This window comes from Platalea leucorodia, assembly GCF_965183815.1.
Source record: "Platalea leucorodia genome assembly, chromosome: 9".
In the NCBI taxonomy this organism is placed as follows: domain Eukaryota; kingdom Metazoa; phylum Chordata; class Aves; order Pelecaniformes; family Threskiornithidae; genus Platalea; species Platalea leucorodia.
Genome location: NC_138831.1, coordinates 30,763,578 through 30,835,666, shown reverse-complemented (window position 1 = coordinate 30,835,666; position 72,089 = coordinate 30,763,578). Strand labels below are relative to the sequence as shown.

At 39.5% G+C, this 72,089-nt stretch overlaps 1 protein-coding gene across 8 annotated transcripts; it reads left to right on the top strand.

Annotated features, from left to right (window-relative positions):
- Positions 1 to 16,771: 16,771 nt before the first annotated feature.
- Positions 16,772 to 67,575, top strand: HMG20A (high mobility group 20A). 8 transcript variants are annotated; one of them, XM_082322029.1, is made up of 11 exons: positions 16,772 to 16,835; positions 19,415 to 19,533; positions 47,166 to 47,258; positions 49,413 to 49,560; positions 50,933 to 51,148; positions 54,010 to 54,142; positions 54,526 to 54,557; positions 59,738 to 59,813; positions 60,703 to 60,918; positions 61,579 to 61,722; positions 64,095 to 67,575. In XM_082322029.1, exons 3-10 carry the CDS (start codon positions 47,170 to 47,172, stop codon positions 61,713 to 61,715), a joined length of 1,047 nt encoding a protein of 348 aa, XP_082178155.1. In that variant the 5' UTR covers positions 16,772 to 16,835; positions 19,415 to 19,533; positions 47,166 to 47,169; the 3' UTR covers positions 61,716 to 61,722; positions 64,095 to 67,575. The 8 variants fall into 8 exon arrangements, with proteins under 8 accessions (XP_082178155.1, XP_082178153.1, XP_082178157.1 ...); XM_082322027.1 differs by lacking the exon at positions 16,772 to 16,835 and adding an exon at positions 16,849 to 17,002; XM_082322026.1 differs by lacking the exon at positions 16,772 to 16,835 and adding an exon at positions 17,015 to 17,108.
- The last annotated feature ends 4,514 nt before the right edge of the window (positions 67,576 to 72,089 follow it).

Here is a 72,089-nt window from a genome sequence, read left to right as displayed (position 1 = left end):
ATTATATAGTGTCTGCAACTTCCTATGGTTTCTCTCAGGGAACTTTTTTCAAAGTAATTACCAAAGATATTAGATTCCAGTATTTCAAAGATGGTATCTGGTAGTTCTTAATTTATCCTAGCCTCACATCTTTGAAGCAATTCCGTTTCTATCTCAGCGCCTAATTTCCATTTTACACATCCTATAATTGTGTTTGTCCTTTAAAGTTGACTTCTAAAAGATTCCCATCATTAACACATCTACAAAGAACAAACAACTTGCTCCCTTTGTGGGTCCTTTGGTTGAGATATAATTACTAAAATTATAATTATTTTTCCTTACATGTTTTAGAAAGTTGGAAATTGCTTTAAATTGCTCTTTTACAAGAAGTTCTGGGCTTGGACATTTTTTTCTTGTAGAAGGGACATACACTTTGCGTAGGTTTCAGATCCTTAACCTGTAAACTAACTTGTTGCATGAGTTACTGTTCACTTAATCTTCTATCAAGTCCTGGCTATTTTTTATCATATTTAAACTCTTACGGTTTCCCTTTGCATATTTAGGAACTATTCCTCTCAGTCCAGAAATCTTATGCAGGGTTTCTAGAATTCCTTACTAAGATTTTTAAGCATTTTACTTCAGCCCATCTACCTTCTCTCTCCTTTCTTAAATATATAGTGTTATCTTCTTATTTTCTTAATCGGTAATGCACGATCTTTTCCTCCTTAGGATATGGACATGCTAACACTTTTTAACATGTAAAACTAAAAGCTGGCAAGTCCTCACCAAGATTAAAAAAACGTGAAAAATAACTCACAAGATTGAGCTATGCCTATTTCATGATACAGACTCTTTTCTATATACAAAAGTATAAATAGTGTCCACAGCTGTGCAATTTATCCTTAGCCATTAAACATCTCCACAATCTTACAATTTCTAAAAGTGTCTGCATTGCCTACAAATGAGCTGCATTAATATAAACAGCACAGGAACAGCCAGAGAGCCTATAAAACAAAAGCCCTAAGAACAGAACTTAACTAAACTTAAGCATCACCTTCAGATTTAAAAATAACAGCTCGTAACTATTTCACAGTTGATCAATTTGCCAAGAACACTTTCCAATGTTTTGATCCCACAATCTTGAATTCCTGGTTTATACTCGAGGAAAAATGAGAGCTTGTTTGAAAAGCATACAGCCAACTATCTCCTCTGCACTCTGACTTGTCAGCGTGCTTATGTACCGGAGATACTTTGCATCCTGCTGAAAGTTCGAGAATTGTCTGGTCTGACCAAACCATCCAACACCCTCCTGATAGAAGTGATGATGAAATAACCTGGAAAGACTGACAGATTAAAACAAAGGATCAGTCTAACAGCTAGGCACAGTAACACAGCTAAATGCGGGTTCATTGCCTCAAGTCCTAAATAAACAGGTTCATCATATAGGCTACAGTATTAAAAAAAACACAACACTTAGCACTTTGCAGAGGAATAAGTCAGACGAAAATAAGCTGTACGTTGTATCTTATCTCCATTTTAAGAATGAGTAAGTTTCTTAACCTCTTTGTCTCAGTTTCCAAGGCTACAAGTGAGGCATGACAAAGGCAGGAAGAAAACCCAGATATTTTTTGGCTCCCAGTTTTTTTCCTTTTTGCTGTTCAGCCATCTTATCTTCCTAAACTGTAGGCTTTAGTTATTTAAGCATACATATTATTCTATGTGCAGCTTGGTTTTTTGGTGATTCTAATCAGCTTTTCTTTTTGCAAATCTGGCCAATTGTTTGGTGATTAAATTTGATCGCTTCTTGCTTATATGCACTTGGAAATAATCAAGGAAACAATACCCCGACCAATACCAGCTGAGGAAAGGACACATTCCTATAAAATAAAGTTAAACCAAACTATTTTTAAAGGTATGCAAATGATGTGAGAGAAGACAGGAAACAACATTTAAAGTGTAAATCAAACCCATTGTTTTGTAAAATTTCTGGAAAAGCTTTGAAAAATGGCTTTTTCTACTTTTCTCCCCCAGAATTTCTTTGTTCACTACAAAAGGAAAAACAAAGCAACAGAAAAATGAAGTGATGTCCCTCCTCCGCAGAGAAGCAATGAAGTCTCCTCCCCTTTCCAAAGGGGATCACAGTTTGCCAGCTTTGGCAGCCACTGTAGTATTTAAAATAGACACGAATCCCAAAATGTGATTTGGCAAACAACTGCTGAAATATTCAGTAAGTCTGTTTTCCTTCTTTTCCACTTCCTTTCTACCATTCTATAATAATATCTAGACAAGCTTTCAAACATCTCAAAAAGATTAAACACACGCGTAGCTAACATCTAGACAAAGAGCCCCATGAACTTTCACACACATGCAACACATGAATCAGACAGACCTATCTTTGTAAGGAGAGTGCTCCTTGTATGGCCAGTTCCCAGACTGCTGTGACATTTCAAACAGCTGTTCTTATTCTTACATACAGCTTGAGTTTTAAGGGAGGCACCCTACATGCCTCCTAGACCTGAAAGCATCAGCTGATTTCTCCCAGTTGATTCGTCATTAGTAAAAGCCAACACTATCAAATTTTGTAACTGGCTCCATCAATTTTTCAGCACGCATAGGCAGGACTAAGATTTCCACAGCACAATAAGTTTAACCTACAATGAGGTGAAACCTACAATCCAGAACACACAATATTTTATAGGAATTTTAGAAAGAGCATGTAATGCTGTGTTTAAATAAAATATAAGGCCAAAAGATGGTAGATGAATCAGAAAGATATGACCCCTTAACAGGGATATCCAAATACACTGCCAGACTGAAGCATGCTAGCTGGAGTCAGTATGCAAGAAACTCCTCCTAAAACAATTGTTTTTGAAAAAAAATATTTAATATGAAACACAACTTGGCATAGGGTGGGAACAATAAGCCAGTTGTCACAGATGTTTGAAGCAACAACAGAAAGCACGTTTTACTAACGTAGGTACGAAACTAGATGTGAGGGAAACACGACAGTTCAGCTTTAAACAAATGTTTTCAACAAGAGGAGCAGGCAAGTATATCACGCGGCAAGTATAACTGCTACTCCATTGGCTTTAAAACCACTGACTTCTCACTAACTAAGCAGCATTGTATATAAATTAATCCACCTTATGCATTCACAGAATAAAAGCAGTTAAGTATTTCTGAATCCACAAAAATGTTAGTTTTAACATGCAACTAGCCAGCTAGCAGACTGCTTCGTATAGTGGCTTCAATTTCTAAGATGGACAAAATGTCTTCAATATATTTATGCAATATCATAACATTACCAAAACATTGCTGTTCACTATCTTGCAACATACCTCCAGAAAATTTCAGGACCAAAATTCTCTCATTCAAAGAGCAGAGAAACTTTCCAAGTGTTTTTAACCAGCATTTTGTCTTCTGTATGTTTCAAGTTTTAGAATTTTTATAATCCAGTCCTCAGGCCTGACAGTCATTTCTACTTTGCCATCAATGAAACTGTTCAAAGGCAGCATCAGGATGACTCAAAGACTGATTTCACACATCATTGGTCCAGGCAGTGTTTGTAAACTGCTGACCCAAAACCATGGAGAATTGCTAGGCCCTTGTGGATCGAAGGGAGACTTACAGCTTGCTAGACAATTTAAATTGATTTGAAACCTGAGGTTAGCCTGTCAGTTTTTCTTAAAAAAAAACTTTTAAAAGAGTTCATTCTAAATGAGTCATATGAGCCCACACGATCAAATCAGCCCATTGTTCTGGTTTCCCCTCCCTCAAAACGCATCGTGTTCTCTCAGTACAATACGACTGCACAAATAATTCAGGACTTGCCAAAAAGCTACCACCAAGCTCTAATTACAGCAGTCCTATTCTGTATATTCTTAAATCAAACAAAAACTAAATCAGCCTGCTAAAAAACAGCCAGTACTTCAAAATCTCCAATGCAGATTAAGAAACAAATCTCTGCAATAAAGTATTAGCCAGATCAGCCTGCTTCAGAATCTCAGTGCAGAAAGAGCCTTGCTTCTTGCTGTAAGATAAGACTGTGGTGCACACATGAAAACTGCTATACAAAAGAAATGACAAAAAGCATCGATTAATTTCACCAAGTTATTTTAATGCAGATCATTGCTACTAAATATTTCAGAGAACTTAATGGTATTTCCACTTTGCCTTTTTGGCTGCTGTTTCCAACTGATTCAGCTTCACGAGTAAGAATGTTTGCATTGTCAAAGTTTTTGTCACAGTCAGCATTCTGTTGCGAACACTATGCCCTATTTTAGATTTCAGTACACTTTACAGAAGAGTTAAAAAAAAATTATGGGTGCATGTCATTCTGCCAATCATTCTCATCTTATCAAGCTTTAGTCATGACCTGACAATACCAACAGACTTGAATGCATTTTACTGTTTTGCAGACAGCCTGTTTGATCCCTTGTCACAAATGATGGAAAAAGTGACCTCAAGTTCAACGATGAAACTTGTAAAAATGAAGCTTCCTTACTTAAAAAAGTATTTACTTAGTCTCTGACTTGGGATTTTAAAGGCAGAATCTTCCATGCCCTAAAAACGGCAAAACCCTATTTACTCTAGGTGCTCTTCTATCTCAAAATCAAAATTTCTGATTAAAACAATCTGAAAACTAAGCAACAAACTGAGCATCATCCCAGTTGCCAAATGTTTCCTGTTGCCAAACAATACAGAAATTAATTCCAAAGATTACCCCCAAATCACATGCTGACTTTAAGTATTCAGCCATGAGAAAAGTAAATACTCATTAGCAGGTTTGACTGCAAGCTTCTGATACGCAGTGTAGCTCTTCCAACTCACAGACAGAAATATTTAACTAGCAAAACCTACAGTGGCCCTGAACAGAACATAACACATGACCCAGCATGTTCTTTGACAGCAAGTTATACAAGAAAGATGACAATACCACAGAATTACAAAAACAAAATATAACAGTGCCAGGATAAGCCTCTAGAAATACACTTTGTGATATAAAGTCATAAATCTTTACCATTTGAACTAAAGACTTAAACCTCTTAGAAGCAGTGGCCTAACTCAGTCTAACTGCTGAGGTCAAAAGACATACCCATACTGTATTATGGCAACTAAATAAATATTTACCATAGCTGTTTCCAAAAGGCTGGGTTAGCAAAGTAAGACTATGAGGGTGTTCCGAGTCCTCTTTTAAAGTCTGGAATAATTGACTTCAGGCAAGCCTTTAGTTCTCTTATTTGTTAAATCAGTGAACTATGGAGTTTTGGATTTTGATTGGAGATGATTGAAAAAGCCATTTCACTCTACTGCCTATCTGCTTCCAACACACAGACAGCTGGGATGCTCATTAAATGTCTCCTTAACCAGCACTTTAAAGGAAAAAGATTTTAGCAAACCAACGTCAGACCAAATTTCTGGAAAGAGATGGGAATTTTAGTCACAATCCCCAGACAGTGAAACACTAGGTTGATACGCTGCTATGAGGAGTTTTTAAATCACCGTTCTCTTCTACTGCACTAGTCTGCAGATAAAAATGGACACTTCCTGAAACATGAATATAACTGGAGATTTAACACTACTTCCTAAAATAGCATCAATAGTCACTTCAATACAAATACGTCTGTAAGACATACATATACACATCCAGACAAACTGGAGGTCAGACACACAGTTCTCAGTACAAAAAGAATAAAAAAATGTCTCCTCTTTGAATGAAAGCTTCCAGAATATATTTCTTCCCAATAACACTAGAAAGTTTATTTTGAGATATAAATATTTTCTTAACTTGTTCATTTCAGAGTAAGGTAGTGTAGAATGATCACATCTGTCCAAAATCCTCATGGCCAAAGATACTTGGAATCAGAAAGTCCTCTTCAACCGTCAACAGAAATTATATACCTTAACTTTCACAAGCAGTAAAATGGATGTTAATAACTGTTTTCTGTAAAACTATAAATATATGAATACATGTAAGATATGAATTAGCAGAAGTTGGTGCATGAAAGTGCCAGAACTGACTAGTTTGCAGAACCAAACGACAAAATAAGCCACAGCTCCTAAAATTGTTTCTTCAGTTCAAGGACTCCCCCCCCTCCCCCCTCCAAAAAGGCACGCTCCCTTTTCTAAGTCATGGCCTTTTTGCCAGATTCCAAAGTAGGCCCTTCAGCCCCCAAGTTTGTTTTGACCACTAGCCTCTACCTATGAAGCAAAAGAAGAAATAAAGCAGAGAAAATGAGTAATTTGAACAAAAGTTCCAAAAAACTAACAGCTTCCACAGTTTGTGCCAGTATTTTCTCAGGAAGTTATAATTTTGTACAGAGAAAATTCCAATGATTTTGAATTCTAAAAGTACTAAAGAAAATATTTTCTACTCAGAAGACTGTGCATTTAAGCCTCCCATATGAACTGTGGGGGACTACAGATCTTACAGACCTAGAAGACAGGAAAAAACTCTCAGGTTTTACAGGGCTACAAGCATCAAATACTTTACTAAAACCAAAATAAAAACCTGAGGTCATGCTTAGAACTTTAAAAACATAAATGTTATGTAATAAAAAGCACAAAGCTCAAGAGAATTGCTCATCTGAAAAATATGCAAAAAAAAACCTTTCAAAAAGATACATTTATTCCAGAAGAATAAATTCCTCTGGAATTTATTCCAGAAGAGATGATGTTCCCTCTATTTTCACATTGTGTACAGCTTTTCCAAGAGGAAATGCTTATCACAGATCCTAGCGTACCCTGTAAAACAGTGCAGACACATTAGGGTTGCACCAATTAGCAAAGCAGCATTTAAAAAGATAGCTATTTTAATAATGAGAAGTCTTCACTTTTCTCTCTCATGGAAAAAATAAAGAAGGTGGACTTGTATTTCAATATATTTTTCCCTTATACTAAAGGCTAGATTTCTCATTTTTCAGGTGCCGCTCAATTAATTTCAAGAGTCATATCCCCTTTGTTCTCTGCATATTTTCTGTTCTTAAATGACACTGTCATGTACACCCAAAGATATGAAAATGATGAGTTAATGTGATGTATAGAGTGTGTTCCTTATCAGCCTGAGAAAGGCACCTTGTGAAGATATGATTGTCCATTCTCCTTGTACTTTTTAAGCTCTCAGAATACAAATTGAGGTTTAGTTCATCTCTCAAACTAATGAGCAGAATTTCTTTTTTGTGGTGTGCCAGCTCTCCCTTCTAAACTAGATCGTTAAACTACCCCCAAGGAAAAAACAAGCATGTTCAAGAAAAACTATTAGAGGTATAGATTGATGACTGCAAATGCACCTACGAGACAAATCCTGTACTGATTAGTCCTAGAAGGATACAGGAGTTGCCCAGGCTTTTAACTGTCCACTAACTCTTAAGATTGTGCAGGCAGGGCAAGTATTTTACTATGCATCATCCAATGAATATACATGTATCTAATACACATTTATCTTCCCTGAAGAACAATTACCCCTGAAACTTCTGGGAGAGCACATGGAAAAGAAACCTTGAACCATGTGGCAAAATCAACTAAGTTAAAAGTACCTGGGATCTACAAATTTAAAATATCTAAGTTATAGACATTTTGTAAACTGGCAGAGAAAGCCAAATAAAAATTACGAGAAACCCTCTATTGCCTCATGTTCACAAAAAGGAAAGAAAAAGTTTTTAAATTATAATCAAAACTGTTCCCATATCACTTGAAACACAAGTTTGAATGGACAAGCATCTCACTCATTACAAGCAAGAGAAATCCAAGAAGCCATATCCATCTGCTGTAGAGAGACTGACTTTAATAGGAGACTGTGCTGATGAATGCTCCTCTATAATGTATACACTAAAAACATAAAAATACTATGATTTTTTGAAAAGTAGTGCATACATTTGTTCAGAAACTGATACTGATTTTCAATTATTTCATTTGTTTGATAATTTTTTTTATCCACAGCTCAGCTATTTGCACCCAGCACAATCACTGCAACTACGAACCAATACTGGCTTATTTTTTCAATATTTTCAACCTTTTTTTGTGATCGTTATTTGATGGAAAAAGTACACCAACTCTTTTAGCCAGCACAATATAAAAAAAAAATTCAGTGTGTTATCCATATAATGCAATTTCAGGGACTACTGTCTGAACTTATAACCCCCTCTCAGTAAGCGCTGCTTGCCACTGAAGACAACATTATTCATTATATGGATTCATATTTCCTTCTGCGGTCTACAGATTTCATTTTGTTTGGATGTTTAACAAGTTTTATATGAAGTCACTCAAAGTCAGCTTTCTATGTAGACAGACTGTGACTTAATATGCAAAGAATTGCAGGTACTCAACTCTAGGGGAAAAACATCCAATTATGTAACATTTGAAATCTTAAGAAATCTAATTCCCACTTATATTTAAATGCTGTTGCTTTGGTATTTCATCTGTTTACTGTTATTTCCCATATGAATTATTAGCGTACGCACAAACCTTCCACCAAGTGCCCTGGCAGTTGCATAGGAATGTTTTAGAAAATACTATTACACAGCCTTTTCCATAATCTCCTCTGTAGGGGGTTGAGCAGAACCCCGATAACCCATGCTGGTTATCTTTTTCAACATGTTTCTATACAACACTGTTTCTCAGCCTGCAAATTTGGCTTCAAAAGGTCTGTCCATTGCTATCTCCATTGTTCAGGAATAGCTCTGTTGATTTACACTGATAAACAAAGATAATGTACAACCATAAGAAATGAAATCAATCTGCAAAGGACAGAGTAGGAAAAAACCCTGCAATGTTATCACCATCACGCACTACAAAGAAAAATTACAGGCTTGCAAAATAAAAAAGAAAAAAGGGGGGCTGAGAATTTTTTTTTTTTTAAATGCACCACTTCTTGCTATTTACAATATTATGCAATCTAGTATGATTTGCAATACTGTATTCAAAGAATGTATTTACTGAATACCATACTGATGCTGAGTGGCAATACCAATCAGAAAGGAACCTGATTCAGCTGCTCTCTTTGAAAGCAACTGCACAGACAAGCAAAACAATCAAACACTTCTCACATTCCAACAAGCAGACAAACAGAGATAATTACACAGAACACAGGAGAACTCACCATGACTAAAGCTCCAGTGCAGCTGAGGAATCTCCGTCTAACCGCTTTGCAATCTCACCTTAAACCTGCAAAGCTGTCGCAGGAGGTTTTTCATGGCAACTGTTACTAACAGTATCTCTCTATCAATTGCTAAAAACAGGTACTTTTATATACCAGAGTGCAACATTCCTTCTGATGTACCAGTTTCTGAACAACTCTCCTAAAAGAACCACCTTTGGAAGAGATTCACTCCCACCCTAAGAAGTTAAGTGGGTTAACTTGCAAGGAGCCATGAACCAGTACCCTACCTGCCAACAGGTTCATGAAGCAAGATGACAATTATGATACCGCAGCCAGAACCAATACAGATTACAGGGTAAATGGAACGTACTTTAAACTCTGCTTGTACTGACATTTTCTCTAACAGGGATATTGCCTTTGCTGTACAAGAAATACTTACTAGGCAAAATTCATAGGCACAAGAGCACTTCAAGATTCAGCAAGCTTTGTCCTAACATGCCTTCGTTTTCTGCACTTCCCAAGCAATCTTTTCTAGCCAGAGATAGTGACCTTTAAATATCAGTCTGCCTCATTTTAAGAAGGCCTGCCATAATATTTTTTACATTTTGCTGTTACAATTGAAAGATACATTACTGACAGCTTCATTAGCAGGAGCCCTGGTTTGAGACTTTGTTGCTAATAATCTAATATTGCAGCCCTTTAAACAACCAAACTTTGCAAAAAACCCCACATTATGAAAACACAATTTTACAGATACAAAGCTCTAGAACGGTCAACATTTATGCCTTAGACGTATATTTAACACCAAGTTGTTCCACTGACTACAACAGAATGCATACTGTTGCACGATCAAAGCATATGTAACTGATCACAGAGAGAGTTTTCATATGCCCCACATTCTCTACATCTTTACAATGAGCTATCTCCTAGCTTCTAAAAACCAAGAATGTCTACAGTTTATAGTACAAAAGTCATTAAATAAACGATCTTCTCCAAGGATCATTCCAAACAGTAGGAGTCACACTCCTTAACCATATAGTTACAGACTTAAAGTCTGAGACTGGAGAATATTGTGCAACCTGTTTTTTAGCAAAACTACCCACTCTAGATGAGGGAGGCAAAGACAATTAGCAAGGCTTAAAGTAAATGGAAAAACAATTACACAACATGACTTACCCCTCCATGGAAAACTCCTATACAAATATTTATTCTCCCTGAGCTTGTATGTATTTGCATTAAACTTCAAAGTTTATTAAAGCAATATTGATGTAATTCTGAGCCTTCACAGACAGAATCAGTGATTTTAGTGGGGTACCAAACAGGCTCAGGGGTTACTCTGCGGAAGACAATTAGGGGCTGATACAAAGACGACAAAGGCAAAACTTGCCTCAGGAAAAGAAGTGCAAAAAGACTAATAGTTATACAAGGCCAGTTTCAACTCAAGAGCTATAGGATTTTTAAGTGTCTCCATCACTGTCAGACATGCATGTTTTTGAATATACTGGCCAATTTGAGGGGAAGATTATAACATTTTTCCTTTTTTAAACTGTTCTTCCTTCCTCTTGCCACATTAAAAAAGCCTACAGAAAGGACACCAACAAGTATAAAAGCAAAACAATGATACTCACTAAGAGGCTACTTGGCAGCTGAGACAACAGCAAGAGCACCTGTGATATGTACAGAGACTTATAGTAAGAGGGAATATACATTAAGTCAATGTAGAAGGATGTCTATATTTGTTCATGTTCATAGCATACATTTATGTGTATGAAGGTTTTTCTGACAGGAAGAGCTTCAGAGCTGGAAGACTGGATATAAATATATACATGCAGAATGTACATCTTTTGTATTATATACTGTCTTCCTTCTTTGGTGAGCTTTGTAGAGAGGCCTGTATAAATACAGGCATCTATCCAAGAAAGAACATTTTAGGATTGACATTGGCACTCATTTAATAGTTTTACAAAAACATTTAAGGTCAAACTGTGAATGTATCACTAAATAGTTTCCTATAGAACCTTTATCAAATAATGTAATAATCCAAATCTGCTTAAACACCAATAAGGTTGCACTTGGCAAATTATGTGCTAGTAGCAATGTTTTCTGAAATAACACTAACTTTATGAAGTCAGTGATCTTACTTTTTAGCACCACACTGAACTGGTGTCTCAGACAAGATGTTACTAAAACAAGTATTGCTAGAAGCCTACAATGTTTAGCATGGCATGATTTTTATCCATTTGTTTACTGTGATTTCAAAAACTTTGCTAAGAATGTCTCCTGCGGTCAACAGCAACTGCATTAAGATGGTAGAGCATTTTTCAACATTTATATTTAAGTGCATGTAAGGTTTAACTGAAATATTCCTCTTAAGTAAAACGTGGGATAAAGCCTACAAATGGAAAGATTTAAAAGTGTCTTTCCCAGGTAACATTTATAATTTTTTTGCACTTTAAAAGGATAAAAATAATTTTTTTTCCCCCCATGTTGAGCATTTTATTTTATGTGGAAATTAAATATCCCCTGCTCTAAAAGCTGGCAACTAAGAAAAAGACTCCTAAGCAGGAAGAACCATGAATTCTGAAGGCATTCTGAGGTTCAGATAGCAAATGAATGCTGTTAAATACTTTTTACACCCCATATTTACGCATCTTTGAAATGTGAACATAACTGTTTAGTGATCAAAGTGCAGATGTTCAATAAACATAATTGCTATCTTTGTTACTGCTACTATAATTCATGCAAAAGCATCTCAATTAAGGCCAGGCCCATACATGACAGGCATGAGTAGCAAACCTGCGAAGGGATCTACTATTTGGAGATTTTTCCAAGTACTTACACAAAAAGTCGGGATTACAATTTTCCCCCATATCAAATACACTAAAAAAAAAAAAATCAGTTACAGATTGATTACTTCTCCAAGTGGTGCGCTTTAAAACCGATTTTACACTCATCCTGCACAGCAGTATGTGATTACAGGGAAGAGAGAAATGGTGAGCTAGGCTCCAGAGGGGTTCTGAAATTCTGTTGTTCTTGGTGTCATCTGAACAGACAAACCCAAAAACATTTGCAGTAAAGCTGTTTTGTAACTCAGTGTTTGAAGAGCTAACATAGTAATTTTTGCAATAGCCAATGAGGTCCCATAAGAAAACCAATTTAAAGAAAGTGACCTCAGAGCTACACCCACTGTGTAGTTTTCCTCTATCCACATTTTCAACAATCAGGCAATCTCAAATCAACTCAGTCCACTTAAAGAGATACAGGGAAAGAAATTGCTTTAGTGACTCAGCCACTTATCTATCCTAGGAAAAAGATAGACTGAAAATTTCTCACATGGTTGATAATATCTGCTTACGATTTGGAAAACACCAAAGGAAACACACAGCCTATGATACTAAACCACAATTTATTGAAATTGCAGCTCAAATGTTGGACAACTAATTAGAATTGTTACCAAGTAAAACCAAGTCATTTGTCCTTGTCACTAACACTTCAGAAATACTAAAGCGCTCTCATTCTTTTCAGTGTATACTGTTTACTTGTTCTACGTCACCATGCTTTAAAATAGTGAAAGTCAACTAGCAAGTCTTATTCCAGTTTGCAGTCTGTATTTTTCCACTCTGAATTTAAAACTGTATGGTAATGGAAATTCTACATTATTGTGCTGATACATATGAAACAATGAAAATATTTCAGCCTTAGGCCAATGTAAATCCCATCGCAATGCTTAGTCCTCAAACAGTGGTCATGTGTGGGAGCACAGAAGGGTGAGAGAACTGGTAATACCAAGAAGAACTCTACAGACGAGATCTCTGTACCAGCCTATCACAGGTAGTGCAATCACCGAAAGCAAGCACCACGCTCCATCAACCCTTTCCGATATTAGCATGGAGAGTCTGAAGCCTCGTTCCCTCGGCTGTGGACTGGGGCCATGCGTCTCCTCCTCCAAAACCCATGTTACTTTACATACATACAGAATGGATTTTGCCTCACTGGTGATTTTTGGCTGCCACTAACAGGCAGTAAACACTACATATGGCTTGCGAATAACTTGACATTATTTCTTTGAACTTTGCTTCAACTAATAAGCCAAAACATGTTTTACAGATTATGATTTTTGTAAAAACATCTGGAGTTGTCACATACTAATAGAAGAAAGATAAGAAAGTTTTATTTTCAGTTTCCCCATGTCAGGTGTTTTCTTTACTATCTCTTTTCATGTCACATGTACTCACAATGTTCACATTACCAGTGCTTTCCACAAGTGCAACGCTATCTCCTCCTTATACCTACGACATTTACATTTCGATATTCTGCCCATACCCGAATGTCAGCTATGACACACTGACTACGCGGGAGGGAGCAGCTCGGCAGGATTCCTCGGGAGCTGCAGCAGCACAGGAAGTGGGAACAGCGTGGAAGCTGGCAGGAGACAAACCTCATCTCTGATCCTTACCTAGAAATCCCCAATTTAGACCTTTTGGGTTCTCTTTTCAAGGGCTGTGGAAAAGAGGGTCAAACAGCTATACGTACAAAAAAAAGAGAAAGGACTATTGAGTTAACACTACCTGAAATACGATCTCATCAGAAAGCAACTAGAACAAGAAAAGCAGTGACAGAGTAAAGCTGCACATCCCTTCAGAGAAAAGGGGAAAGAAAACATGTGCAACTGGCTGGGATGGGAGGGTCTAATTCTAAACTGATGATGGGCAGCTCTAGGAAAAAGGGAAACCTAAAAGCAAGGACTAAACAGGGGAAAGGAAAGTAGAGACATAGGAGTGTAAATTCGCGAACAAGATAGAGAAAACATGTTACAACTTGTTAACTTATGGTAAGCTTTTCAGATAAATATTTTTCCTAGCACAATACAGAAGGTTAACAGTGATTACCAATGTCTGTGACCCTAATCAATAACTTACAATAGTTATCTTAATATTTTACTATCCTATTTAGGCAAGAAAACATTTAGGAGCCATTTAGCCAAATAACAGCCACCCGCCCCCTATTTTTCTTTAAATGACTGACTCCAACCAATTCCTTTATTTGGAAAGTAAGTAGAAAAGAATACATATTTTAGTAAATATGTTTGCAAGTAGATTTTCTAAAGAGCTGAAAAGTCAGAAACACAAATTACCTAAGAAGTTGAAATGGTATTTTGCCTTTTCACTCTGTCTTTCACTGAAGCAACCGTAAGACTTACGGTAAGACTTACCGATACATAGGGAATGCTGTTGTTTCAAAATAACTGTATTTATTTACATTATTAATATATGTTCTAAAATAGAAGGAAATGCAAATATTGCATCCACAAGTGAAGGTTGCGCTCTTATCAATTGCTCATTTCCACACACGTGCAGCTGGGTGAAAGTGCCTACTGGCACAAAGGCCAGGCAGGAAAGTCTGCTGGCTCCTCGCTCTGCCACTAGTACCCCTGCCCTGGCTCAGGAATCACACCCTACCTGCCACTGCTGTTCAGGTGAGGAAGATGCATTTGAGCCAAACAGAACAATCCAAGAAAGTCATTTAGGAAGTCTGCAAATTAAGTCATCTACGTGAGATATCCTAACAATAAGGTAAATCCATCATGAAATGAATACATAAGATTAATCATGGAAAGTTACTCATGGAAAAATTGGTAATTCACTTCTTGCATACTTCTACATTTTAGAGAACAAAATGAGATTTTCCTGAAAACACACTGGAGCAGTAGCTCTGCCAGGAAGATGCTTCATCTGGATAAATCATCTTAGCTACTTTACAGACAAAAGCTTTTAAGCCAGTGTGAAACTAGATTAAGAGCTCTAACTAGTCAAAACGACCAAATAAAATACCCACAAGTATTTCCTGCTCTGCTACACCACTGGGCTCAAACTGTCGAGATGAGGTTGTAAGTCAAACAAAAGTCACATAGAATTAAATGCATCTAATTTGTAACAAAGGTAGTTGCTCAGCTGGCAATTTTATACAAGTTTAAGTAAACTTTCTAACTATAGAACCTAATTATTGGAATTCCATAAAGTCTTGGCTCCTAAATCAACTGCGTGTTCTTTCCTTCCTGCCCTTATATCTTGTATATTATTTTTTTCCCCACATATCCGAGAATAAAGTGCTTTAGCAGACATTGGATAGCCTTTAAACCATAATAAGTAAGGGGAAAAACTTTGGAGCCCCTTATGAAGTGATTAAATAAAAATGAAAGCCAAGCTCTACCAAATAAAACGGCAAAGACCTAAAGTAAACAGAAATTACGTTCTCTGAGAAGGGACCCCGAGTAAACTCGAGGTCAGAGATCCAACAGGCAACACTGCTCCTCCTCCTCATGCTCACCTAGGAACAGCCTGGCCATTCTGTATTAGATATCAGCTGCCTGATAAGTAACTAACCACTGCAATACATTTACATCGTTCCACTTGCTGCCCCAATGCAAATCCCAGCCTTTCCAGTCTAGTCTCAACTTCACCCGCAACAAAAACAGGCAAACAGACCGACCCACCTAAAAGTCCAAAATAATCTTCAAGAAAAAAGGAAGCACCGAAAGCCTGAAAGGAGAATGGAATGTAGCTACACACGTATACATCAACACGTAAAGCCTTTTACGTCAGGAATACACAGTAATAACAGAGTAAGGGCAGAGCCCCGGCAGGGACAGCATCCACCTGGCACCTACAGCGGCTTTATCGTCGTGAAATTCCTAGAAGGTGTCAGCTCCGAAGCCGCCCAGCGCTCCTCGGCAGGCTCAGGCACAACATAGTTAGCGCAGGATCACGTCGCAAAACTTCCAGCCGAGGTGTAGGCAGAAGAAAGCGCCCCTTGCCGCCGCGGGCCCCGGGGGCTGTCGGCGGCGACCCGGGGGCCCAGCGCCGCGACCGGGGGCGAGGGCGCAGCACGGCCCCGCGGCGGCTGCCGGCGCCAGCCGGACCCTCCGGGCGCAGCAACGACCAGCGCCGCCCATCGGGGCCCCGCGGCAGGCCGGGGCGGAGAGGCGGGGAGGGCGCCGGCGGGACCCCCTCGGGAGGAGCGGGCAGGCGGCGGCTGCGCCCGGCCGCTCCCCTCACGCCCGGCCGAGCCGCGCCGCGGCCCCTTCCCGCTCCCCACGCCCGGGGCCTCGCTGAGGAGCCTCGAGCCGGGGGCGCGGGCAGGGCACGAGCCGGCGCGAGGCCACCGCCGCCCCCCGGCCTCCCCTCACAGCCAGAGGGGCCGTCACCCCCCTCCCGCCCCGGGCTCGGACCGGCCCCTCGCTCACCTGGCAGGGGCTCCCCGGCCCCGCGGCGCCTCCCGCGAGCGGGCGGCAAAGGGGAGGCGGCGGCTGCGCCGAGGAAGGCTTCGTCAGGGCCGGCTCCCGCAGCCGCCGGGCCCCGGAGAAGAACCGACTCCCGGGACGGGGCTGCGACCGCCGCGCCCGCGCGCAACAACTAACTCCGGGCGCCGCCGGCCGCGGCCCGGCCCCGCCCCCCCCGCGCACCGCCCCCCGCGCGCGCACCGGGGGGGGGGGACACCCACCCCCCCCAACCCGCCCGGCCGCGCAGCGAGGCCGCCCATTGGCTGGGAAGTGGCGAGGGGGCGTGGCGCCGCCACGGGTGGCGCGAGGCCCGCTGGCGGCCAGGGAAGCAGCCGCGAGGTGGGCGGGGCCGGTACGGGAAGACTACAACTCCCAGCGTGCCTCGCGCTTGGCGCGTCGCCCGGTCCTTTAAAATCGTTCTGTGTATATGCGCGCGCAGAGAAGCAGTGTGCTTCCGCTTGTAGGGAGAAAGTAGTCCCGGTGTGTTGTTTGAACTCCCGCTCTGTGCCGGGCCGCTGGGCGAGGGGGGGCGGCGGGCGCCCGCGGCCTGGCTGGGGGTTTCTCCCGAGGGGTTCCTCCGGGGAGGCGAGAGGGCCGCGCCGAGGCTGGAGGCGGGGGCGGAGAGATCCGAGCGGGCTGGGGGAGCGGTAAGGCGGCCGTGTGCGTGGAGGAGGTGGCAGCGGCTGCGCGGGCTGAGGGGAGCGACCTCCGCCGGGCGACCCTCGGCCCTGCGGGAGAGCCGCCCGCCGGCAGGTCAGTAGGGAGGCCCGCGGCCGCAGGACCTTCTCCTCTCCCTCTCTCCTTGCCCGCGGCGCGGGAAGGGGGTCGGCGGCGCCCCGCTCCCGCCGCGGTGGGCGGCGGTGAGGCAGTGAGCGGTTCCCCTCGCGGCGCTGCCGGCGGCCCGGGGCCGGCCTTCTGCGGCGGCCAGGCCTGGCAGGTTTCGCTGCCGGCCGCCCGCCCTCCCCGCGCCCCGAGCTTGCCGGTGGGCTGCCTGTTTGCTGTGGCCCGCCGGTGAAGGGGGCTGGGGGGATCCGCCAGAGCTCGCGTTGGGTGAGGGGGAAGAGCGGGGTGAGGGTCTAGGCATTTGGCTTTCTGTGTTCTTCCTTATAACCCATATCTCTTTCCTCGGCTCCCGCAAAGCGATAAGAGGTAATAATATTTGGTGGCCCCTTCATTCTATTTATTTATTGTTTCGTTATGTCCACTTATTGTTCCCTTGTCAAGCAGGTCATTTATCATAGTATGGTTTTCTGATACTTCTTTCCAATAATAGGTTTTTCGCACTCAATTGCCTGTTCATGAGGAACTTAAGTTTCTTATCATTGAGGTAGCAAAAAAAGCCCCAACCTTAGGACTGAAAACCCTGGAGCCATGTGCCTTGTGAGGCACCATTCATTCAAGTCCCCTGGAATACCAGCACTAGAGTGAAACTGGCCTGGTCCTCGCTTCACCGGAGCAAAGTGAAACCAATTAGTACTGTTGTGGTGTTGGACCTTTGAAGAGAGCTAGGAGTAGATGTGGAGCTGGCTGTTGGAGCTATTCTAAGGAAAGAACCCCAAAATCATCTTGTGAGTGAGAAAGATTTGTGTATCTTGGTGTTAACTTAGTAGCGTCTAGGAAAATGAGGGAAGGTAGGACAAATATAAATCCTCTTTTTTTACTCAGTAGGAGAAAGGAAAATCCTGTTCACAGAGAAAGGGAGCTTCTGTTTTCTAGAGAAGTGGCCTCCAGTTTTCTTTGGCTGTGCATATCTATCAGTAAAAGAACCTTCTTTGCATGCACCCCCAATATATGTATGTTTATTGATTTAGCCATTACATACAGGTACTGCTGTACTGATATATGCATTATAAAACATATTCAAAAGTAGAAATTAAGAAAGGATAAAATAAAGATGAAATAAACACTATTTTAAAATATTATTTATTAATGTTACAAAAAATGTTTTCTTCCCACACCTCAGTGGATTGTCTTGCATGTGTGACTCACTGTTCTAGAGCAAAGAGGTTTCAAAATTTAGTTAGGACTATTCTCTTCTAAGAAAATAGAAACTGGGTGTCATGTCAGTGCTAGTGCCACTGCAGGGGAAACTTTTTCACTGGTTTACAGTTAATGCCTTTTTCAGCAGGTAAAGTCTTGTTAGATCTTTGAAAATCTCATTCTGTCTTGTGGAAAGTAAGTGTATAGGTGGACTAAGCTTGGGTAAGGCCACATAGTGACAGAACTGGGCATGAGAATTTGGGGGAACTGTGCTCTAGCAAGTTTATATATGTTATTCTGAAGTGATCATTCCTAATTTCGTAAGAATATGAACATAACCAGCTGTTGAAAACAAGGAATTTATTTTCATGACCTGTTTTGGGGGTTTTTTTTGTTTGTTTTTTAATCTAGGCCATATGTGTAGGGACACAAGCTACCTGGTATTTGAAGATATTAGTGAAATGCTGTTTCATGTTTTTTTTGTTTTCTCGCACACCTATGTTATATTCTTGTTAGAAGGGATGAAATACTCTCCATTTCTAGAACTATACCAGTCGCTGGCAAATACTGTAACTTTAGAGTCCAGGAAATTTGAGGGAAAGTGATTAAATTTTTTTTCTGTCCTTAGAAATCTGGCATGTCTCGAAATAGAAGTTGAGATTACTATGTCTAAGGAGAACTAGGCTTAGAAATGGTGGCTAAAGCAGAGTATTCAGATTAGTCTTAAATTTCTTAAGTTAGCTTTTGTATAGGATATTAGCAGTTTTCAAAATAGAAAAACTGAAGATTGCGTGATCTAGTGCCATCGTCTTGATTGTAAATTGAATATTTTTTTTTCCTTTGGTTGCTCATGGTGAGAGACACATAGAGGGTAACATGACAGGTACACTCTTTATGGCTCTGAAAAAGAAGAAAATCATGTTTCTTACAAGGATGTTTCTTTAGTACCTGAGAATAGAGTTCAGTTCTTCTATGTGTACCTGGCTATTAGGAGGTGACTATAACAAATTGTAGTGCTATGCAATGGAGCAACCAAGAGGAGAGAGATTCTTACTGTCTTCTGTCTTCTGTTCTTGCAGGACATTTTCCCTCAACAAGCCCAGGCTTTCTGTGTCTGATGGCCAGGGACTGCACAGAGAACTGAGAGGACATGCTCATTTCCCCAGTGCTGCTAGACTTCTGAATGAAAGCAGTGACTGTGAGCTGTGTTTTTGCTTTGTACCTGCATCACAAAGTTATTCTTATTATCGGAGCACAGGAATTGAGGAAATTGTAAACTAATGTGTTCAAGTTAACTTTGTAAGCTTTCTTTGTTAGTACATCTGTTCACAATGTAATTAAATAAAGGGTCACTTAGTATCAAGATGTGCCCAATTAGCAAGGTGTACCTTTTCACCTGCCAAAGCAAGTTCAGCCTTCCATAGTAAGTGCTTCTCTTTGATTAAATAGGATTTCTTTTAGGGCCAGTTCTTGCCTGAGATTTTTCTCAAACTTACCAGTAACTGGGACAAAGGTGGCAGGCAAATTTAGAGTGTTTTTCACTCAAACAAGCTGATATAGGTTTCTGAATTCTTGCTCTGTACCTCCTGCTCTCCCCAGGCTGTGGTTGAAAACTCAAGTACACCCACTCACTGTTACTGAAGTGCGCACAGAGCTGTGCTGATTTTTTTGAGTATTGTGGCATGTGCTGTGAGAAACTGTTAGATATTAGAGGACAGGTGAAGGGGCTGCACTTATAATAATGGGGATACTTTTCTGATAATGATCTGTGAGAGAGAAGGGTAACTCAAGGGAACATATATGTACTTTTTCGAGGGCAGTAGGTAAATGAAGAAAGGTTGTCTTTTCTCTTTTTGCTAGTTGTTCATGTACCCTAATAAAATGCCCTTTCTATCTATAATTTCATTGACTTCGGACAGCTCCCAAAGCTAGGTTGCTTTCTGCATTCCTTTAAGCTTTTTTATATTTTACTTCCATGGTTTCCGTTAGAAAGAGAGGGGGAATATTTCTTGCGTTCATGGGAACTGTTAAGCTTCAGCTCTTTTTAAGAGATGAAGCGTGGTGAATAAAAACACTTCAACGCTAAGTGTTCACTAGGTATGAATTTACTAAGAACAGTTTGTTTTCAGAAACCGCTATTATTTTCCCCAGTGGATTTGTTCGTGAAAGCAGCTAAGGCTAGTTGGTGTCTGTTTGAGATATACAGTGCAAGTGGTAACTAAAGTTTTTATTAGTAATGTAGGTCAGCCTCCATTGGCAAGATCTGCAATGTTGGCCATGTTGTATTATTGTCTGACTACAGAACTGGCTTGTTCCTTTACCAGTGACGTAGTTGCTTCAGTGGTGTTGGTGGTGCAGCCGTTAGCTCAGATGGCAGCTGTTATGTTTTGCTACCTGTAGTCTGATACTGGTCTTTGAGTTTTGAGGGCAAAACAACTAGATCTGAGTTTGTACATGCACTGCCAGTGTTACTCCCAGTGGGACAGATCAGGTGGTGAGCAATTAAAAACAGACTAGCCTTGTAATAATCTCTTCTATAATGGGATTGTTGGGATGTATCTGTTAAAGCTTTTTGTATGCAAGTTAATCCCACAGAGGGTTAATTCTTATTAAAGGAATAACTTGCAGTGTTCTTACCTATCTATTGGGGACAAACCTTAGACTGACGTTTTATTTCTGAAGGGCTACTTAATAACAGTTTGATAAGGAAAGCTTTTGGTGAATTGCAGCTAGAGCTAGTTTTGAATGACTGTGTTTATCTGGGAGAAATCTTCATTGTGTTACAGGGGAGCAAAACCAATTACCGTGGAATAACTTGAATACTTCTAAGTTCTGAATTTATTAGGAAATCTTCCTTGTTCCTTGACCTTACTCTCACAAATGCTGATGCACTTCGAAGAAAACTTGTCTTCAAGAAATGATGTTAAGAACATTACTGACTAGATTTTTTTTTTAATAGTAAATATATTAAGTGGAAGCTGTGCTAAGTTGTCTTCAAACAGGCTTATTAATGATTTTGATCCTAGAAACAAATGATCCTGCTCTCCTTTGCAGAAGACTAGGGCAATAGCTGACTTTGGCTGACTAATTTTGGTTTTTTGGACCATACGTCTTACATGGCATACAATGAATAACAAAATAAGCCTTATACTTCACTGTTTCTGAAATTCTTGTGACTTGGATTGTTTGTACTGTTTCTTCAGGTAAAAGGAAATCTAAGACTTTGGAATGTGTCTTTGGGCATTATGGCTGGGATAAGTAACGAGGCGAGTAGCTGACACCCTTAGCCTGTAGTTCAAAAATTTGCGGTACCATGAAAATGGGAAGAGTTGTTTTAGTCAAAAGACTGAGTGGCATAAAGTGTTTTTACTGATGATAACAGTGTGTGAAGTACATAAACAAGAGAATGAGGGTAGTGAAAGTGTCAGCTATTAATTGAATTCAAGAGACTTAAGATTGACGGAATTTATTTCTGAATGCTTTTTCAAGGTTTTTTCTTCAGCTAACCAGTGCAGAACACAAAGGATTTCTTGACAATTTAGTGAATTACCAGGGGAAAGTCTGCTTTTGTTTTACTGTTCTGTTCAAATATGAAAAGATAAATTCATAGCTTTAATTATACTGTGGTGTCTGAGGAATTGTTTGCAGCCAAAAGAAACTCTCAACAAAGTGTTCTTAATTGCCCTTCAAAATATTTGTCATCTATAGCACTTGCTAGGACTTTAAGTGGTGGTGTGTATGATTTGTGCTCTCTGCTAGGGGGTGTAATTCTGAATGAGCTTGAACCAGTGAATCTTCGCTGCTGTTATCCTCTAGTACTCATGCATGTTTTTAGCAAAATGTTTCAAAGAGTTTATGAAATTAAAACTTTTTTATCTAGCTGGTAAATTAGTTCAAGGACTTGGGCAAGTTGAAAACCAAACAGTTTGCTTGAACACCAGTGTATGTGTGTGGGAGGCGAGCGTGGCTGGTTGTGAAGAAGACAGAGTAGTAAGATGGGGAAGTGGTAAGGCCCATGGTTTAACTGTGACATAAAACTGTATTATGTATGAAATTGAGGGGGTACTCAACCTTAGCTGCTCTGGATCCATAGCGATATAATAAACAGTTGCCGAAAGGCCAGTTTTGTTCTGTTTCTTTATCCTGATGCTTATCTGATTATGCAGCAGTTCAGGGGATGTTACTGTCTGGAAGGGGCATTGCTTTGCTTCCACTTTAGCCCCCTGAACCAGTTCTCTGCATTGTTGTGCATCACTTCTGGCTCAAGAGAAACAGACATGCGGTTGGTGGGAAGAATAGGACAATCCCTGTAGGTGCCACTAGCTGTCACGTTAAGTTAAACTGCACTGGGTAACTAGGTACTCAGATGCTGCAACTGTTACCTGGTTTGTCCCCTGGATGTGGTAGCTGTCCCAGCAAGTGCAGGGAGTGAGAGAGATTTGGGGATTTTTTTTGAAAACAAGCTTAGTGGATGACTAAGGAATATTTTTTTATTATTATGGTGGGACCTAAATATGTGCATAAGCCTGCCAGTATGGTTGCTTGCTTTAGTTGGATGGGTTCTCAGACAGTCTTAACCAAATGGTGGTTAAAGCGGGTCCAACTTAGCTGTGTCTCTTCTGTAGTTCCTTTTATTTCAGTAAGTGGTATGACATGAATTAGTGTTTTTTTGTGAATTTTGTGTTTGTTACTTAAGAAATAAACAATTTGTTTATCTCTGAATTCCCTTGGCTGCTGTTTCAAAGCCTTGGACATAAGATGGTGTGTGGTGGTCTAACTTTGGAGTTTGCTGAAGACAAGTAATTGACAGAACATCAGTAATGCAAATGAACTTAGTTTTGGAAGAATGGACTGTCTTTGTCATTTGTGTAAGAACAGGCTAAGTAATAATCTCACGCTTATGACTCTGGAGCCATAATTATTTGTTGATCAAAGGTTGAATTTCTGATGTAATGGAACTTAGTGACCCATGCTAGTGTTCAAAATATGCTGTGCCTGACAATATATGGAAAGAGAAAGTGGCAGTCTCTATAGTTGGAAAAGCAGTGGAGAGCTGTGGCAAAACAAGTCCTGGTAATAGTATGAGACTATACAACAGAGAAAACAGATCAACACTAAGCAAAGTACTGAAAACAGTAAACTGTGAATCTTCTTTCACACTTTTAAATCTGGAGTTTGCTAACATCACATTTCTGCCAAGACGACTGGGGGGCGGAGGGGAATGTTCCCAGTACAGGAGAAATTGCACACAAAGGTAAGAGAGGAAAGCTTGGTGTACATTTTAGTTTTAAGCTTGCTTGTTTGGTTTTTTTTTTTTTAACTGGCATTCTAAACCTTTTCCCTTAGTACAGTGCTCCTCTCATGTCCCCTTCTTCACAGCTTACTTTACGAATAAGCATAATCTTCCTTGTTTGCCTTTTCACTTATCCAGCGCATTGACAAAGACATGTTTTGATACCTAAAGGATGAAAAATTTAAGACTTATAGTAGAAAGATATTCCATTTAAAGCTACCATATCTTCAAATACACAAGCATCTCGTTGGAGTGTCTCATTAATCACAAATTCTATAGGATTTCTAGAGCAGATGAGCAAATCTTCAGAGTCTTCAAAAGTCCTGAACTACATAGGCATATTAGAATGCTCTTATTTCTCCTTCAGGATATATTTCTTAATGAGTAGGTTTTACATTAGTTTTTGCTGCTTGGATCTGAATGTTTGTGATTGTCTCAACAAAGGAGGGCTCTAAAGCAGGAGCTGGAGGTTTGTGATTCAAAACAGAGTACCAAAGCAGTGATAAACTGGGAGAAATTTGGAAAACTTAGTGGAGGCAGTGCAGCATTAGAAGATATGATGTGCTCATTGTTTCTGTTGGAGTTTAAACTTTGCCAATGCAAAATCGAATAATAACCACAGGAAAAAGATGTTCTTCATGTGTGCCTGCTTAGCAGTGTATTTATATTAAAAAAACATGGCGTAGCAGTTTTTAGTCCTGACATTTAGTCAGTTACTATCATAGGTAACCATACTAATGTCGTCTTTTGCAGCAGATTTCTGGCTCGGGGTACATTTACTGCAGTGTGCTTTAGCTGGTATTGCACATGACTCATGCTACTGATAAAATGAAATCGAGATAACCAATATTTGACTAAATCCTCACTGTTTCAATATGTGGGAAGCATGACAGAAAAGACTTCAACTACTCTTCTGCTGAGTTTAATTAAGATAAGAAAGTGTATTTGCTGCAATTCATATACGATATGAAGAGCCAGTGTAATAAGTATCCCTTGTTAGAACAAATGAATCAGAATTTGTGGAATTCAAGTTCTGTTCCCAGACTCATGGGAAAGAATCTCAGCTTTCATCAGGAGCATAAATGTTTGGCTTTAGATTGGCAAGAAAAAAAACCTGAGAATGTCAAGTCAGCTTATGAGATAATCCTAATTTTTTCTGGTAATCATATTTCCTCCCACTTATGACTATTTTGGGGCCCTCAGTTACTGGAATAGTTTCAAATGTTCTTCATTTCTGACACCACTAGAATTTTAGAGAGAGCGCTGAGTCTCTGGCCTGTAGGGTTATAGAAATGTAAGTCGCTAACTCTTGGCTGTGCTACTTGCATCCCTTTTTCTTCTGCCAGCTGCAATGCTTGTTGGATCCCTTGCTGAGCCATTTCACCCTTTAATGTGGCATAAACTGATTTGATAAATGAACTAAAAGCTATTCTGTTTCTTTAGCATGCTGAAACACGACTTGTCCAGTGAACAGAGGTGCCAGGCCGAAGATGATGCAACAGGAGTAGTTAGTAGTTAGATTGGTTTAGGCTGCCATAGAACTGTAGCCTTAGGCAGTGGAGAGCTATTGTCTGCACCTTCTAGCACTTGGCTTATCTTCATGCAGGCAGATGACCTTTCTGAATGCTTCTCTTGATGTCCTGTGAAAACTCTACAGGGACTGCTAGCAGAATGAGACCAACAAGTTATCTTTGGTGATTAGGGGTGGCTCTTGTAGCTTAATATGACAGTTTACCACATGTGGAAGTGGGAGGTTCCAAACACATTGTTTGTTTGTTTTTGTAAGATCTGGTATTTATTTCAGCCCTCTGAGTCCTTTTGACTGTGTACCTCAGCTGGTGGAAGATACCCAGTTTCCACTCTTCCCTACCATTCTCCCGAAGGGAAGAATTAGGGAGTTAGAGCAGCTCTGTGAAAAGTAAGCTGTGGAGATTGCCATAACCAGGTGAGAAAGGAGAAGGGAGTAAGACCTTCCCCTCTCTGCAGCAGCAAGCTACTACTCTGTAACCTATCCATAAATCTAGGTTGTCTTGAAATATGGAAAGCTTGAGCAAGAGGCCTGGAAATTGTGTTCATCTAATGCTCAACCTGTGCCACCAGTACTTTGCTGTTTTTCCATTCTGCTTCTTCAGTTGACAATACTGTAAAAATCATTGTGTGACATTATTAGGATTCTGCAAACTGTTCACTAACACCAAACACTTAATTGAAACGTGCAAGCACAAATCGTGGTTTTTTTTAAGCTCTGAGTATAGGAAAAAGAAAGGCAGAAAAAAGCTTCTGAATCATATTAGTTTGTGATTCCTGGCTTTTTATATGTCATTTTAAAGTCTCAAATAGTGCCTGATTCATCCTGCTTTCTGAAATTTGATGTCTTTGAACAAAATGGCATCAATTTAAAACTTCTTGTTACTTAGAGAGAAGTAATGCGACAACTGTTTTTTTCAGTAGCTGTGGTTTACTAACCTGGTTTAGCCTTTTGTTTTTAAAGACTACTCAAGCAAACCAGACTTTAGATTTGGTCACATTTAAATGAGTATACCTCAGGACAGGTATAGGCAGGGGAAGGCTTCCTTGGAAGCAGTGACCTGAAGAGGTGTTGGAGGTGACTGGATAATCCAGCTGAACGTTGGCATTTAGTGAAGCTCTGAGCAACTAAGCCTTAGGTATAAGAACAGATAAGTCTAACAAGCAAGGTAGTAATACATGTTGTCTTCTGCAGCTGGCAGTGCTACAGCTACTTTTGGAATTCAGAAAGGGTTGCTAGCGCACTGGAAAAAGGTCAGAGTCTGAAAATGAGTTAAAGGAATATTTTCAGTCCTAAAAATGAATGCCGGTGCTGCGTTTAACTTCTTGAAAGGATGCATTTATCAAATAACTTGAACAGGATTTATTGATATAGGTTCTTAGCTTATAGGGTGTAGCCTGCGAAAGCATAGCAAAAGCGCCCCTGTACTTGGCACTGGTGAGGCCGCACCTCGAGTACTGTGTTCGGTTTTGCGCCCCTCACTACAAGAAGGACATCGAGGTGCTGGAGCGTGTCCAGAGAAGGGCAACGAAGTTGGTGAAGGGCCTAGAGCACAAGTCTTATGAGGAGCGGCTGAGGGAGCTGGGGTTGTTTAGTCTGGAGAAGAGGAGGCTGAGGGGAGACCTTATTGCTCTGTACAACTACCTGAAAGGAGGCTGTAGCGAGGTGAGGGTTGGTCTCTTCTCCCTAGTAACAAGCGACAGGACGAGAGGAAACGGTCTCAAGCTGCGCCAGGGGAGGTTTAGGTTGGATATTAGGAAAAACTTCTTCATGGAGAGGGTGGTCAAGCATTGGAACAGGCTGCCCAGGGAGGTGGTTGAGTCCCCATCCCTGGAGGTATTTAAAGAATGGATAGATACGGTGCTCGAGGACATGGTATAGATGGACTTGGCAGTGATAGGTTAACGGTTGGACTTAATGATCTTAAGCGTCTTTTCCAACCAAAACGATTCTATGATTCTATGAAAACCTAAGTGACTGCTACAACAGAAAGTTGTACAGATTTACTGTGTGCACGTAACTACCGTGTGGGACATCTGATGCAGTGATGCTTCTCTTACTGTCAGTCTTTAAAGCAAGTCTGGGTAACTGTTATATAGGTTTGAATTCCTCTTTGTGTGTTTTTTTGGTGTTTTTTTTTGTGTTTTTTTTTTTTTTTTTTTACCAGAGGCTAGGTGGCCTGTGCTAAATGGGTCAGTCTGGGTGATCACAATCATCCCCTCTAGCCTGTGTATGTAGGTATACTGCAGCTTTACAGACAGGAAATAAGCTTTTTTAGTTCTAGCCCAGGAAGCTTTCCTGAAAGTACAAAAACCTTGCAAATATTTTTATTACCCTAACCAAAGTGGTCTTTGTCCTGGCATAAGATTTGATTGTTCTTCTATTTACATTTGGGTATAAAAAGCTATAGAATTAATAACTGCAAGTTAAATTTAGACTGTGTGACTTTGTGAATTGTTTTGAATGAGTAGTGATAGGAAAATCATCCTAATATCGAAGATATATTCCTTACTTGAGAAACCTTTTCTGCTAATATTGTCTTAACCTTATAAAAACTTAAAATTCATTACAAGTATAAAAAAATGTGAACTGCGTTATAGATGGCTTACTTGCATTTTCTCTATAGGAAAATGCTTTAAATGTTCGGGGTTTTTTTTTAGGTAAGTTACTTGCATAATTTTATTAGTAATTGTAAAAACATACATTCTGTCTCAATGCCATTTCAACAAAGTATTTCTCAAGGGAATTACAGAAAAGACATTTATCGGAAGGGTTTGCAAAGCATGCAGAAAATAACATTACAAGAAACTTTCCAACATGTTCCTAAAGTTTATGTTCTTGCGTTGCTGTTATGTGGAAGAGTATTGTAAATATTGATATGCAAATTAGCACACACAAAGGGTTTAAATTTTTATGGTAAGGAAGAGCAGGAAGACAGGAGATTTCAAATGCATAGTAAAGGCTAGAAACTTTAAAAAAAAAAATCTCACTTCAGCTTTTATCTCAGTGTCTTTGTGTTATAGACTTCTGGGAATTATGTTTAGAAAAATGTTTTTTCTTTATTGATGCACAATTCGTTATTTTCAAATCTGAGATCAGTAATGTTTGTCAGATAAGTGTCTATAATGACTTTTTATGGAGACATTTAAATAATGCTATGTAAATGTAGGAACTTACTGGTTTATAGCTCTATTGCATGGTTGTTTTTTTTCCTTCCAGCTTGTGTGAATGTGGATCAATAAGAGACTCTGGGCAAGTGATGAGGCAGGATTGTGATAATGTAGCCTTGCAGTAATATATTAACTGAAAGTTATCATGAAAAAGGTATGCTGGTCTGTCATAGGCAGATAAATTTTACTCAAATGAGTTGTCACTTTACAATAGGAAATATATCTGTCATACCTCCATTTTTTGAGACTTGTAAGTGTCTCTGGTTCTGAACTTGCTTGGTAGCATCTCACTACTGTGGATGTATGTGTATACCATTGTAATTAAAAGTATGGAAATTTGAGCAATCGGAGATTTTTGCAGATCAGAGAAACAAGTTCCCTGGCATTTGCTGTGACTTTCTACTGCTAAATAACTTAGTGCTTAAAAGATAAATGAAATGCAAAGTAATCACCCCAAAGAAGCTAGACAGTACATCAGCAAAAGCTGACAAGGAATTAGAATGGCAATTTATTTGAAGGAATAGAGAAGAAATGACAAATCAGTGAAATAGTTGACAAATCAGTTGCTTTTTGGATGTTGAACGTATAGGAGGGGTTGCAAGTGTATTGTGTTAAATACTGCAGTGACAAACCATGATTTGTAACTGCCTTTGAGAAATTCAAAGAGTATGGAAGGCTAGTTGAAACCCATAAGGAGATGGTGCCATGTGGGAAGAAGGTGGTGGAATTGAAAGAAATTGTATCGATGCCAGGATGCAGAGAGGTTGATAAGATCTAATTTTTAAAGCTATAGTGAGAAATTAAGGCGTCAGGTGCCACTTCTCATGGTAAAAATGAATTTGTCTCCGTAAATGATGTTGTCTCTACAATCACTAGCTGAAGCTAATGTGCCTCTAGCCTTCATTTTAGAATTAAATGACCACTTTGAGGTTACAGTATGGTAAAGCAGCTGATTCTTGAAGGAATCAAAAGACCTGAATATCCCCTGGGTTCTTTCTTCCAGTGAGTTCTCTGGCAATTTTTTTACTTGTGTCTGCCTCTGATTTTTGTGATTTTTCTCTCATGCAGATAGATCTACCTTCAAACATAATAGTTCCCAGCCTCACTCGTGGCAGCAGTCACTCTTAGTCTGAACAGCCGTACTTGTAGTAAGGAGGAAATATTTGGTTATTCAGGTAGGGCTTGCATATCGCTGTGAAGATGGTTGCATGCTACTAGGGACATGAGTGTTAGTTTGTGAACCTTAATCTAGCTTTGGCACAGAATGTCTCTTCAATTTTCGATATAGTGGAGACTCCTTTTCTTTTCAGATTTAAACCCCTATTGTCTTGCAAATTATAGTATATCCTCTGTGAGGCTAGAAATGAGAACTTATCTTCCGCTTATATGCAATGAAGAGCTTGGTGTTACAGTAGCTTCTTGGTCCCTCAGTTGTCTGTCCCTATAATCTTGTGAAAGCACATGCAGTTCATTATGCTGTGTCCTCCACTTGAAGGACAGAATATATTGAACAAGTGGACTAATTAGTGGAGTGGCAAGCACAGCAGCCTCGAGCTAAGCTTTTCATTTGAAGAAAAGAAAAAACCTGCTTAAAACTGCTACTGAATTAAACCATACTTGAAATCACTGAAAGCTGGGTTCTGTATAGTGAGTCTAACACATAATTCCTCTCTCAAATGACAACTTGCCATTGTTTTTTACAATTGTTGAAATTATTTGAATTGGGGTAAATACTGCTTGTTCTATTCAGAGTTGAGAGTAAATCTGAGCTTAATACAAAGGGTGAGGGAATCTTTGTATAGGGGCAGTATAATATTGTAAGTCCAGCTCTAGCTTCAGTAATTGGAGAGAAGATCCTGGATTCCTTGCTAAGGTTGCTCTCGATGGATTTTTCTAGTTAATAGATTAATAAAATGAAAACTTTCCATCTCTGTTTTGGTGGAGGAGAGAAGAATTGTCTCTTTACTCTTCTGTCCCTCAAGCTTTGTCAGGACTGGGAGGGGTGTTCTCTGATACTCCTCTATTCCTATGGCCATTTTAAGGAATTTTTTCAACTGCTTTTATGTCCTGTCTTCTATTCATCACTGTCTGTGTCCTGAGAATAAACAGTGCTTATTTATTCAGCTGTTGGTAGCCTTCCTAACAAAAAAAAAAAAAAAAGTAGTGAGGGCATTTGCTAGTTTACTTCTGTGTTGACCAGAAGCTTTGAGCCAGACAGTCTACCGTGGTAGTATCTGCCATAAAGATGACCTTCATTTTGGTTTTGAGTAGGTGAAGACCTCTAGCAGTCCCTTCTAGTCTAAAGCATTCTTTGAGTCGTTAAATGTGAATGATACAAGAGATGTATTTCTTGATTTATGGAAGTGGGATTAATTCAGTATGGCAGAAAATATGGACTTCTCTCACATTGTTTCCTTTTTCTTCCTCCACAAATGAGCAGGAACAGCCAACAAAGAAAAAGTGGTGACGTGCCTTGCTCATTAATGCTTTGCTGGGTGGATCTTAGTTAGCAAAACTAGTTGGAATCTGCAGATTTTTTTTGTATGGTTAGAAGATATTTACGTATAGAATGTGTGATTATCAGGTGATGTTAGGAAATGTTACTGAGAAAGGCATTTTAAATAGAAATACAAACAGGTTCCTGGTGAGTAAGACATGGATACTTGAGTAGAGGAACATTTCAGTGTGAAGTGGGTGAATGTTTCTGCTTCTTGTTTATTGAGCTCTTAGCTGTAAATGAAACACACTTCAATTCTCCAAAACCCACAGTTTTTACAAGCTGAAATTTCGAACAGTCTTTCATAATCAGCTTGATTACTTGGTATAGTTTCAAATAATAGGCTTCTCCTTTTATTTGTCTGTTACATGCTAAACTCCAGATACCTATACTGCAAATATTATGCTGTGGATGGGAGATACTAAGTACTGTCTGGTGCAGTAGTCCTCTGTGTCTCTCAGGACTCTATTTACACATTGCAACCTGCTCTTGGAGGTTTACTGGTTGCTGTTACCTATCAGGAAGCAACAGGAGAGGTGACTAGCCTGTTCTGAGAACTGTGTACTCATTGCTGAAGAACCTGTGTGTGCTACTTATGACAGGCAGGTAAGGGTTCCTTAAAGGTTTACTTAAGGGTTACTTAAGGGTTTCTTCTGGAATGGATGTTTTATCATGAAAAGCAAAGCTTAGTTGAGATGTGAACTGAACCTGCTGGATTCTTTTTAGTGAGCTTATCCCGTAGCTTTGGAATGCCATGGGCATATTTTGTCTACAGTTAAACATAGATGACCCTTTCTAGAGGTCAGGAAACAGTTCCAGGGTGGGAATTAGCTGTTTTGGGAGACCGTTAAAGACCAGGAAAGCCAAGCTTCCATTACTGTAATAAATGTTTTATCTCAGGAAGTCTGTAAGCTCAAATATGATTGTTAAAGTTTTCATAAAAGCTGAATACTTTCTGCTTTCAAAAATGTAATGTGTAAAAAGGAACGTTGTGCTTTTTTGACTCTGGGAGATGTGGGGAGGAGCAAAATGCAGATGAGTGCTTTTTCAGACGAGTCTTTTTTAAATGAAAAGGGAGTGCTAGTGACTGAAAAGGCAGTTGTCTAACTGGAAAGCCCCTAAGCTAACTTTTAGGATTAAATGTGATAATGGATCCTCAGGTAATCCATGTACTCACTTCTAACAGGCTGCAAAAGGTAACCAAGAAAAGTAAGTTTCCTGAATTTGCAGCACTGTGCCTGCGCTTCTGTTGTAAAATGTTTAGGCTCCACAAATGAAAAAAGACAGAGTGTTGCCTAAACTCTTGTTTTCCACCAGTTTGCTTTGTCTGTTTCTGATCAAGGCAATGAACTTTGGATTATGAGGTTATACTGAGGTGAAATCTATGTTGTAGCCCTTCTGAAAATACAAATATCTTTCCATTTTCCCACTATTTAATGCTGTGTAAACCAGAGTGTTACTGACCTTTTGTTAAGGATCACACAGACTTTACTTCTTATTTCTTTTCTTTGCAGTAAGAATTGCATAATAGGTATTCAAGTCAGATTCTCACAGCTACTCCTAGATGTCTGAAACCAAGCAATGACTAAGAGTTAGTTGAGATGTCCAAGATAAAACGGTTAAGTGTGGTAGCATTTTAAAGACTGTTTCTGAAGTTTAGTTGTATTCTTAGCTCTGAAGGGTCCTATAAGACCTTCTTTAAACCAGCTATGCTCTTTACCCATATTTAGGGGTGTTGGGATAATATTTATGCTTTAGCTCAGAGGAACCATATTTACTTAACAAATATATATAGAAATGAAATCATTGAAAGGAAATGTAAAAGCAGTATAAATCTTTGCTGTTTGCTAAATATGGTAAATACTCAAACCTGAATGCCAAATCTTTCAGAACACTTATAACTAAACATGAATTAGGAATCCTGTTAAATATAAGTGCTTGAGACTTTGTGTGTTACATGCAAGACGTCCATCCTTGTGTCTGTTCATTCTTCAGCCTGTTTGAAAAGATTTACATTCTCTTTTAGGACTAAATTTATTGTGTACGTACATCAACTCTATTTTGCAGAGCTTGTGCATGTTTCCCATCTGCAGTTCCTTGTTTCCAGCATCTGAGGAGCAGCTGTGGAAGGGGGAAGTTGGAAGAGCAGATTATAGGTCTTAGCCACACTTTTCCCAGGTTCTTGTTTGCTATTTGGTTCCAAGCTCTAGGCAGTGATGCTCTGCTATTAGTCCCTGTTTTCCCCTGGCTTCTTTTGACTTTTTGCCTATGATATGACAGGATAGACACAAAGAAGAGATTGCAACATCACTAAGACAGTAGGAAGAAGTTAGCCACTGTCCTCACAGCAATTTGTTCAGGCTACTGGAAGTGGCTTGGGAATCATAGAATCATTTAGGTTGGAAGAGACCTTTAAGATCATCAAGTCCAACTGTTAACCTAGCACTGCCAAGTCCACCATTAAACCACATCCCCAAGCACCATATCTACACGTCTTTTGAATACCTCCAGGGATGGGGACTCAACCACTTCCCTGGGCAGCCTGTTCCAGTGCTTGACAACCCTTTCCGTGAATGAATTTTTCCTGCTATCCAATCTAAACTTCCCCTGGTGCAACTTGAGGCCATTTCCTATTGCTTGTTACTTGGATGAAATACTGCAGATGTTTACCTGTTGCTTTGAGCACTCAGCCTAGGATATTTAGGCATGCTGCTGTCATGGCTTCTTTCTTTTCAATCCTACTTCAGCTGCAAAATTAAGTATTTTCATTATGTATGCCACAGGTGTTCCAGAGATGTGCTCTCTACCTGCCTCTTCCCATACCTCACACACATCTCTGGATGTCTGTTTTATTGCTTAAAACTGGAGAGCAGTCAGACTACGCCAGTAGGCTTATGCCATTGTTGTTTTCCCTTGTTTTCCATTCATGATGCTAAATAGCATAATTTCCTGTTGCCTTTGGAGGATGAAGATGAGTATAGGTAAAGCTTTATTCTAACTTGCCTACATTCTGCTGTTGATATAAGTTAATTCTTTTATGGAGCCATGGAAGTATCTGGAGTTTTGTATGATTTTAAAATTTCTGTGTTCTTTCCCTTTTGGTGATGAGAGGGGAATTCTGGTATGTGCCTAGTAAGAGCATATAGTTACAGTCTTTTCCGAATTTTCCTAGAATTTTTTATTCATGTTTTGAGTGTAGTGTTTTGCTATAGCATTTTTCTTTACACATTTCATCTGTGGCCTCAGACAACTTCAAAAGCTTGTTAGCATTGGTCAAAGGAGCTGTCTGCTGCTCCAGGAGAGAGGATGCTTTGGCAGGATCGTGCTGTCATTTCTATTTCTGTTTCTTTTCTTTTCATGAATCCAGACAAGGTTTTGTAAGCAGTGTCCACTGATATCTTGATACTTGCTTGAACCTGGTGTCTGTTCTTTTGTGCTTGTTTTCCTTATTCATTTTTCATCAGTCTGTTTCTGAGGTCTATATAATTTTTATCCTGTGATGCCAATGATATGATGTGTGTGAAACAATCCCAAATTTAAGACTGTCAGAAGAGCCTTGGCTGAAAAGGGATTTTGGTGCACTTCATGCAATATACATACAGACTTTCATTTCTGATACATATTTATCTATTACCAGAGAGTTTTAAAAACAGATTAGAAACAAACAGTCCAGTATAATCTCACTATTTCTATTAGAAAGAATTTGCTAGTGTCAGTTCTGTTGATCTCTTAAAGGAAAAGAAACAGCAGATCAGAGTGAACATTTAGATACCTGTTATTTTGCACAACTAAGGCTATCGAAAAATTGTGATTTCTTCTAAATGACAGGGTTTTGCTTGCTCAAACTAATTTGTTTTATGTTGTAACAGTGCAAGGCAACAGCAAGAAAATGAGAGCAAAAATGTATGGTATGTCATATTTTTTCTAAAGATGGGTCTTTTCTGAAAACAGGCAGAAATAGTTGCCTGTTTTGTGTGAGAATCACTGACTCTTCCCACACTTCATTTCCTCTAACCTTTGTCCCTGTACCCATATCAACACATTTAAAATATCCAGTTCCATGCTGTCTTTGTGGCTCTTGAGGTCAAAGTAGATGCTTTTGTTTTGGGTCATGAAGCCTGTGGTGAGTCATTCTTTTAAGTATATACTCAATCTCTTTTTCAGTATATTCTCACATCCAAAGTATTCAACCCCATATTCTGTAAAATGGTCAGTAATTACTTGTTTTGGTGGGTATGCGCATGAGAAATTCCAATCTGTATTCCTCTGTGGCAGCAGCCAGAGTTTCCTCTCCCAGAATTTAAGTGAGCTAGGAGTATATGCTGTACTTCCTTGACAACTTTTTTGATGAGTAAGGCTTAGAGAGAGATCAGAAGTGCTAATACACCTTCAAAACAACTTTTCAATCTCAGCAGGTGTATCTACTCTTTCAGTTATTTTATTTTCAAATATGTAAGTTTTCATTTCACTGGCCAGTCACAACCCAGATTCTTTGACATTCAGAGTTATCTCTAGTTCAGAATACTTGTTTGGTATTTTAAATCAAAGTAGTCCTCAAGCATTAATTAATACTGTTTCTTGTTCCACTTGTGTGATGCTGGTAAATGTTAGAGCTGGGCAAACACCATGAAAAACTTCAGTCTGTTCATTTACATTTTTTAATAAACTGCTTCGCTCATGGCACTTTTATGTCTGCATTCCACAAACAGTGAAATGATTGGGTCTTACTGACATAAACGATCAGAGGAACTGAACTTTAATTTTGAAGGAAAGTAACCATTTACTTACTGATGGGGAAGCTAACAGGATCTGGTAAAGTCTTGGGTGTTTTATAGTCACTGTGGTTTCAGAGAAGTGTCTGTGCTCCAGCTGTGGTTTGTGTCCGTTACATAGTTGGTGGTTGTGGCCTTTTATGGGATATCCCTTTTGCCTTGTTAATGTAAAAGTAGCTTTTGGAAAACTTTGTCCTGTGAAATATGAGGTCCTCAGATCCTACAGAAATTTCCAAATGACAGAGCAGGTGAAGAGGTAGACTAAATTGCCTATAGTAACTGGGAATTCAGAGGAGAGAGACAAATTACAAAAGCCAGTGCTATCCCTGGTAGCCAAATACTGGACTTAGCTTAGGTAGAGTGATTAAAATAAAAAATTATCAAGATTTATTTTGGTACTTATTTTTTGTGATGTGAATGGTTTATATTTTCTCATGTGAGATCTGTAACACAAGGATTAAGTTAATTTTGCAGAGTTGTACATGTTAGTGCTATTATTTTAAAGGCATCTGATACTATCATTAAGAAAGTTAACTCAGAATAAAATGGACTATCCTAATCTGTAGATGCTTAATACCTGCAATGAAGGGCTGGATAACAAAGCCTTCCCTCTGGGTACCTGTACCACAGTTACTGATTTTACCTATCTAGGCGTGGATAGCACAACTAATTGTACAGTCATCTCATTGTGGGGTTTTGTTTTCCCTTGAGTGATCTGAAAAGCTTGTTTATTGCTAACGCAAAATTTCTTTCATGTAGTTGATGGGAGAAGGAATTCAGTGTGGAGCTATTCTTGGTTTTGCCTGCAGAGTTGGCTATGTACCTTTCCTGTGTGAATAAGGGCTTAAATTCCAGGAAACAGGAGGATTTTATATATAATATATATGTGTGTGTGTGTGTATACACACATATATGAGACATCTTGTATATGCCCCATCCGAATGCATGTATGTAAATAAGAGCAGAATATAGAACTGAACACTTGTGTTTTTTAAAAATACATTTTTGCAGATGTTCGGAAGCTGTTACTAAGGTTTGAGTATTAATAGCTTTGTTAGTGTTTGCCACAAAGATCCAAATAAACTAAGCATAAACTAATCTTTATATCTTTCCCTTCTTTCCTTAAGCTGCTTAGAAATGCAGTGGAACTCAATTTTTTTTCCTGCAAGTCTTTATTTTGGTCTCTAGTGTTACTTTGTTTTTACTGGCAAGAAGTAAAAATAAAAGCAGTTGGCTGTTCTCTGGTATATACTTTCTGGTTTGACAGAAAAACCTTCATCCCATTAGGTTTGACTTGCAATTTTCCTGAAGTCACAAAGACCTTTGTCTAATGAGTTGCTTGTAGGAAAAAAGTCAAGTCTGATTTTTGCAGTCAGGGATGTTGGATAATATGCTTCTGCTCCAGTTTGATGGAAGAAAATGTGGCTGTCGAGAGAATCTGAGCTTCCTCTGACAGTTCCAAAAGCATTGTGGTCTTAATTGGAGATGTACTTGCTTCACTTTTCTTTCTGATATCCTGGCTACATGTGGACAGACAGAGGAAGTAATGATCCTACATTTTTTTTCTCTCAGGAGATCATCTGAGTTTAAATTATTTACATTATGAAGTGCTTGGATTCTGAAGTTTGGATAAGGCATACTGTGATTCTTCTGTGACGTAGCAGAAGATTATTTTTTTTTAATCTATTATTCTCTGTGAATGGTAAGGTTTGGAGCTATTTGTTCTGGCAAAGAAGGATGAGAGACTTCAGGAATAAGAAGGATGGAAGAAAAATCCTTCACTCGGCAGTAACATTTCTAAAACTAGAGCTGGCAGTGAGGTAATTGGAACTCCTGCAGTGTTTTATTATTGGGCTGTAAGTTGGATTTCTGATGCTCACTTCATATTTAAATATGTTTAACTGTAATAAATATGTATTTATAAACTTACCTTTTAATTGGATGACTGGTTTAGTAATTTTTTTTTTTTTGCTTAAGATCATCTGATATGATGTCATAGAAAAGGCAACATTGCTCAGGACTCTTTTCACCTTTCTTTTCCAGTGTTGAGGGCCATCTTAAGACTCCATGTGGCCTTGTGATGAGTAAGAAGTCAGTCTGCATTTGATAGTGACTTATTGCATGACTAGACCTGTGAAGACACTGTAGAGTCCAGCCTTACTTCACATACGTTGTGAATCACTTTACACAAGCAAAGCAAGTTACATTTTGTGGAAGCAGTGAACGTTTTGGAGAGTGTACAGTAATTGCTTTGCTTTGGGTCTGGAAGAGACTGTTTCTTTGTCTGGGGTGAGCCATGAGACAGCAGTACGCAGTGTTCGAGAAGAACAGCTGCTTGTAGCTTGCATTGTTTTAACAGTCTGGCCATGAACATGTGCTACTCTGAATCTGGTCGTCTCCTTTGAAAAATAAGAATGCAGATGTGCTACACTGAGGTGGTCTGCTAGATAAAATTGATTGCACGTTGTAAGTGGCATCTTTGCTGTTTGAGTAAAATGATCTGATTCTTTGAAGAAAAGGTTGACTGTGACAAATTTTACCCTTCATTTATTGCATGTATAAAAGGCTCTTAAAAAAAAAACAAAACACAATCAAACTTGGGCTTTAGATTATGCATCGCCTGTGAGTTTAGGTCTGCTGCCCTATAATAGCATCGTTAACAATGCAACCATAGTAATGATGTTCTGAAAAAGTCAGTCATTCTGTCTACGCCCTATCATGGATTTGTTCTCACCCTGATTTTATAACTACCTTCTTTTAACTTTTCCTTTCTACTGTACAGATGTGACTAGAAATGAGATGATATGGTAGCTTTCGGTCTGCCCAAAATACAACTTGGCTACTTCATCTTTCCTACTAGAATAACATTACAATTATATGGCGTGATCAAAAGTTAATGTGAGAAGAAATGAACAGAGAGCTTTTGCTGGAACTCAGGAAAAAAAGGATGGCCTACCACCTTTGGAAGAAGGGCAGGCGACTCAGGAGGACTACAAGGATGTTGTGAGGTTATGCAGGGAGAAGATTAGAAAGGCGAAGGCCCAGATAGAACTTAAACTGGCCACCGCCATTAAAGATAACAAAAAATGTTTTTACAAATATATCAGTGACAAAAGGAGGGCCAGGGAGAATCTCCCTCCTTTGTTGGATGTGGAGGGAAACATTGCCACAAAGGATGAGGAGAAGGCTGAGGTACTTAATGCCTTCTTTGCCTCAATCTTTAATAGTCAGACTGGTTATCCTTGGGGTTTTCAGGCCCCTGAGCTGGGAGATGGAGAAAGGATGCAGAATGAAGCCCCAATAATCCAAGAGGTAACAGTTAGCGACCTGCACCTGAATGCCCACAAGTCTATAGGGCCAGATGGGATCCACCCGAGGATACTGAGGGAGCTGGCAGAGGAGCTTGCCAAGCCACTCTCCATCATTTATCAGCAGTCCTGGTCAACCAGGGAGGTCCCAGATGACTGGAAGCTAGCAAATGTGACACCCATCTACAAGAAGGGTCGGAAGGAGGATCTGGGTAACTACAGGCCTGTCAGCCTGACCTCAGTGCCAGGAAAGGTCATGGAGCAGATCATCTTGAGTGCCATTATGCAGCACATGCGGGACAAGCAGGGGATCAGGCTCAGCCAGCATGGGTTTATGAAAGGGAGGTCCTGTTTCACTAACCTGATCTCCTCCTACAACAAGGTGACCCACTTAGTGGATGAGGGGAAGGCTGTGGATGTTGTCTACTTGGACTTCAGTAAGGCCTTTGACACAGTCTCCCACAGCATTCTCCTGGAGAAGCTGGCTGCTCGTGGCTTGGATGGGTGCACTCTGCGCTGGGTTAAAAACTGGCTGGCTGGCCGAGCCCAGAGAGTGGTGGTGAATGGAGTCAAATGCAGATGGCGGCTGGTCACGAGTGGTGTTCCCCAGGGCTCAGTACTGGGGCCAGTCCTGTTCAATATCTTCATTGATGATCTGGATGAGGGGATCACGTGCACCCTCAGTAAGTTTGCAGATGACACCAAGCTGGGTGGAAGTGTCGATCTGCTGGAGGGCAGGAAGGCCCTGCAGAGGGACCTGGACAGGCTGGATCATTGGGCCAGGGCCAACTGTATGAGGTTCAACAAGGCTCAGTGCCGGGTCCTGCACTTGGGTCACAACCACCCCATGCAACGCTACAGGCTGGGGGAGGAGTGGCTGGAGAGCTGGGGGTGTTGTTTGACAGCCGGCTGAACATGAGCCAGCAGTGTGCTCAGGTGGCCAAGAGGGCCAATGACATCCTGGCTTGTATTAAGAATAGTGTGGCCAGCAGGACCAGGGAGGTGATAGTGCCCCTGTACTCGGCACTGGTGAGGCCGCACCTCAAGTACTGTGTTCAGTTTTGGGCCCCTCACTCCAAGAAGGACATCGAGGTGCCGGAGCGTGTCCAGAGAAGGGCAATGAAGTTGGTGAAGGGCCTGGAGCACAAGTCTTATGAGGAGCGGCTGAGGGAGCTGGGGTTGTTTAGTCTGGAGAAGAGGAGGCTGAGGGGAGACCTTATTGCTCTGTACAACTACCTGAAAGGAGGCTGTAGCGAGGTGGGGGTTGGTCTCTTCTCCCTAGTAACAAGTGATAGGACGAGAGGAAACGGTCTCAAGCTGCGCCAGGGGAGGTTTAGGTTGGATATTAGGAAAAATTTCTTCACGGAGAGAGTGGTCAGGCATTGGAACAGGCTGCCAAGGGAAGTGGTTGAGTCCCCATCCCTGGAGGTATTTAAAAGACGGGTAGACGTGGTGCTCAAGGACATGGTTTAGTGGTGGACTTGGCAGTGCTAGGTTAACGGTTGGACTCGATGATCTCAGAGGTGCTTTCCAACCTTAATGATTCTATGATTCTATGATAAATTAAGAAAGTGTGATTATACTTCTGTTTTTGAAAGGTATTTGATTACCTACTGTTTGATTCTTCCCTGTGTACTGATGTGTGTAGTAGCACTTAGATCTTTATGCTGTATAAGTTCTTCCTTCATTTCCTAAGTAATACTGTCAAACCATGTTGATACACTCTGTAGCATTAAGTATGATCTCTCATTGCATGCAAGTGAGGTTTAAATTTAGAAAATTTAAACTGAAAGTTACAGAATACTGTTGTAGATTTTCTGCACCATGAAGCCTTTGCTTTCCCTGAGAGATGAGGGAAGGGAGGGAAAGAAAAAGATAAATTAAGCCAGATTTTTGATGGCTTAGGATAATGTAGACTCTCCTCTAGGCTCATAAAGAGGTTTGACTAATGTTAGTATAGGTGACTAATGGATCTTTGGAAATCTTATCAATGTTTAAACATTGAGAGCTTGGAATGGTAGGAAACTTGTTCTTCACTGGTATTTTTCTTGGTCTCATCTTGGAGTTTTGCACACATAATGCTTCTTTGTTCTCTGGAGTTCAAGCTTGCACTCTTCCTCCTTGATCCCTGTACTTGCTGTTTTTGCTTTTGTCTTTTTATCCTTTTTAAATATCAGTTGGTAGTGCCATCCCAACCAGACATCCAAAAACTCTTCCGGCTTCTGTAGGTCAGGTGTTACTGCTGTTCCCCAGCTGACCACTGTTATACTGGAGGTAGGAAATACAAGGAAAAAAAAAAAGGAAAAAAAAAAAGAAAAAAACCAAAAACCAAAAAACGCTAAAGCTTGGAGTGTTTGGAGCTAAGGTAGTCAGAAAAATGTATTGCTAACTGTATCGGCTTATCCATAATAGAGTGGAAGGTATATGTCTGCTGCTGGCGTTCTGAGAACAGCGTTTCTGGTTGAGCAGTATAGTGCTTAAAATGGAAGCAGAATCTCTATGGAAACTCCAAGTGGTGGTAAGATTGAGCATTACAGTTTTGGTTTGGCTGCAGTCTTTGCTCCACCCTACAAAAGTTGTAAAGGAAATACAATCGAGTGCATGCTGGATATTCCAGAACTGATCTATCCCAAAATAAATCATGGTTCTTCAAGCACTTCGTCAAATGCTGCTGTTAATAAATAAATCGGTCTTTCTGTATTCCTGCTTGGCTGGTTGCTTCCTTGAGCCAATACAACTGGTAGTGTAGCAGTACAGTAAACTCAGAGCTGCTCTAGTTTGAATTAGTTTTATTTGGAGGTGGTGCTTACTTGCATTGAATTGTAGTGCTTGTAAAGCTTTGGAGTTTAACATCAATTTCAGTTTTATTTTTGCATTTGGGTAGACATAGTTAAGAAATGAAAATAGGGATATATGTGTTAGCCATTAAAAAAGTAAGGGTACATTGTTTCTTGTGCCTTGAGTTTAGTCAAACGTGTCTCATTAGGCGCTTTAGCCAGAGTTTAAATTGATAAAGCTGCACAAATACTCAGAACAAATCTAGATGGGACTTGCCAACTGTCCTTTTCGAGTCCTGTGAATGCTGTAAAGGCTCAAGTTTGAGAAGCAGCAATTCCCTTCCTTCCCTGTTACTGTTGTTTTCCATAGGTTTTTGTTTTGCCCATTTTGTTACATCCCTGAAATGAACATGTTGCTCTGCAGTGGGTTGAAACTAGTGGACAGCAACTTTGGAGCAAAGGCATGGGACAGTTATCCATGAGAAATGTGACTGAAAGACTTGTGCAGGTTCCTATCCGTCCTTAGTGAGCTTTTGGGGAACTGTCTTGTTTTCTTGCTTAATAGATTGGAAGCCATTGTAAATTCACTGTTCTTAAATTTTCTTCAGGAGGTGGCTTAGTATCAATGGAAAGAGTGAGTATCTAAAGCATATGGGTTAAATAAAAGAAAAAAAGTTAAAGAATGAAGTGTGTGTTCTCCCAGCTTCCTGTGTTTGTGTTCTGTTTATATGTTGTTAAGGTTGATGTCCAGCTGCCTCCCCACAGTTTGAAAGCAAGCTTAGACTCTGCTGCTGCTGACTAGGTCCAGATCTGAACAGACATATTGGGACCTGTCAAGAAGGTCACAGTGGGCATGAGGGACAGAAGCACTTGATAATGGTACGCTCAGATGCAGAGGATATGTATTCTTTTAAGGCATGTGTGGGAGTGCCAAGTGCCAGTAGATTGATATGGTGAGTCTAAGAAGAGGTCCTTGATGCCAGGAAGGCTGTTGGAGGTGCCTGGACAACAAAGCAAGCTATTTTATTTTTTTCAGACATATGTAAAGCTTTTCAAATATATATATATATTAAAATACACTTGCAAGGTTTTAGTCTAATTGCTTAAGCTTCCTTTTTTGAAGATATTAATTTAGGACTTTTGACTGACAAAACTAAAAGATTGTGTAACATAAAGCAAAACTTTGTTACTGTCTTACTTGACAACTGCATGAAGCAATTTATGTTGTATATTTAGTACCTGTGCTTAAACAGCTTTCTGGGCATCAGTGAAGAGCTCATTCTTCATATCAGTTGAATTTTCAGATTTTTTTGTAATATATAAAGCCCCAGCCTTGATGTAAATTCTTTTCTATGTGTGAAGACAAACAATTTCTATTGTTTGCGCTTCCTTCTTTAAGAATTAAAATCCTATATGTTCCACCAGAGCATCTCACCACTTTTCCTAAAAGCACTATATTTGAGTTTTCTTCCTTTTTATGTCAGAGGTGCTAGTATTTGAAAGAAAGCATAATGTAGAGTTCCAGTTCAGAGAACTGCAGATGTTGCTTGGAAGGGACATCTGGAGGTCATCTTAGTGCAGCCTCCCACTCAAAGCAGGACTATTGCCAACACTAGTTTAGGTCAGTTACAGCTTTGTGTAACTGAGCATTTAAAAACTGCAAGGATAGACTTCACTGCCACTTCTCTGGTAACCTGTTCAAGTGTTGCGCCACCCTCCTGGCGTCCAATCTGAATGTGCAAAGCCAACATAACTACTGAGAATTTGGTTCTGTTGTCTATGATACTTCCATCAGGTAGCTTTAGGCACCTATTAGATTTGCCCTTAGCCTCCTCTGCCAGACTACGCAAGCCCAGTTTCCTCAACATCCCTTATCAGGTCAGGTGCTCTAGGCCCCTGACCATCTTGGCAGCCCTTTGCTGGACAGTCTCCAGCTTTGCCACATCCCTGAGGCTGAAGCCCCAAAACTATAATCAGTTCGTGGTTTATAATGGTAGAGCAGGAATTAGATTTCTTCATTCCTGGTTGAGTCTTTCCTATACATGAGTAAAGGATGTTTCTCTGCTAGAGATCAATGTCTGTACCACCTAGAAGCAGTCTGCTTAGCATCAATTATTTTCTAGGTAAGGAATCAGAATGATGGGATTTTTAAGGATGATCTAAGGATCTTGACAGTTGGAAAAGCAGAAGAGAAAAGGGTGAATGTCATCTGAAAAATGAGAGAAGGTGACTACTCTTCTTTCTTACACTTTCCTTCTGTATAGGAAGGATAGAATCATAGAACACCAGGTTGGAAGGGACCTCAAGGATCATCTGGTCCAACCTTTCTAGCACAATCTAGATGAGATGGCCCAGCACCATGTCCAGCTGAGTCTTAAACATGTTCAGCGTAGTAGAGTCAACCACTTCCCTGGGGAGATTATTCCAATGGTTGACTGTTCTCATTGTGAAAAATTTCCGTCTCGTGTCCAATTGGAATCTCCCTGGGAGTAACTTGCACCCATTACCCCTTGTCCTCACCATGGGACTCCTTGTAAAAAGGGAGTCTCCATCTTCTTTGTAGCTCTCCTTTAAGTACTGGTACATGGTGATGGGATCACCTCTAAGCCTCCTTTTCTCAAGGCTGAACAAACCCAGCTCCCTCAGCCTATCCTCATACGGCAGGCTTCCCTGACCCTTGATCATCTTGGTGGCCCTTCTCTGAACCCCCTCCAGCCTGTCCGCATCTTTTTTGTATAACGGGGATCAGAACCGTACACAGTATTCCAGGTGTGGCCTGACAAGCGCTGAGTAGAGAGGGATAATGACTTCTTTCTCTCTGCTGGTGATGCCCTTTTTGATGCAACCCAGCATCCTATTGGCCTTCTTGGCCGCAGCAGCACACTGTTCACTCATGCTGAGCTTCCTGTCCACCAGGACCCCCAGGTCCCTCTCCATGGAGCTGCTCTCCAGCCAGGTGGATCCCAGTCTGAGCTGCACTCCTGGATTAAGTTTTCTCAGGTGCAAGACCTTACACTTGTCCTTGTTAAACTTCATAAGGTTCTTGTTAGCCCACTCTTCCAGCCTATCCAGATCTTCCTGCAGGGTGGCTCTCCCTTCCAGAGTGTCTACTTCCCCACTCAATTTGGTGTCATCTGCGAACTTCGTCAGGCTACACTTTATCCCATTATGCAGATCACTTATGAAGATATTGAATAGCATTGGGCCCAATATCGATCCCTGGGGGACCCCACTTGTGACAGGTTGCCAGTTTGAAAAAGAGCCATTTACCACCACCCTTTGGGTGCGGCCCGTCAGCCAATTCCTCACCCACCGCACAGACCACTTGTCCAGGCCATAACGCATCAGTTTCTCCAGGAGGAGGCCGTGGGGAACCGTATCGAAGGCCTTGGAGAAGTCCAAGTAGACAACATCGACCGCTCGCCCCATGTCAGCCAAGCAGGTCACTTTATCATAGAAGGCCACCAGATTTGTCAGGTATGATCTGCCTTTTGTGAAGCCGTGTTGGCTTTTCCCAATCATGTGCTTCATTGGAGTCGTGATGGCCCCCAGGAGGATCTGTTCCATGACTTTCCCGGGGATTGAAGTAAGACTGATGGGCCTATAATTACCCGGATCCTCCCTTGAGCCCTTCTTGTAGATAGAGGTAACATTTACCTTCAGTCCTCTGGGACATCCCCTGCTCTCCACGACTTCTTGAAGATTATAGAGAGTGGCCCCGCAATGACATCAGCCAGCTCTCTCAACACCCTCGGGTGGATGGCATCAGGGCCCATCAGTTTGCAGGGATCAAGCTTCTGTAATAATTCACATACTAACTCCTTCATCACTGATAGTCGTCTTTGGAAACTTCAATGAACTTCATGGTGGAAATTAGATTGATACAATGCATGTTTCATGGAGACCTTCAACTGATCTACTGTGAGCATTAACTGAACATTTGTTTAACTGAACAAACTGGAGAGTTACCAGAGATTCATTTATCAACTAACATCTGTAGTAGCTTATGAAGGTATAGAGCTGTTGCGAAAGGGAGTAGATATTCTTGTTTTCCAAGGGAGGCATGAAATGAATAGAGGAGAGCTCACGATCTCAAAACAGAATGCCAGATGTATGATTACACTCTCAGTTCCTGAGAAGAGCCTTTTGAGTCCTTTGACCAGTTTTAACTAAACATAGCTGTGGAATAAATATCTGTCACATCCAAACATCCTTTGAGTAGGAGCACAGTGTAGGCCACTGTTTGAGTGGCCTGCTGTATTCACTGGTTTGTTGGCACAAGTTTTGCACCATATCAGATGTAGTACTTGTGATAGGGATCTGCAAGTGATGTAAGATGCAAGAAACGGTGTTATTACTTTTGTTTGTAGAAAACCTTGACTTGTGGAACTGGGGTGAGGTGGGGGAAAACACAGTATTAAAAACACGGACCAGGATTTTGTGTCTCAGATTGCTTCGATTTCAGTGCTGAGTGGAAAGTGTACTAACCCAGAAGAAAGCAGCACACGATTATAACTCACGTCAGACCGTCCAAGCTTAAAGCCCAAGTATACTAGCTGAAAGGGAGAGCAATACTCAAGTTGAATACCTGCTAGCACATCAGAGGTGACTTCTAAACTGAAGGAACAGAAAGTTAACTAGTATGACCCTTTAAAATGGGCTGAAGCTGCAACTTGTAATTGTAGAGTGAGTTTGTTAAGGCTTTTTGTTTGGGGATTTTTTTCCCTACAATACAACAGTTCTGTATTTTAGTAAGAAAGGGGATGAATAAATTTAATTATTCTTTGGATTTCTTATCTCACATCAAATTCCCATGGCAGGTTACAAGGATACAAGAGAATCTAGTTCTAACTTGGGAATGGTTTGTATTGAATGAGAAGTATATTATGCCTTAAACTGCTTGCTTCTGTACCTGTTCTATGGGAGTCGAAGCTTAAAATAATCTAGCTAACATTGCTGTGTTCTCTGACTTAGCAATAACACTCAACTATGTGCATAGATATATTGTGAAAATGTGGACAGGGAATTACCAAATACAATTGTAATTTGAAACTTTGGGGGGGACTTAGTTTCAGTTTTCTTTTGGGGTCAACACAGAAACCTCTGTGGTAGAGGGTGCATGGTTGAGGATGAACAGGAAGGTGGGGTCTACATACCTATGTGCTGAGTATGATGAATTAAAATTTCTCTGAAGGGATAAAGTAGAATGCTACAATGTGACTTCCAGCAATGCTGTGGCATTGGCACAGGGCTCAGTTAAGAGGAAAACTCCGAATTGAAGCATCATTTATGATCTTTCTTCTCTGACCGTCAGCCCAGCTGCCTATAGGATCTGTCCTGAGGCCAACCAGCTATGACTGGCCAATTGGTTTATAGGGTAAAAAAATCTGTCGTATATTGTGATGTTTAAACTGAAGTGCTGCTGAAGAAAAACAATGAGATGATTAACTTACCTTTTTTTTTTTTTTTTTTTTTTTTTAATCAGAGGTATGGAGAACTTGGTGGCTGGCTCCAACCTTCCTCCACTTTTTGCAGATGAAGATGGATCTAAGGAAGGTAGTGAAATTACTGTAACTGGGTAAGCAACTACTTCTTTTTAACCTTCAGCTGATAGATACTATCTCTAGACTTGCTGGGGAAACTGTTTCAGTGGAAAGAGGGCATTCTAAGTAATTTAAAAAAAACAAACAAATAAACCCAACAAAAATAAATCCTACAACACTGCCTTGGCCTTGATAGAACATCACAGGACTCTCTTTAGGAGAAACCAGGACTCTTCTGAACTGATGGAAATGATCACAAACTGTTCTTTAACATCTCTTATCTTTTAAAGTTTGCTTCCCTACGATTTTAGTCTTTAAGACAGATTTAGACAGCATGATGAGGGCAGAGAGGGCAGGTGTATCTGGCAGCTACAGTGGTCATAATAAAATAGGTTATTTCTATTAAAGATACACTAAATAAATTATTTCTATTAAAGATATACTATTCATCACTGATCTCTGAAAACCACTGAGAAACAGATGTCTTTCACTTTTGTCAGAATGAGTACTTTTACAGACTGAAACAATGGCCTCTTAAAATCACAATGACAAAAGAAGTTGTCTTTTAGGAATACATGGGATTCTTGCTGTATTTTGATACTTCAGGTTTCTGTTTTGTAAAGCATCAAGCAATACAATTCAGACTTTGCAGTCAGATAAAGCCCTGTAAAAATGAATATGGACACATTTACTTCAAGCAGGTCTGAATTTGGATTTACATATATGGGACTTCAAACTTGCTGGTGCCAAATGAGGTACATGTTCAAATTAGATTTGTGTTTAAGAGGTATTAATGTGTTGAATGAACTTTCATCAGCTTTCACTGCAAATGGCTACATCACATTGAAGTTTTTCCTGTATGTGTAATTTAGAAAGCTTCCCTGCTAAGGGGTAATGGATAGGAAAGCTGAAATGTTCTTCAGGCTGTAACAGTGATTCTAAGAAACTGTATTGTTCTATTTTCTTTTTGACACATACCAAATATAATTAACCTCTAGGAGTGTGTATGTTTTGTTCCCTTTCTCCTTCTCTAATTGCTAGTAATATGAACTCAACTGATACCTGAAAGTCAGGCATGGATCTCTCCAGTGCTTGTGTCTTTACCAGTAATTATGCCACAATTGCTGATTATAGTGACTAATGAAAATATGTTGTTCTCTCTATTTAAAGACAAATTTTCCTGTAGGCATTCAACTAACAATTCTGCTAATATATCTCAGTTTTCTATAGCTGTATTCTACATTAACAGGAACAGTTATTTTGAATATTTAAAATTTGACATGCATGTAAGCAGCTGTAGATCTGAGTAAATGAACAAAGTAGACTTGAAGCATATGCTGCTGTTATAGCAATTTTCATGAATGTAACTGAGCAAGGCCAAGCAATCTTTAGCCTGGCTCAAGAAGGGGTTAGAGTCTGAGATGAGTCCCCAAATATCCTATTAAATTGCCCACTGAGTGCAGTGGTGAGAATGACTATGGGGTTGTTGCCCCAAAATATGTGCTCATCTCTGTCTACCTACCTTCAGAAATATTTCTGCATGCTTTTTTTTTTTTTTTTCTTTTCTCTCCTTCAGACAGCTTGCCCTTTTTTGGAGTAAGGTTGATTGATAGAGCTCTTGCAGCAAAATTCAGTAGTGGCCATTCAGGAGCCTGTTGGGAGCTAGTCATGTTCGTGTTTTAAATACCCACATGTATCAACAGGAGATTATGTTGAATGAAGTTCAATCCAAAATCATACACAACCCCAAATCTTTAAATGTATTTGTGGAGAAATATGTTAAATACATCCAGAAAGATGTATATTGGTTGATGATGAAACCATTCATTTCAAATTCCTTACGGTATTTTTGAAGAAGCGTAGATACATGCTTTCTGATTTCTGATCCAAGCACTTACTTGCTTGACAGTTGTTTGTATAATCAAAAGCTTCACTAAAAATGAAACCAAATAACACTTCAAAAATCAAACTGTCTTTGAATGTCCGTAGTAACTATGGTAGTTATAGCAGTTGCTTGGATGGAACATCCAGTTCTTCAAAAATGACTCTTTAAGATAATTTTTTTTTTCTTGCTAGTATAAGAACTGAATATATTTGCAACATCTTTGCATGTTTTAGGAGATTAGGGAGGAAGTGATTTAGCAGTATGATGATTAAATTTTTTCTTTTGCTGTTATGTGCTTTTTCAGCTTAGCTCATTCTGAGAGTTCATTCAGTGGTGGAACTTCACAGTCTGTGAATAACCCAGATTTGGTGGAGGATTTGTCACAGGTTCAGCAGCTGCAAAATGAGTCCTCTAGTACTGCTGAAAACACTGAGCAGAAGCCTGAGGAGGAGGTGAGATGACATAATAGTGACTTCTCAATAAAGCAAAAGCATGGAGTTTTGTCATTATAGTTTGTCTTACCTACTCAGATTTTTTGGATAGAATCACAAATTTTCATCCGTTTGCCATTTTCATCTTTTGATTCTCTCTGGTTTTCTCCTGTGTTGCACAACTGCGTACAGATAGCCAAGGAAAGCTGGCAGTCATAACGTACAGAGAACAGTACGTGTGTCTATAGCTTAGCCAGCAGGGTCCGCAGACTAGTACTGTATTCAGTCTTTTTCTGAAGACTGATTGTTCAACTGCCACAACTTATTTTGTCTCTTGTGAGTCAGGAAAGTGAGACCATTGTACTCTTCTGGGAGTAACTGATGTCTTTGAAAGCATCATGCTTACTAGTTTAGACTGTACCTTGTGTACCATCCTGCACTGATTTTTGTTGACTAAATCATGAAGGAACTGAAGTTTGACAAGCAAGTAGTTTTGTTTTTTTTGATAGATGCATTTGATATTGCTCCTTGTAGTTTCTCTTCAGCTGAGAGTTCCTTGTTTAATTAAGGAAGCAGTAAAATTCCAGAAAAGAAACTAACATGATGGTAGGAACATGTTGATCTGGGGAGAGATTAGAAGTACTGAAACAGTTGTATGTACATAGCATAAGAAAATAGCATTGTCCAGAGATTGCTGTACTAGTAGTATGAAGCCAAGAGGGTGAGTAGTAATTAGGTTGTGCCTGTGAGCTCACAGTGTGCCACAGGCAAATCTTACAGCGTTCCCTCCTTTGGAGTTTGTTCATCTCTCTATTGGAGGCGATTAGTAGGAAAGAAAGCCTATAGAATAGATTAGAATAGAAAAGCCTATATACTGTTTGTTCACCCACATTTTTGGGCACATAATGCATGAAGGCGAAAGATTTGGAAGGGGTGAAATAACTCGTTAACAATTGTTAACTAATACACAGAATCTCTCCAAACATGATATTGAGGCAAATGACTGGGGGAGGGTATGTGAGGGTGAGAATAATTAAGAAACAAAACAACTAACCAAAACCCCCCAATATTTTCAGTTGCATTAGCTGGGATGATAATTTCATGGATTACCAGTCCTCATGGTTTTACAATCAGAAGTTGATGCAAATGTTATTTTATTGTCCCTGTGGACCAGGAGATGGTGCAAACAACTTTTTGCAATGAGACTTCTTTGGTTATGCTTAGAGAAAAGTCAGGATTGCTCTAAAGTAAGGTTTGAAACTTACATCCATGGAGAGGGTGTATTGCAGCAACATACTCCTGAAGCAGATGTTTGAGACATGAATATTTATTCCTTCCAGAGGTGGTAATTTTTTTCCCTCAATCTGAATCTTCTTCCATTTTCATTTTGCAGCAGCAAAGAACTAAACGAGGAGGCTGGGCCAAAGGGAGAAAGAGGAAGAAACCTCTTAGGGACACCAATGCCCCCAAATCCCCCCTCACAGGGTATGTGCGATTCATGAATGAGCGTAGGGAGCAGCTTCGAGCGAAGAGGCCTGAAGTCCCTTTCCCAGAGATCACCAGGATGCTGGGCAATGAATGGAGTAAACTGCCTCCTGAGGAGAAACGGGTACCATTAAACTCCCTTTTCCTTGTTGGCTTATGATTACTGTTAAATGGGAATATTGTTGTTTAGTGAGGAAGTTAACATAGGCTTTTGATTAAAGTTGTGTTTAGGAATGTATTTCAAAAGAAGGGGCATAGGTCCCCCAGAGTTCAAATAATGAACCCTGGTAGGGCTGTAGCATCTCATCCAGGTGTGACTTGAGGAGAACTGTATCCTCTAGATAGTGCAAGAATATATTCAGAACAGGGGGAATTGCTCTAGTGAGACATCCCATGGTTTATGCAACTCATCTGGATGTAACTCTGTTGTACCCAACTTGGATACAGCTGAGACCTACCAGTTTCTAAGGCCAAAGCCATTGGAAGGGTGGGGCAGGCATTTATTCACTGTAGCTGAGGAGGACTTGGCAGGATTTCAGAGTTGCTTGAAGGATTTTGCAGTTCTGTTTATTTTACGAACTCATCAATGTATATAAACATCTGATGTCTTAGAGTAAGACAAGCAGACCTGAAAGGACAGGTTACTGAAGGAGAAGATTAACATGAATAAACTTTTAGATAATGTTTTAAAGTATTGCTAGCCCTAGAAAGAAAGTTGAGATCTGTATGATGGACAGGACAGTGAGAATTATGTATTCTAGTTTCTAGACACATTACCTCAGGAAAAGGTTTTTTTTCCCACCTTTCAGTCAGAATGTGATGTCTTCTAACTAGGACTACTGTGGCCTTCTGCGCTGTCTGATATGTGAATGAAGACCAAGGCAATGTTGGGTCTGATTCTTTAACTCCTTCTGGAGTGGACCTTGCTATTGCTAATGGGTGTCTTACCATCCACACCTGATTGCCAGTTGGAGATTACAGCAAAGCAGTGGTTAAATCACAGTGCAACTTGATGCTATCATATTGATTTATCAGGACATTTAAGCTTTTGAAAATACTTTAAGGACAGAATAATACTTAAAAGTTTTTATGATGGCTGGATGAAAAATGGGATGATGCAAAAACCAAGAGTTCCTTTTGTCACTCTTTACTAAGCTTGTAGAATACAAGTTATACAGAGATTATAAAATGGTGCACAGGCATAGTGTTTTAACCATAATGGAAAATGTGTGTCAAGGCAAAGCAGTTGATTTGGTAACACATTTGTAGTCAGAATGATATTGCTGTCTGCTGGGAGAGGGGGGAAAGAGAATAAGACATTCTCCCCCTCTGTCTCCTGCCCTTAACACATTCTTATCATGTCTGAGACAGATCTTTAACCTGCAGAAAAGGAGATTGAGTTCAAATCTCTATATGCTGCTTTTTAAATCCCCAGGGAATCTGTCCATTTTTGCGTACAGCTGTGAGTCTCTAACCTATAGCAGGTCAGGGAAGGGCTGCTGAACACTTCCTTCCCTTAAGTTTCTCTTGCCTGTTTTTGTAAAGGCAGTGAAGGCCACTGCTGCTTCAGAACCCATGTCTCTAATACAACAGCCCAAAATTCTTGTTGAAGCTGAGTAAGCTTGGGTTTAGTTAGCTAACAACGATGACGTCATTCTCCTGAAGCAAGCAGTGGAGTCATAATATACTACTGCTGTGCGGGTTAGTGTCCCATAGTTCAGGGGAAAAGCATGTCTGACATTCTGCTCTTGTGGCTGATCTCCAGCAGTTAGCAAACTAGCTGTCTGATATAAAAATTAAAGGGAAAGTCTCGCATTTCCCGTGTCCTGGTTTTGGCCTTCTAGTCTTACCTACAGGTAATGCAGCAGAACTCATTCTTACTGACTGAAAACAATCCATCCAAAACACAAGTTAAGGAGGAGAAACTTGTGTTGTTTTTAACTCAGTTACTGCACTCTTTCAGCAGCACATTGCTGGAGATGGAAAAGAAGAATTAATGTCTTATGGAAGAATACAATGTCCAAAAGCAATGCAAACCCAGCATCACCAAATATGCACCCTAATCCAGAACGTTAGTGGTATCCTTGGCAGGGTCAAAACAATGTTGCAAATGCATGGAATTTATAACTGTTACATGTATTGTCATGATGACTTACTGAAAATAAAAGGCATACCAGGTGACTAAGGTTCACTCATTTAATACTTACTTCCATTGAATTTTAAACTCATTGGGGGAAAAAGTTGGGAAGGCAACTTTTTTCTTGAAAGGATCCTATTAGTAAGTGTTGCGACCGCTCCATAAATGGTTTTCAGTTCATCAGTTTCCCTAAAGAATTCTCCAGTTAAGCTCATTCCGTTATGCAGATGTGTGAAATATCTTCAGGCTAGAAAAAAAAAAATTATTTCCTTTAATCTAAATGCAAATAGCTTAAATTGGTATAACCTAGGCTCTTTTATCTTTGTGCTACTCTTTTCCAATAGCCATGATGTTTTGTTCACCTCTCAGATGGGTGAAGTGTGTGGTTGTAGAATGGTAGTGCTTTTTGTCTGTGGGGCATGAAAACAAGAGTGTATTGGAACCCCACTGTTACAGACCTGAACCTTAAAGCATGATCTGTTAAGGCGTTGTTGTTTGGCGGCATTTAATCCTAGCTGCAGAAAGGCAATTCTTAAGTATTTGGTCTATAATGTGTAGGTAATATTCAGTTGAGTTGAGCAGCTTAGTAGCAGGTTACTTCTAGGTCTAACAAAAAAGAGTTAACAGAATAGTGATTTGAATTTTTTTAAAAAAAAAGACACCAGACTACAGTAATTTTATCCAGAAATCTTATGTCTTTGCATTTCACTTACATTCTCATTGTTTCTTCACTCCTTTCCTGTTTGCATAGGTGAAATGGATCAGCACTTCATCTGACAAGTTGTTTTTCTTCCCTTCCTTCTGAAGGGGAGGAAATTCCCTGAAACTCTTGGACTTTTTTGTTTCAGCGATACCTTGATGAAGCAGATAGAGATAAGGAGCGTTATATGCGGGAGCTGGAGCAGTATCAGAAGACTGAAGCCTACAAAGTCTTTAGCAGGAAAGCACAGGACAGACAAAAAGGCAAATCACACAGACAAGGTATTGAATGGGACAAAAATATATGCCTAGCTAGAACAACAGAAGATTCCCAGCTAGTCGTGTAGCCTGACACTCATTTAAAGCCTTTGATTTAAAGGCTTGTTAAAAAGTGAATGTGTTCTTTCTATGGCATTTGCATCAGCTGTGTGTAAAGTGATTAGATTTATGTAAATTTAACTGTAACTAGATTGTATTGGAGGATGTGCGTTAAAAGCATCGAAGTTAGACACAGCTTCTATGTGGCTTATTAGGAAAGCTGCACAAGTTTTCTGTCTGTAACTGTTGTGTAATTATGGTTGTGTAACTGCTTTAATGTTTTGGTTCTTGCTTTCTCAAATCTTGTGTATTTTGGGGGATTTCTTGTTTGTTTTTTTCTTTTTCAGATGGAGCAAGACAGCCAGCCCATGATCATGAGGTAAACCTCTTCATTCTACCCTTACATCAGTGGGTAGATTTTTCAGATGACGAAAGTTGCTAGTGAAGTCAATAAAAAAAACAGTTTATGCCAGTTGAAGACCCTAATCAGAGGTTTAGAGTGTGAATTCTTTCTCTTCCTATGCAGTTTTTGATCAAAAATTAGAAACTGAGTACTCTTATGCTCACGTTAGTATGATGAAAACTAAATTTAGTAAGTCTTGGGCAGGTACAAGTGATCTAAGATAAAGTGGGAGTGTAGGGTACACTTAAAACATAGATCTCTTTTGTAATGTTAAATAGATCAATGGGTGCAAGTCACTATAATTGAACATTTAAGTATCTGATGTGTTCGAGGTTCAACTTGCCAAATTTTTACTTCAAAGTTTTTCAAAGCAGAGAATTTTAATTATTATTTGGTAAGTAAACATTGAGATAAAACTTACAAATAGCTTGAGACCTAGATAAACCTTCCAAGTTAGCACCTTTAGGTTGCTGTTTTGAGGTACTGATTTTCTGCAGCAACATGAATGCTTGTGGCTTCCTTGAGAAGAAAATGAATAAAGTAACCAAATCATTGGGACATCTCTGGTTTGAACCTCCTCCTGCCCCCCCTGCTTTGCATATGTAAATACTGGAAAAGAGTGGTAGTGTCTGGGATAAGATGCCTATGCTTTAGTTGATGAGACATACCACTAATCTTGTGCATCCTGGCTGACTATGGTATCTCTCTCCTTGAAGTGCTGAAACTTTCTCCAGTTGTATTACCTAGGGCCACACAGCTTCTTTCACGGTTACCAATAAATTGCAAACAAAAAGCAATGAAAAATCTTGTTTATACACTGCCTCTTCACTTGTAAGCAATAGGCCTTTCTGAAAGATCTGTTTTTCTTTGTGAGGTTTTTTGCCTTGGGAAAGCAATCAAGTTGCTTTTTAATGTGTTCATTACAATAGTGACAAGGCTGTGCACTGCTGAGAGGCAACTCCTGGTCTTGTCTACTTCAAGGAAAATAAGTTTCACTTCCAGGAAAATGCTTTGGTAGCATGTTTTTGATATGTCTTTTTATAAACTCTTAAAGGAAGTATTTGCAGTAAGATTAATCTTTAGAAGTACATGGTCCCCAGGATTTCTGATTCTATAGTCACTGAATCTAAGTTTGTCTTTAATTGTACAAAAAGAGGTTACTGAAGGCTTCAAATGCTAGGTTGACTGTCACGTTTACATAACCTTTAAATTATACAGATGGCAAACTACAAATTCAGAGTCTTATCTCTCAGCCTTCTAACTCAAGCTATCATTGCTGAAACCTCACATCATAAATGCAGTTAAAACGAGTCCTCCATACCCTGTGGGGCTTTTAAACTTCATCAGATAGTTATTACATCGTTGAGCTAGCAACATCTTAGGCAGGCATCCTTTTCTGAAAGCCTGCACCTTTGACTACTTAGGATTTTTCACCTTTATATTATAAAATTCCACATGCTTATCACCTGATATGCTTTCACATCTTTTCTGCAAGGGAGTCAAGTAGTATTATCCTGAACAGGCAAGGAACAAGCAGAAAAGATTTAGATTGCTTTTAGAAGTATATACTCAAGTTGTTACTGGAAGCAAGACTAAAGCTTTTTGTTGTCTTGCTGCTTTCTCTTATCCACATTGACTATTATTATTGTGTTTGTGATTAGTAGGTATGATATGATTAAATTATTTCTTGAGAGAATATAAGAACATAAGATCAAAGAAACCTTTCCTTTTCCCCTTGCTCCACTTAGGTGTTCATGATTTAGTTTCTGTGAATTAGTGTTGAACTAATTTTAAATATTGTATATAGACATGACCTCCAGAAAGTATTGCAATGAACAATTGAAATACTAATTATAATAAAAAAATAACAAAAAGATGAGGCTTGGGAAGGTGAGAGGAAACTTTTAGTAGGCAGATATAGCCATGAAAAACATGGAGACACTGTCTCAATGAGCTCATCTGTGGGCATGAAATAGAACATTTTTCTTCCTCGAAATCCTAGTTTCATAAATATGACATAGCAATATACACTAGAACTATTAATTGTCATCAGCAGTGACCAAACCATTGTTAATTGTTCTCCGCTGTTCTGTTACTGCTTCTTTCCTCAAGCTGTTTGATTCAGAGTAAGTCTAGCTTCATTAGTCAGTTACATAACATCTTACTGGCCAGACTTCAAAGATTTATACACACGTCAGGGAGATGAGGCATTGCCTGGTAGTATCTACAACCTTTGAAGACAGGGAAATGGCTGCCATAATATGAGCACACAAGAAGAAAACCATCTACTCTGAGAACAATTTTTTATGAAGTAGTATATTTATTATATCTGTTCCTTACATTGTCTGCACCTGACCATACAAGGAAGGATGAGCTTAAACCTCCCCAAAATCTCAGCTTTCTCTTTACCATACTTCACCATGTCTCTAAGAACTTCAAGTCTGATTTGTTCTGGAACTCCAAAGATCAACCTCGGTTTTAATAACCAGATGAGAATGGAATTATTTGTTGACACCGTGGAAGCATCTCAATCTTATTTAAGGCAAATGATAGAAACAATAATTTTGGTTCTCTTCTGATTTGAGGGGTGACAAAATGGTATGCAACCTGAAAAGACTGGGCCTTTTCAATAGGAGGTAATCAAAACCTTATTATTTTAATCCTGAGTGAACCTCAGAGTGGCTCAAGTACTTCAGAGTTTCAAGAGAATCTTTTACATGCTGGGTAATGTATTCTGTAATGGAACAGCGCTGATAGCTTTCATTCACTCTTGTTTAGTAGAATTTCTTGGTTGCCTTTCAGAAGCCGAACAGTTTCATCTAATTGCTTTAATATTTTTTTGGTTTTACCTGAAGAACCTGTATCCTAGGGCTGCAAATAGAATACCCTCTCCTCTTCACAGTACCCTCTCCTCCACCATCTATTCTCTAGGAGCCGGTGATGATCCGAGCCAGTGATTATCCAAGCCAGTGTTTCTTTGCATGCAGGTAGCAATAGTAAGTGTGAACTAGAACATCTAAGATGGATGTCCTGTAAGTGTTTTAACCAAGCTTCGTAGCTGCCAACATTTCTTAGTGTACATTAATGTTGAGATCCTAGATTTTTGGGGTGAAATTAATTCCTAGCCATCTAGAGTGTGTTCAGACAAAACGAATGACTTGGCAGTGATAGGTTAACAGTTGGACTCAATGATCTTAAGGGTCTTTTCCAACCTTAATGATTCTATGATTCTATGAATGCATTATGCACACTTCTGTACATGACTTCTCATTTCTAAATACACACTCTTGACACTTTTTCCCTATAGTAGCAAGTATCAAAACTTCAGTGAATATCATGTGTGATTACGAACCCCTAGTGACACTCTGCTGTGTCTCACAGAGCTGGGAAGGTTTGTTCCCCTTCTCTCTAGTCGCACCTGTTTCTAGTGCATCTTCAGTGGATTCAGGGCAAGGGAGCTTTGAGTTCTCACTCAGCAAATACAAAGCTTCCCAGCTGTAATTCTACCAGACAATAAAACTCAGCTTATCTTTTACTTCAAAAAAAATCAACTGACAGTCTCCTCAGGTAAAGACAGAGTATCTGAAGTTCCATCTAGTCTTGTCTATCTTGGTTGACTGCCAAATGGCATTCAGCTCATCCCATCTAGCCCCTTTATGTGGCAGACACCAATATGATACTCTGAGCTCAGGTGCCAGAATTCCCTTATCAGCTGTTAAACATTTAGGTTTTCAGCTGGGCACCAAATCATGTTTGACACTACATAATTTTGGAGGATGAGTTTGTGGTACATTATCAGCTGTGGTGTTTGAGAGGTTTGAAAAGCTTTTGTTCTCCACAGACGTTCTCCCATGCTTAACTTTGTTTCTATATTAAGTAACAGGTTGATTGTAGTTGCTGCAGTTTACCAAACCGAATTTGCATTGGCTTTGTCAATAGCAATGCAGGCTTTAAAGCAAGCATTGATTCCTGTTCATTTTGACATGCAGAAATGGTGACTGACGTATATTATGGTAGGTTTTTTTTCCTTGAGTCCCTAAGTTTTTTTAGGTTTTTTGACTAAATTATAGAGCATTTTGTGATTTAAAAGGTTTTTTAAAGAAAGCCTATTATAGTCACAAACCATAAATTGGCATCAAATCTTCTGCACCTGAAATGCTCTCTTAGACTTCAATGGCCTCAAGTTCACATAGTTGAATTCACCAACTTTATCAGAAATTAGGTGACGTGCTCTGAAAGTTGACAGGAGACCCTTGACTCCAGGCTTTATCTTAAGACGACAAACTTCTCTTGTGTCTTAAAGTGAAAAAATTTTGCAGTGTTTGGTTTTGCAGTATGCAGGAGACAACAATCCAGTTCCTTGAAGCCATCACATTAATGCATACCTGCCATAGCCATGATGAAAGACTGCTTTCTAACAGCAAAATATGCCTATACATATTCACCTTTATCCTTCCAAGATACTACATACTCTGTAAGCAGGTTTTCCCCATAGCCTCTTACAAATTGTGTTTATACACTTTCTTTTCAATAGTGGCAGCATCCATCTAAATGTTTCAAAAAAATGTGGCTTGCTTGAAGCACTATGCAGCTCCCATCTCTTCTAGAGCCAAAATGCACATCTCTTCCCGTTTGGAACAGACGTGTGGAATTGATACACTGTAGAAAAGTTTATTTTTCCTTTAGCTGTTCTTCTTCCTGGATATTTTCTTCTTTGCTTTGGTAGTGAAAGACAAAGAACCATGAAACCTACTGTCCATTTTGCTCGCTTTATCTTCTGTTTGTTGATATTCCTATATAGACTATTTCAGAATGTGTCAGTTGGTTGATTGTGGAATTCTTTCTAGTGAAAAATATAAATTAATTCAGGTAGTTTTAAAATGGAATGATTCTGATGTGTAATGTGATTAGGGTGAAAGGGTATATTTTAGTATGTTATATGGCATTTCTTGATAATGGTATTTGGCCTTTATTAAACCTATATCTTAAAAAGCTGAGACCTACCTGTTGGCTGTTCTTGGTAGGAGCTGGAAGTGTCTTCCATCCATCCAGCTCTTTATCTGCCTCAGTTTTGGTCTCCCTTCTCTTTCTGTTTTCTTGATCAAAACAATTTCATGAATTCCCAAAAATGAACAGTATCACTCTTTCTTTTGTAGAAAGAAGCAGATACAAAGGAGAGATCTGTTTTTGATATTCCAATCTTCACAGAAGAGTTCCTGAATCATAGTAAAGGTAAGTTAAAATTTTGAAGGGCGCCCCTCTTTGCTTTTCCAAATTTTTTGCCAGGTGCTGTCCAGCTGAAGAGTCCTTCTGCTCTCCCATCTTAGCTTAAGTAATGACTTGGGTATAGTTGATCAATGTTTCTGATATTACCTTACCTCTGTACGAACACAATGGCTGCAACAGCAGTTTTTCCTGGCTCTGTCTTCCAAAACTATCCTTTTTGGAGAATGTTTCTGATGTTTAAGCTCCAGTTGCTGTTATTCCAGCCATTCCAAGCTGGATCTACTGTTCTATAGGATTAAGAAATACCTAAGACAGAGAATGATGATGATGATTCAGGCTAGTTAGCAGTATTTTTTTTTTTTTTTTTTTTCCCCCCTGGATATGTGGAAGATTCCACTGATACATTTTCTGTTATTCTGGTTTTCGTAGCTGCGTGTCCCAAGAGTTTAGGATTTTTTGCCAGATTTCCTGGAGACTTTCTTGACTGAACAGACTTCAGATTTGGATACTTTTCCTGATGATCAACAGAAGTGTATTTTTGTAACTGGTATCTTGTCTGTAGGCCTCTAGCCACTGCTGCTAAGCTATGTCATACTGAATGCATTTGAAATCAGTTTTGCAGTCTTCATTCCTAATCAGTTCCCCTATTCACTTCCATTCTGATGCTTTGAATGTCTTCTAATTTGTCTATCTATCTAGAAATTAAGTCTATTTAAGTACTACTGTAGGCACTATTGGCACTCCATGATATGATGCTTTTTTATCTATAGACCAAACTACACCATTTGTAATCATCAGTTGAGTACTCTTGAACATTCTGCTTCATTGCCTGCCAATCATAGATATGGTTTTTCATAACTTTTTTGACTATATGGGAATGGGTTGATATTCACAGCACGTGAAGCTGAGCTGCGGCAGCTGCGTAAATCCAACATGGAGTTTGAGGAGAGGAATGCTGCTCTGCAGAAACATGTTGAAAGTATGCGTACTGCAGTGGAGAAGTTGGAGGTGGATGTGATACAAGAGCGGAGCCGCAACACAGTGCTGCAACAGCATCTAGAGACGTTACGCCAAGCACTCACAACCAGCTTTGCTGGAGTCCCGCTACCAGGTAAGACTTTTTGCCCTTATGACTATCTGACATGTTAAATTTAACTACTAATGTTTATATGATGTTGTGAATTTACAACATGTGGCCTGCTGTTGTAGTTCTATGGTCATGGCTGTTTCTGAGCTTTTGTTGTATTAGATAATGAAATCTTGGAATGCATACAGGAGAAGGTTTAGTGTCAGTGCTTTATTTCAACATGGCAGGTTTTTTTTCTTACTACTCTTACTCTTGCTATTAAAGTGAGACACATATTCCGTCCTTGCTCTCCTTCACTTGTTTTGTGAAAATGTTGCTAAATAGAAAAGACAGGACCTGCAAGTTCCTTGATTAAAAGAAAGGCTGCATCTGTATTGTCAGATGCCAGGGAATCCACTTAGATACTATGAATGCCAACCTGAAAGAGTTTATTATAATCAACTATGAGACCCAAATCAAAGAAAAACCATGCTTCATTAGTCCTGATATCCTTGGAACTACTCACTTTGTGGAGATAGGAAGACATCATTTTACAGAATCTGTCACAAGAGGTAGTGCATGGCAAAGTCACCTCCTATAGCAGTTAGCATGTTGGCACAAATTGCCCTTAGCTTAGTCTTAACTTTTTGGAATTGCTGCGGTCATCTAAATATTCTGTGGCTCATTTTGCTATGTTAACTGTAGGTAGCGGGGAAACACCCACGATGGAAACTATTGATTCCTATATGAATAGGCTGCACAGTATTATTATGGCTAACCCACAGGAGAACGAGAACCTCATAGCCACGGTCCGAGATGTCGTAAACAGACTTGAACGCTAGTGACTGGGTAAGTGCTCACTCTTAGGCTGCTTTTGTTTGGCATCTACTCTGTACCTCTGGCACTTGTTCTGATGTTGGTTCTTGTGCTGATCACCATATTGTACAAAGTTTTCTTCCTCAAAGACACAGAAACAGGTTGACTTAATGTAAGTCAAACGGGGTTGAAAATATCCAACAGCATTAAAGGATTCTGAAATTCCCCAAGATCTTTTGTATAGAGACATAAATAGCTGTTTGTCCTATTATTCATTGTATTTGTGTAAGGTGAATAAGAATACTGACAGAATGGTGTAAAAAAAAAAAAAAAAATTATTTACATTTTACTAACAGGGTGACTAATTTAGAAGAAGGTTCCTTTCTTGAGTGAAGTAAATCTGAAAAATTCTGCATTAATTGTAGAATCTGATGGTCACAGAGGAATCTTATTTGTCTCAAGAGGTTACAGGTGAACTCAACTCTGTTATAAACTGAAAATACCCTACAACTACCTGCTCTGTAGCACTTGTAGTCAGGCTCTTCTGGTTATGAAGGTTTACATGTAAATGAAGCACTGATGGGTGGTTCAGGCTGTATGTAGCATTTGCTGAGACTCTAATGATCATGTGGCTTATGCGTAGATTATTACTGAGCTCATGATTCTGTATTTTTGCTTCTGTTTAACAGCCTAGAAAACTGTAATAGGGAACTGAGTAGAAAAACAAATCAACAAAGAAATACCAGTCTTTCTGCATTACTGTGCTTCTTTGCATTTCCCACACCACTTACTCCTTCCCTTCTCCCATGATGCACAGCACTAGACAGCCATTAGGAGTTTGCCTACTTCTATATTAACTATGTACATACCTGCATTCTTTAGGCATTTATTATGTAGAGATCTACTGTACATGTCTTGAATAGTGTTTAGAAATGCAAATAAAGCTGCGTTGTGCCATCTGCAAATATGAAGACACAGGGCTTTTCATCCTTTCTGATTCTGACCTTTTGTGATACTGTGTAGAACAGTTAATTACACGTTCCCCATTATAGTGTGGCTTAAGCTAAAAGATCATTGTCCTTCCAGAGGGTAGCCAGATGGAACAGACTATAGTTCTAAGAGATGACTGAGCTCCCAGCAGAATAAAGAAGTGCCTTTACTGCTGCTATTTATGAAGGGAACAGCTTGTCGATCCAGGTCTGGGATTTTTCAGTAGCTCATCAACCTCCTCATTTTCATATACTGTTTTCAATTAGTGCTCAAGCTCAGAGGGAGAATCGGGGGATGGGGAGGTTTTACAGAATGTATAAGTGGGAAAGTAGTTTCTCATCAATCAGTTATTAGAAGGGTGTGCCAGGCCCTGAAATAGGTGTTTGTCCTTTAAGCAGAAAAATCATATCTCAAAGCTACTAAAATCTAGACTTTTGTTCTCATGTCAGGCGGATTCATAGCTCCTAAATGATGGACAATGTCTGTATTCCTAAAAATGCAAATATCTTTTTCTTGGATAAACTGGATTCAGCTGTAATTGGTTTGGAAAAAATAATTCTTGTTTTAGAATTCTTCCTTCTACTTTATAGTTGAAAAATATGACTCTGTTTCCTTCTTCCCCCTCCCACCAATACCTTCCCTCTTTTCAGCAGCAAAACAGTGTGAGGCAATTAAAAATGTGATTAATAATCACCTAGTTTCATTATATAAAGACATGCATGTAACTGGATATGATGATCAAGTCATTCATAGGGCTATTAATTACACTGACATTCACTTGGCAATGATTATATTTTGTGACAAAATCTTAGAAGGGAGAAGGGTGGACTTTATTGGATGCAAACCTAGAAAAAAGTAGAGCTTCCCTAGAAGAGAGGGAAGCTTTGCATAGAAAGGTTCAGCTGGCATCTGATAAACTGTATCAGCCAGCTGTCATCATCATTGTCCCTTCATTAACATGCATATGAAGTATATTAATTCTGCTAAATCTAATCTCTATCAACCAAATGGTCTGTTCGAGGTTGAGACATGTTACAAATCAATTTCATAGAAAAATGTATTTATTATGATACTCTTGAAAACCACTGTACTTCACAGAACTGAGGTGGTTTTTGGTGGCTTAGTACATTGTATTTAGTGACTATTCGACTATACTAGTGAATGTTTGGGGTTTTCTGTACTGCATGGTAAAGAGAACTTTGTGCAAACAGTATATGGGGGAGAAGTTTTATGTTATTTAACACTTGTTTGGATGGAAACAGGAATTCAGTTACAATTCTGTCTCTATAAGCTTCTTTGCTATTCTTCTTAATATTGTGTTTTCAGATAAATCATCCAAAAAATAATGTCACGGTGCCTATTTAGTCCTGGCAGATTGTAGTCTTCTAACACTTATTTTTCTGTTTCGTCTGCAGGTCTCGTGACCCAGGGATGCTTTACAAAATTTTTTTGGCCAGTGTGGAATAAGAAGCCATGAGGGAAAGACTAGGGGTGGGAGGCAGAACTGCAGGTTTGTCCTGGTCCCTGCCTTTGTGGTTTGTCAGTGAGACAAACAGATCAATGCATTAGAAGGTCTTAAGAAGCCACGGACACCACCCACTAAATGTTTGGAACTGTCCTCTGTGTAAACATTTAAGAGCATGCAACTTCTGTGCAATCTTCAGTTTCTTATTAATTTTGCTGGGTGTGAGGGTGCATACGTTCTGTGGAATGGCTGACTATGGAGATGAAATCTTGCAGTTTGTGAAATGAAGTCAGCCTATGTGTTGTAGTAATAACTTTGATGTGTTATATTGCCTAATGTCTTCTAGTGTCTTTTATTTTGTTTTCATGTTTATCTTGTGGGATTACCTTCCTCCACTTTAGTTTTCTTTTTTTGATCTTGTTATCTGATACTTGCAGTACTGGATAGCAACGCTTGTGTTCTCTGCTATAACAGGCAGTCTTCCTTGGTGCACTGTCTTGTCCTACCCTGCCTGCTGTGTTTATATAAGCTTTTCTTAAGCAGAATCCTGGGGGGTTTTTTTGTGTTAGCCTGCAACTTCTACAATGTGAGTTTGCTCCCTGCTAGAGACGGGCTGTGGTTGATGCTTTGTGACTTGATTCTACTATGACACAGACTTCTTCTCTCCCTCCTCTCTTCAAGCACCTCTCTTGCACATAGCATCCTGCTCTTCTGTGAATGTCTCCTGTTATCTCTTGAAAATGTTTGGTGGAGCATTTTACTACCGCAAAGGTCAGTGGTAATCAAGATAGAAAGTGAAATGTTAGTTCATCTCAGGAGGGAAAATAGGAATCTCCATTTTAGACTATAACCACAAAGCTTGTCCTTCCTCTGATATATTTCTCAGTCTAATTTAATGTTACTGCCTTGTTTTTCAATGATCTCATGGTGAGAGCAGTATTCTATAAAAAGAGAAATGGGCAGGGGGATTGCATTTTTTTTTCTGCCTTCCTGAAATCACAGTGCTGGGAAGCAATATGCCTGGAAGCAGCACATGTATTTTTGCATGATTTATTAGAGCAGGGAAGATTATTAGCAGCTAGGTCCACATAGCAGCCCACAGAATTCTACATTACAGCCTGTAGGTGCTTTCCCCTTTTGTACAGTTAAAGTACAGCCTGTGGAGCCTAGAGCATTCAGCATATTATGTTCCAGTGTGACCTAAATGGCCTTTCACTTACGTCAAGTGGAACTCTGCATGCTAGAGTCTGTAATCTTGCTGAGCTACGCTGCACCTCCTGTCAAAGCTGAAGGCACCTACTGTCTGCACTAACTTATGCAAATCATTTGCTGCCCTTTGGTTCCTGTCAAATTGTTAATTCAGGCTTTGGTTGAGCACTTGTTGGACATCTCTGGGCTTTATGGTAGTGGTTGAAATGCTCTTTCTTCCACATGACAATCTCCTTGCTCCTCCTTAAGAAATCTTTTAAGATTTCCCTGTTATGAATTGGAGATTGCTTTCATTATTGGAGTGCATTGCAGTCAGCATCATTTTAATGTATCTGTAAAGCAAGTATTTGAAGATTAAAAAGCAGCTTCTTCTTTTCCCATGCTGTACACATGGACTTCATGCTTGCCTGAAGCCATCTCCAGGTCAACACCTTGTATGTTAGGTCTCTGCTTACTCATGTGCTTATTGCTGTAGCCAAGCAGCAAGGATTTCCATGTAAATTCAAGTCTTCCTTCAGGGAGGAAACTCCTTTCTCTTGTCTTCAGTCTCATTTTCAAGACTTCACAAAAAGGAACCTCAATTTGCTGCATTGACCTCCATTTTCCTTGGCATGGATGAGACCAAGTGATGTTGGCATGAACTTTTTTAGTGGATTCTGTAACAAATATTGTGCGGGGAAAAAAATCCTACAGGTTAATAATGTCTCCAGAAGAAGCACCGATACCTTCATCTCCTGTGTGTATCTTGTTTTTTGGAATTGGTGATGTTTGACTTTTATTGAAGTGGCCAAAATGCACTGCATAGCCAAAAGTTGATTTACAAAATTCTGAAGTTCAGTCTGTGGCATCTTACCTAATACCTGGAGTTGTATCCCATAAAGACTCCAGAATTTGCTATGTAATATGATAGTAGGATGCAGTTCCAGGCTGACATATACACATACCATAAATAAGGTATGTGTGGCTGCAGGCTGCCCCTGCTTACATAAATTCAGTGCAGCTATCAGCTCGTGGTATACTGCTAATAAATCATTCTGTTGAGTAGCATGCAAGTGTTATGAGATAGGAAATTTAAGGTGATATTATTAGCTGGGGGCTGACAAATCTCTTGCTTTTTACCACAAGGAAGGAGGGGAGGTGGTATATCCATTTTAAAGCATCTGGGGGAACACTTAAGTTCTTGCTCACCAATGATGTGACAGGTGATGTTTTGTCTCATTAAGAAGCTTCTTATTTACATTGATTAACCCTATAAAAATGGATTTTGTCTTTCCAGTGTTTTCTGAGTGTCACTTCAGTTTACGTTTTTCAATGTTGGCTGATTAAAAAAAAAGTGAAAAATGATGTGGGTGTCAAGGAGAAGAGCAGGATAAAATGCTTTTGTCACTTAGAGAAATGTTAAGAGAAATATATGAAAACAGAATCCATTTGCTGGATTAATATGTTTGGAATTGTTGAGATGCCAAGTTTTCTGTACAATGTTTTTGTAATTAAACTTTGGAGTTCCTTTGTTTTTAAGAAGTTGATGTGCTTGTTTGACACTTGCTTCATTAAAATCGTTCAACATTGAATCCATTCTGATTCAATTTTAACTGCATTTTCATGAAAGGACTATTACTAGCATTGCTCTCTTTTCTGAAAGATTTTGGCAACTCCACATTAGCCTTTGAAAAGAAATAATGTGCCCCTTTCCCCTCTCCATCCTAAGTGTATCTCCCTCTGAAAAAGCTAAAGGAAGTAGTTATTATTTATAGTGATTAAAATTTCAGAGATCTTCAGTTATAGCTCATTGTTATTGGGGCCCTTCCTGTCACGTTTCTTTCCCAGCTTGAGTAACTTTAAAAATGTCGTGAGTCTCTCTCCCTCAGCCCTTTTTTTGATATCCTTGTCTTCCTTTGTCCTCCCTAATTTCCCACCATCATATGTATTTTCTCTTCCTATAAGAACCTTCTGTATCATACCTATTGCCCCCCACTTGGTTTTCTTTTCCCCTACTAGATTTTTATCATTTATCTTCCCTTCTGCTTGCTGAGTATGAAGCCAAACTGTAGCTTCGTGAAATTTGTACTTTGGGTGTGGATCCTCTGTGGGGGAGTTTGGATGACTTCTGCCTGCACTGGTGTTCTTTCTGAGGTCACAGTGCTGTAAGCAACCATGTCTTTATATTACTTTTGTGGTCACATCTCATTATTTTGATTGCCAAATTAATGCCTGGTCTTTCTGTATACCAACAGGCTTGATTCAGATGCTATCTGCTATCTGGGACAAACTGCACATTTAGATTTACAATGCTTTGGAGATTTTGTAAAACACCAATTATGAAATAACGATATAAAAAAATAGAAGGAATATAGAGAAATCTCCTGTAGAATAACTGCCATGTGACACTGGCAAGTCCAGAGCTGGAGAAGATAATAGCAAACAAGGTGCACACCCGGAGGAAAAAAATAAGAGCAAAGCAGCAATAAGTTCATTATAAGATAAATACCTAGTTCCTTTCTAACCTATGGTGCTGTACATGGCATCAGGAGCAGATGGTGGTCAATCATGCTCAATTTAAGACAGTGTAGTGTAATATTTCTGCTGTTTTTTTCTGTTTGTTACCCCCTGTTTACTCTGCTGCTGGTCAATTGGACCGATGATTAGTAATCATTTAAGGGAAGTTAAGGGAATTTGAGGACTTTAGGTTCTTCTAAGAGGAAGAGATCACTTCTTTCCTCAGGGAGGTTCCTGTTGATGATGTATTTGGAATCTGAAATCAGGTCTTTTTTTAATCTTTTTCTTCAGTTCAGGTGTATCCTTCAGAGTCAGGAGTACACTCAGGCCTATCTTCTGCTTCTGCCATAGATTTTTTTTTTTTCTGCTTGTGAACCATAAATAGTTTTGCTACTTCTTTCTTTCTCATTGCTTATAGTATTGAGGGTTTTTTAAACTTTAGCTTTTTTGAATATATTTATGATTTGCCATCCTAATTGCGAAATCTCTGGATTTTATATGTATCGTACCATTTTGGCATGTGGTAAACTATCCACATCCATTATGTAATGCAAGGAATAACATTTATATAAACTGATTTATGGGTTATATTAATAAACCTGTCATTCTTATGCTGTGGGTTTTTGTTTTTTATCATTTAATGTGTAGACATTAATGATTTATGTATCTGAAGATATAAAAATAGGAGTTTGTGAAAGTTTGAAGCTTAAGTCTGTGTTATTACTGGCATATGGAGACCTGTGCAATGCAAGTTTTTGAATATTTGTACCAAAGTAATGACAAGCAAATGCAGCTAGGGTATTTCTAAGCACAATTTTGGAGGGCAGCAAGAGGAAAAGGTGGCTGTACAAATGCTAGACATGACAATGCATGGCTTCCTACTCCAAGGTTTTCCAGCTTAGAGGAACACCTTAGAGAAGAGAGGTGTGATGCTGATGGCAGATATCACTGAACTCTGGCTAGCGTGCGATCTATTTCAAAGTTATGTTGGGAGAAGATGGGATGAATGAGCTACTGTTCTCTCATTTTCCATCTGTGCCTTCGGTTTCACCTCAGTATGAGGACAAATGCAACACAGGTTTATTGTGTTTGTGTCTATTTGTAGCCACAACACAGTGTTCAGACAGCTTTGTAGCTTTGAAAATCAATGTTTATTTTAAACTATCCAGATTTTATTTGCATGTGTATCCTAATAAGGGAAACTTAGTACTGAAATGCCATCAGTTCTGTTAGTTACTTCATGAAGTGCTGAAGTAATATTTGAAAAGATCTGCATAGAAATGGAGAAGTAGAGAAACAATGTAGGAGAAGGGACTGCTTGTTCAGTTGAGTGGAGAATTGGGTCATGTGAAAATAGTTAAACTAGGGGTTTAGGTCCTGATCCTGAAGTGCTTAAGCATGAGGTCAACTTACTACTTGTGAATCGTTCCACTGAGATGACTAGACTTACACTCATAAAAATTGACTCCCCAAATTACTTGCCACATCAGTGCTATAGATCAGAAATAGAAAGAAAAAATAATGAAGCACATCTTAAAACAAAAATCCTGAGGAAGCATGTATACTTCAAAAAATATCAGGAAATATTTATTTAATGAGAATACATTTAAGAAAGTACTGAAGTGTAGTAAGAAAGTGTACCTGGTTAAGCCATTAATGGGATTTGAAGCCATTGCATGTTGCTAACCTGGTATTTTGTTCTACTTAGACTGCTCCTTTTCCTTCATCTTCTTCATGCTGTGTCTTTATATCCAGATTTGTGTCATCAGAAATTAAGCCCCCATCCTCCTTTACAAGTCTGTTTAAATAATTCACTGATATCAGAAGCTGTTCTATGTAGCAAAACTTCTGCCCTAGCTTACAGATTTTAGGAGAAGAGAACATGCTCTCTTTTTAACATGATAAATAGTACAGTGGGATTCTGAAGGGGCCTGCTGGGGGCTCCAGCAGTTCATAATAGTAACATAGGACAAATTTATTTTGCAATACTAAAAGGAAAGTTGTTTTACATTAGAGATTGTGGAAATACAGGGTTCTCCAAGAAAGTGTAGGTATAAGTACATTTTGCTAATTTGTTAGGCAGGTTGCTTGTGGCATGTGGAAAGGAAAGTTTTGATTAAAGAGTTGAGAAGCTGTCTGGTTTCAGTAAACAGAAGACCTTGATTCTGCTGCTGGTAACTGGAAAAGATTCCAGCTGATCACAAGCACTGTTTATAGAATGTAAGCTTTAGGAAAAGTAAGTAAAGGGAATTATGAAGAACATAAGCAGGATGCTCTTCCAGACTTACTTACATGCATATGTTTAATTTAAATATTGCAAGTATAAATATTTAAGCAATTTGTTAGAATTCATTCCTTATCTGCTCACGCCTGGCAACAGGGTTCTGGTGCCGAGTTACCCTGGCCCCATAGCTGGCCCTGTGCTTATGCTGCTACAGTGTGGTTGAAAAATTTGGTCTTGTTGATACTAAATCATAGTGGTGTATATATTATTAAATTGATGCAAGTTATTCTAAGATATGAGAGGATTCTAAGGTCCTCTGCTTTTTCTTTTCCTGTTGATGAAATGGTTCATCTCCTGAAGTTGTTAAATACAACTGTTTACAGGTTTGTAGCTGTGGTCACTCATGCTCTAGAGGTTGAAAGGCATTCTCACTTTTCCCTGGAAAGTATGCCTGTGCACTGAAGTCCATCTGATCTTTTTGTTTATAAATTTGGGTTCTAAATACTTACATATAAAGAGTTCTGCCTGTCAAAATCCTTGGCTGCTAAATATCCATCTGGCTTCCTTGAATTGAGTAGGAGAAGGATAGTCACATCAACCGAACACCTGGCTGTCTGGGAATCAGAGGTCTAGTTTTCAATCTGGAGTAATAGTATCATGGGATTTCTCTTTCTGTCTCGTATCGGCAGTTTTAGTTTTATTAAATCTGTTCCAGTGTTAGTCAAAAGAGAATTCCCTCATGTAATTTTATTTGAAATAATATTGATTAAGCCCGGGACACTCGCAGAGAAATCCCAAGCTGAAATTTTAGGCCTGTAAACATACTGTTTCAACCCCTCACCCTTCAAAATGGATGTTAACAACTGTATTAGTATTTTGATTCTTCTCAGAGGAAGTTTCTTTTCCTCTATGACACTTTGAATTCCTCCCCAAGTTGTTTTTGTTTCTTTAATATTGGAGGAAGAGAAGTAAACTGTTTGGACTAGGGGAAGAGATGCAGGAAGTTTATCAGAAGTGCAAGCTAGCAGGATGGCTGAGTCCAGGAGAGTGAAAAGCTCTGGAAAATTAATCTAACGCCTTTCCCGGAAAGGACTGTGGCTTTTTTAGCATGAATGTTGTATATGCTTTGAAACAGCAGTACACATGCTGTTTTCCCTGTGTGTAAGTATGGATTATGGAGGGTGTTGACATTGTGTCCTCAAAAGATTTCAGTTCTCTGAAAACACTTCTACAGAAGTAGAGCATCTGCTCCTTTAGAAGAAATGTAGCTGTATACCGGCATGTGGCTTTCAAGTATATGCTATGAACTTGATATGCCGGAGGGAAGGGTGTAATTTTTCTCCTGCTTATTAGCATTAATAATGGGTGGTCCTGGCATATGTAAATGCACAGAGTCAAATTCTGTTTACAACCCATTTTTTTCTGAAAGAGGTGAGTAAGTAATCTTCTACCCTCACCCCATTAAAAATCTGTTAAGGGACTTTGTAGGATAAGGACAGCAGGAATAAGAGGATACAGGAATAGAATTTGCATTTATTCTTAATGTTAAGGTTCACCTACTGCCAGTGCAGAAATGGTTGAGTTTTTAGCCTCAGTAAGTTTGGATTCAGACCTGCAAATTCCATACATTCTTGAAGTGCTTTTGAGCAGAAAAAGTAGCAAATGTGAAAATGGAATTCCAGCTGCACCCTAGTTTCAGGACTTCACAGTTATGTGGTAAATGTACATTTCCAGATGTCTGAAATACCTACCCACATGAGGAAAAGAACCCATTTTCTACTGGGGGAAGCAGTGCCCTCTAATGATAAATCTTGGTATCTCAAAATGAGAGTGAAAAAGCCTGTTAGTGGGAGCGAGAGCCAGAGAGCTTCTGCATGTGGAAACTTAAGTCAATTCCCTTTTTGTTCTAGGCAGATGGTAGTTTCTTGGGTTTTGCGGGAGGGGGGTGTGTTAATTATTTTATTTCTTTGTTTCATGCAGATACATTATCCTTTTCCTACTATGCTTTGAGGGCTG

Excerpts from the sequence above, each read along its gene's own strand:
- HMG20A (XM_082322029.1), top strand. The coding sequence starts at position 47,170 with ATGGAGAACTTGGTGGCTGGCTCCAACCTTCCTCCACTTTTTGCAGAT. Across the intron at positions 47,259-49,412 it reads AGTGAAATTACTGTAACTGG|CTTAGCTCATTCTGAGAGTT; the intron begins GTAAGCAACTAC and ends GTGCTTTTTCAG. Across the intron at positions 59,814-60,702 it reads GTTCCTGAATCATAGTAAAG|CACGTGAAGCTGAGCTGCGG; the intron begins GTAAGTTAAAAT and ends TGATATTCACAG.